The sequence below is a fragment of the Pinus tabuliformis genome, chromosome 6, assembly GCF_031772625.1.
Source record: "Pinus tabuliformis cultivar Carrire ecotype Pingquan chromosome 6, CPIR1, whole genome shotgun sequence".
NCBI classification, from domain to species: Eukaryota; Viridiplantae; Streptophyta; class Pinopsida; order Pinales; family Pinaceae; genus Pinus; species Pinus tabuliformis.
Genome location: NC_142292.1, coordinates 1380727211 through 1380789182, shown reverse-complemented (window position 1 = coordinate 1380789182; position 61972 = coordinate 1380727211). Strand labels below are relative to the sequence as shown.

The 61972-nt window shown below is 39.7% G+C and overlaps 1 protein-coding gene across 1 annotated transcript; it reads right to left on the bottom strand.

Annotated features, from left to right (window-relative positions):
• Positions 1-21041: 21041 nt before the first annotated feature.
• Positions 21042-29965, bottom strand: LOC149263770 (tRNA ligase 1-like). Its single transcript, XM_089390393.1, has 3 exons — positions 29783-29965; positions 21797-21845; positions 21042-21658 (listed from the first exon to the last, which is right to left on the bottom strand). Exons 1-3 carry the CDS (start codon positions 29963-29965, stop codon positions 21042-21044), a joined length of 849 nt encoding a protein of 282 aa, XP_089246519.1.
• Positions 29966-61972: the final 32007 nt, after the last annotated feature.

Here is a 61972-nt window from a genome sequence, read left to right as displayed (position 1 = left end):
TTATATTACATCAAGTTGGCAGCTACACTGTTGGGTGGTTGAAAACCCAAGTCCTAGGGTTTTGGTTCCTTGGACTAAGGATGTACGTTGACTTTCTCGAGGGTTTTTGAAGGATTTAGTCGTTGAGTTTGACCTGGATATCAACGTCATTGGATTTTCCTGATTGATATATTTTTGGTGGTATGTGGTATGCCACATGGTTCTTGATGGTTTGAGAGATATTTGCATTTGAAGTAGGAAACCTCAATTTATGGGCTAAAACCCCTAGGGGTAGTGACATAACACCTTATAATTTATTCACCTAAGCTTATCAATGTATGACAATTATTCTCACCGCAATCTCATTGTGCATAATTTTAATATCTTCAAGAACCAAAGGTAGTAATCCAATCATTGACTTCACAACCCTGGTAGTACCATATACACTAAGTCAATCATTGATTTCAAATTTTAGTGGAATTGAAAATATTTCTAGGAAATATCCTTAACACAAATATTAAATAGGGGTCTTAAGGGTTAGTTATTATTATTTATTAATATTTATGAAATTATATTATTTTGGTAGATTATTAAAATGATCATTCATTCATTAAAGATATAACGACCCTTCTTATTTTTCCCACAAGGCATACACTACTTTAAATTATTTTTAACATATCCTAAGTCAAATTTCTCATAAAATCCCTCCAACATCTACTTGTATGAATCCCCTCCACTCCCTATAAAAGAGACCTAATCTAACCTAGATGACATAGCATTTCAACACATGATCTTGTGTCATTATCCTTTGAAATTCTTGACCTCCTGAGGCAAGAACAACGAAGAAATATAGAGAGCACTAGGATTTCAATTTGTGTTGTCAATTGGGTTTTGGTTTTATTTTGTTTTGGATTGGGATTTCATTGGTACACACCTTCTTCATTAGGGCAGCAAGTGAAGTTCTAGGTCTTGGCTCTTCTTCAAAATTTGAGCCAACATCTTCTATGTCGTCCAGTAAAAGATTTAAGTTATTTTACTTGTCCTGACGATGAACCACACTAGTTGGTTCGAAACGCGTCAATAAATGAAATACCATGTGATTTACGCCGAAAAATCTTTCGTAAACCATTAGGTATCTCAGTCTAGGTTTCGAAGTGGACTAAGGGCTTGTTAAGAATCATTATCTATCCTAATTGATTTTTGGTGTTGTTTCTAGGCATGACATTTAAACTTGGCATCAAATGGCATGAGACCTATGACATATGAAGGTTCATTAAGCTTTTAAACAATGATCTCTTGTTGCGTTAATTTTGTTATGGAACATTATTTAAGGATCACTAACCTCTTGGCCAACAAAGGGTTACAATCTATCTGAAAGCTCGACAAAGAAATTCTCCTTTTGAGCATACATTTTCATGTTACAGATTCTCTTTCAAACTTTGTGGTCACCTTTGTTGGGACATTATTCAGATCAACATTAGAATTGTATCACTTAAAGTTCATTTTATCGGTCTCCAAGCTTCGACACTGTGACTTACTTGTCTTGCAAGATAAATCTACCTTTAAATCTGAATGTAAAAAACACTCCTAATGTACAAGAACTGGTGCACTTGACAAAAAGGTATGTTTTTTTTTGTAACCATAGTAAAATAGACTTGTTTGATATTTCAGTGAGTAAGAGCTTGACTACTTTCTTAAACCTAATGAACTATATATGTAAGCTACAAGTGACACTCATACACAGCATTTGAATTAGCAATAGAAAAATTACAACTGGCAGCAGTCTCTCCATAAAGTAGTAAGAGTTTTATGCAGTAGTTAGGGTTTTGGCACTCTCTGTTTTAGGAAAATCTCAGGTTTTTCCACTTCACTAGAAGCATGTGTTATAGAATTTTGGAAGGAAGATTCATTTAATTAATTTTAATAAGATAGTGACTAATAGGGTTCCTTTCTTGACTTGATAAACAAAAATATATAATGGTGACCTTGATATATTGACATAGAAACTTGATAGTAATATTGTTAACAAGACTCTTAGCAGTTAAAAAGATTGCTTATCTATGACATGTAACTTACAATCTTGAAAACATGATAGAATTATATACATGTTATTGACTTGACATATTATGGTCACACCTACTGCAATCATAACGGTAGTACTTGATTGTAATGACTTGACATGTAATGAAGACTTGACATGTTTGATGGTGACATTACATGATAGTGATATTTACATAAACCATTAAATTAACACATTAGTTTGACTTGACCTACAAACCTATATGACTTATTGACTTGACATATAGATATTATTTAAGACAAGAGTGAATTGATGTCTTCACTTAACATAACAATGAAACAATGACCTTGTAGTATTGGGTAGCTTCTTGTTAAGTATACTAGGAATTTTTATGCCAATGACATTGGTCATTTAGTTGATGTATTGCATTGACATGACAAGTAACAATATTGCAGTTGGTTTATGACATCATCTTTGGATTATGATATATGTGACTGCAGTGAATGATGATGGCTTCATGGCATTAACTATCTGAGCAAGAGTGTTTACACATATGCTGGTAGCCCTCGTTGGGCCTAGATTGAGATATTTTAAGGTAGGTCATAGGGATGACCTAAGGCACCTGGTTTTGTGTCATTATTTGATAGTAGTGCCAAATGTTTGCAGCATTATGAGCAGTTTGGTACAGTGAAATAGCATGATGTATAAGCATATGATGCTTATTCTTACATAGGCAGTGCAGTATAGTGACCATTGTAGGTTGATTGGTTGGTTACAACTTGGGTAGTGATCCATTGATTAGTATTGTGCAGTAATCAGTGGTTGAATAGTGCAATGGTCAGATTGAGCAAGGTTGCACATGTTAACTAAGATTGTGCAGTATTGAGCATTGATCAGCAGTGCAGCTCCAGGGCTTAACAGGATATGCAGATTGAGTAGTACAGCCTTATCTTCATTACAACTTTCTTATATTTATTTGGAGCACACAAGGATCCAGTCTAAAAATTGTGAAACATGGTCTACCTAGATGACAAGGTTGGTAAGTTGGTGCAAAGAAAGTTATTGGAGTCACATTCAAGTTGTGGCTTGATAAATATTCAGGGTGGTAGGGTGGTGCTAGAGCAGGTCATAGCCATCATAGGGTGTAATGGTATCCTTTCAGTTGGTGCTTATGAAACCCAAGGCATTGGGGCATACTTTCAGTTGGGGCTAATAAAATTATAGGGCAGAAAAGAATCCTTTTGATAGCAGTTGGTAAATAGTGTGTTGGGGCATTCGTCAGGTTGTGGCCTAACTCACAGGGCGTTGGGGCATCCTTCTGGTTGCAGATGGTTATTAGGGTGTAGTAGCATCCGAAAAGTTATAGCCTATGAATTATGAGGTTGACACTTCCCACAATTGTAGTTGAAATATTGATGTAATCAAATTTCTTTTAATAGGGAGAAGACAATTACTAAAGAAGCATTTGGTGGTTTTTTACACAGAGTGGGTTTTCCACCTAAAATATATGTGTCCTTTGTTTTATCTTTATACATTGTTGTATGGTGTTGTACACTATTGATTATTTTTTATGATTATTTGAGGAATAATAACAATAAAAACAGAATATTAACTAATGCTCTAAAAAAGATAATTAAAGTCTTAATTTCTAAGAAATATTAATTCATCCCCACTCTTAGTATTTCCAACAATATACAAACTTCGCTCTAGATAGAGACTTGGTGAGAATCTCTACGACATGCTCGTATGTGGATATGTATTGGAGCTTCATTGGTCGCTTCTGCACCATGTCTCATATGAAGTAATATTTGATCTCAATATGCTCTAACCTATCATGAAAAATTGGATTCTCTAAAATATTAAAAAATATTTGATTATAAAAAAATATCAAGGTCGTCTCTAGATACTAATCAAGAAGTCCTAGAAGCAACTTCCGAAGCCACACTACTTCCTGACTTTTAGCACTTGTTGCGATATACTCTACGTTTTTTACACTAGGTGCAACATAATTCTGCTTCCTCCTAAACCAACATATCATATCTAATCCCAAACTGAAGAAACACCCTAATGTTCTATTTATGTCCTTTGCGACCCCGACCTAATCTGAATCAGTGTATCTCTGCAGCCTCACTTCACCACCTGAGACATATCTCAACCCATATCGAATTGTACCATGCAATTATCTCAACACATTTTTTTGCAAGCTATTATACATGCCTTGGCTCAACCATATACTGGCTCTGGATGTTCACTACAAAGAAAATATCAGGCCCAGTTTTAACCAAGTACATAAAGGATATAATAAAATTCCTATACATCGTGGGATCCACCAAATTTAAATATGACGTAGAATCACTCAACTTATTTAGATTGGTCACCATAGATGTAGTCATGAACTTGCAACCCATCATGCTAAATCTTAACAATGTACTTCCCTTGTCTAAGGAAGATCTCAACAGGTCTCCACCACACCTATAATCTTAAGAAATAGTGCATCGGTCCAAGATCCTCCATCTTGAACTCCAAGGCCAACTCCCACTTGCACCCAACAATGAGCCTCTCTATCCCAGTGAGGAACAGATCATCCAAATATAACACCAAGGTTAGAGGATTGCTATCAACAATCATGAACTAAATGTCAATATCCACAACACTCTTGGTGAAGCCAAAGTTCATCAAGTATCCATCAATCCTAGAATACCATGCCCTGGGTGCCTACTTGAGTATGTATAAATCCTTCTTCAACTTGCAAACATGGGACTCCTTCACATGTACCTCTAAGACCTAAGGTTGTTATCTTATAACCCATAACAGGAGCAAGAGGAACAACATTTCTAATAGAAGTGTACCTGGCGACTAGATAAAATGTCTTGTCATAGTCCACTCCTTTTTGGGAGAACCCTCTCGCCACAAACCTTTCTGTGTACTTCTCAATGTTTTCATTTTTTGTTAGAAAATTATATATTACGGAGCAATGGAACACATAAAATATTGCAGAAATATAAACACAGAAAACGCACAAAACAAGAGAGACACAGATATACGTGGTTCACCCAGTTTGGGCTACGTCCACCCCGAACAGCTAGTCCTTCCTTTTTATTATCTAGCAAAATGAAGAGACACAACCTACAGCAAATCCGCTGTAATATCCTCTGTTTTCTCTCACAGTCTCACCTCTCTATTTCTCACTCACAGAATACACATCTATCACACAGCCTCAAATACAATACCCTCATACAAAGAGAGGGGTTGCCTTCTAGGGCAAAAAACCCTAAACTAATCATAAGTTCTACCGTCAGATCATCCACCTAATGAACGACCCAGATTGACTAGAAATTACTATACTTTTACAAGGCAATTTTACAGCTGTTTTTAGCTTCAGGGGCAGCCCTCGCCAAGGGGGGGCTCCCAAAGGTCGCAGCCGCCCCCCCCCTGGACCCCCCCTGCAGCGAATATTTTACGGGCGGCGTTGCCGCCCCCATTTCGAACTGGGGTCCTATGTGGCGATACCTTTGAATATAGAAGATAATCAGGCTCCACACCCAACAATCTCCCACTTGGAGACTGATTGTAGCAACTCCACTGCTGCTCCATTTACTGGACAATGACTCCTCTTTGGACCTGGCTGTTTCTCATCTTCATCGTCATCCTTGAAGACCAACTGAAACTGAGCATATTCTCAGTTTCTCCCTGGTTACAACTTTTGTTAGCATATCTGCAGGATTCTGGCTAGTGTGTATCTTTTCCAGCTTCAACTCTCCATCTTCCAACACTGATCGTATGAAATGGTACTTGAGCTGTATGTGTTTAGTCCTGGAATGAAATGCTGAGTTCTTTGCAAGATGAATGGCACTTTGGCTATCACTGTATAACGTGCCCATATCATGCTCCTTACCCAATTCACCCATAAACCTTTGTAACCAAATCATTTCTTTACTAGCCTCTGTAGCAGCAACATACTCTGCTTCTGTTGTTGAAAGTGCAACAACACTTTGGATTTTTGAAACCCAACTGACAGCTGTTCCTCCAACAGTAAATACATATCCTGTAGTGCTCCTCCTGTTATCTCTGTCACCTTCCATATCTGCATCAACATATCCTTGTAGGGAGATGTTTGAACCACCAAAGCATAATGCTTGATTTGTGGTACCTTTCAAATATCTGAGAATCCATTTCACTGCCATCCAATGTTCCTTTCCTGGATTGTTCATGTACCTGCTTACAACTCCCACTGCATGTGCAATATCAGGCCTTGTGCAGACCATTACATACATTAAGCTTCCAACTGCTGATGCATATGGAACTTTAGACATATAATCCATGTCTTCTTGGGTCTTTGGGCACATTTCCTTGCTAAGTTTGAAATGGCTAGCAAAAGGTGTACTAACTGGTTTTGCATTGTGCATGTTAGATCTTTTCAACACCTTTTGTATGTACTCATTCTAAGACAATGTTAATTTGCGATTTTTCCTGTCTCTAGTTATTATCATACCAAGGATTTGTTTCGCAGCTCCCAAATCCTTCATTGCAAATGAATTTGCCCATTTTCTTTTGAGCACATTTATTTCCTGCATGTTAGATCCTGCAACAAGCATGTCATCTACATAAAGTAGCAATATAATATAGCTGCCATCATTTTGCTTTTTCAAATAAACACAATGATCAGAGTGACATCTAGTATAACCTTGTTCAGACATAAACTTGTCAAATTTTAGATACCACTGCCTTGGAGCCTGTTTTAAGCCATACAAGCTCTTCTTCAACCTGCACACTAGTTTCTCCTTTCCTTTCACCTCATACCCTTGTGGCTGCTGCATATATATCTCTTCCTCCAAATCCCCATGGAGAAAGGCTGTCTTTACATCTAACTGCTCAAGATGCAAATCTTCAACTGCTACAAGACTTAAAATAGTTCTGATTGAAGTCATTTTAACAACAGGAGAAAATATTTCATCAAAATCAATACCTTTCTTCTGTGCAAACCCCTTCACCACAAGTCTAGCTTTATACCTCTGTTTTCCTCCATCTTCTTCCTTCAGCCTGTAAACCCATTTATTCTTCAACGTAGTTTTTCCTACAGGCAACCTGACTAAATCCCAAGTCTGGTTATGCATTAAGGATTCCATCTCTTCTTCCATGGCTACCTCCCACTTCTTCCTGCTTTCAACCTGCATTGCTTCTTCATAACATTCAGGTTCACCGGAATCAGTCAACAATAAATAATATAATGAAGGAGAGTATCGTTCAGGGGGTCTACCTATCCTGGTAGATCTTCTAACAACACTTTCAGGTGTTTGGGATGCCTGTTGCTGTTGTTGTGGTTGCTGATTATTATTATTTTCAGGCACCTTTACTTTTTCAGTGATTTCATCAAGAACTGCGTATTCCTTGTTTTCCTTTTCCTGTTTCTTTTCCTGCAACTGATTCTTATACAAGACCTTTTCATTGAATATTCCATCTCTGCTCCTAATGATTTTGTGATTTTCGTAATCATATAAGCGATAACCAAAATCATTAACACCATATCCAATAAAGGTACATTTCTTTGACTTTGCCTCAAGCTTTGTTCTATTTTCTTTATCAATATGGACAAAGGCCTCACAACCAAAAGGCTTTAAAATAGAGTAGTTTACCTTTTTACCTGTCCATGCTTCCTCTGGAACACCACCATCCAAGGAACTTGAAGGCCCTCTGTTTATTAGATAAACAACAGTATCTACAGCATCTGCCCAAAACTGTAAAGGCAATCTTGCATGCAATCTCATGCACCTTGCACGCTCCATGATTGTTCTGTTCATCCTTTCTGACACACCATTTTCTTGTGGTGTTCTTGGAACTGTCTTCTCTCTGCGAATTCCATGCTCTGAACAGTACCTATCAAACTCTTTGCTGCAATATTCACCTCCATTGTCTGATCTAAGACACTTCAATTTCTTTCCTGTCTCAATCTCAACCAAAGCTTTCCATTTCTTGAAAGTATCAAATACATCAGATTTATTCTTAATACAATAAATCCAAGTTTTTCTAGTTGCATCATCAATAAAAGTAACATAATAACGAGAGCCACCGAGAGATGATACCTGAGCAGGTCCCCATACATCTGTATTCACAAGCTCTAATTTTTCATTCTTCTTTTCTTTCCCAACTCTGAGAAATCTGACTCTCTTCTGTTTTCCATAAATGCAATTTTCACAGAAGTCCAAATCAACATTCTTCAAACCTGGCAACAAATTCCTTGAGTGAAGAATCTTCATCCCCTTTTCACTCATGTGTCCGAGCCTATGATGCCATAATGCTGCATCTGCTCCTTTGGAAGTTAAAGCATTAACAGAGTTAGAAATACCATTGCATAAATACAATGTACCAACCTTTTCACCTTTTGCTATTACCAGGGCTCCTTTGGTGACCTTCCAAGCTTTATCTGTGAAAGTTGTCACACAACCTTCACCGCCTAACTGCCCTGTTGAAATTAGATTTTTCTTTAGATCTGGAACATGCCTTACCTCCTTTAATAGCCATTGGTTTCCATTCTGCTATTTTACAAGAACCTTACCCATTCCAACGATTTTACAGGGTTTATCATCACCCAGACAAACTTGTCCAAAATCTCCTTGAACATAGTCATGAAAGTATTTCTTATCAGGTGTGGCATGGAATGAAGCCCCTAAATCTACCACCCAGGAATCAGTAATATTTTCGAAAGAAAGAATCAAAGCATCTTGTAACACCTCACCTGTCACATTTACTTCATGATTGTTTTCTTGCTGTGCATCTCCTTCTTTTCCCTTTCGAGATCTACAGTCTTTCTTCAGGTGTCCTTTCTTTCCACATTTCCAGCACACTATCCCCGATCTGGACTTGGATCTGCCTTTCCTTGATTTACTGCGATATCCTGAGCTCTTTCCTCTTTCCATTTTTCTTCCTCTAGACTCTGCACTCAAAGAATTTCTCGATGTCTCACCGAAGCTTTTCCAACGCATTTCCTCGCTAAGGATAGCACCGACAACATCATCAAACTTTAAAGTACTAGATCCAGAAACGGAGTTACTAATGGCCATTACCAAACCATTCCAACTTTCTGGTAATGAGCACAAGAATAACAGAGCTCTAACTTCATCATCAAAGTTTACCCCTACAGAGCTTAACTGACTTGTAACTGTATTAAAATCATTTAAATGGTTTGCAACAGATCCACCTTCCGACATATTCATATTAAATAACCGTTTCATAAGAAATACCTTGTTTGAGGCCGAGGGTTTTTCATATAGTTTCGACAACGTCTGCATCAAACCCTCTGTCGTGGTTTCCTTCGAAATGTTGAAGGCGACTGACGCAGCAAGGCACAACCGTATTGTTCCGAGTGCCTTTCTATCGAGAAGGTTCCATTCTTCATCTTTCATACCCGTCGGCATCTTTGTTTTTCCACCCAATGGTAGGTATAGATCTTTCTGATACAGATAATCTTCCATCTGCATCTTCCACAGCGAGAAGTTTTGGCCGTTAAATTTCTCGACCCTAAACTTACCATCTTCCGCCATTGCTCCCACTCAAACCAGGAACCCTTCTTTCCTGCGAGTTTATCAGCCAAATAGACCTTCGGCTCCGATACCAGTTGTTAGAAAATTATATATTACGGAGCAATGGAACACATAAAATATTGCAGAAATATAAACACAGAAAACACACAAAACAAGAGAGACACAGATATACGTGGTTCACCCAGTTTGGGCTTCGTCCACCCCGAAAAGCCAGTCCTTCCTTTTTATTATCCAGCAAAATGAAGAAACACAACCTACAACAAATCCGCTGTAATATCCTCTGTTTTCTCTCACAGTCTCACCTCTCTGTTTCTCACTCACAAAATACACATCTATCACACAACCTCAAATACAATACCCTCATACAAAGAGAGGGGTTGCCTTCTAGGGCAAAAAACCCTAAACTAATCATAAGTTCTACCGTCAGATCATCCACCTAATGAACGGCCCAGATTGACTAGAAATTACTATACTTTTACAAGGCAATTTTACAGCTGTTTTTAGCTTTGGGGGCAGCCCCCGCCAGGGGGGGGCTCCCAAAGGTCGCAACCGCCCCCCCCTGGACCCCCCCTGCAGCGAATATTTTACGGGCGGCGTTGCCGCCCCCATTTCGAACTGGGGTCCTATGTGGCGATACCTTTGAATATAGAAGATAATCAGGCTCCACACCCAACATTTTTTCCATATTTGATCTTATAGATCCACTTTGAAGTCACCACTAACTTCCCCTCTGGTTTCGGAGCTATCTCCCACACATCATTCTTCATGATGGATTGATACTTATGTACCATGGAATTCTTTCAAACTTGTTGGCTTGTTGCCTCCTCATAAATGGAAGGCTCAGAATCAATGATGAATCTCATAAATGTTATATAACCCTAGTAACTTTGTGGTAATATTCGCTCGTTGAAAGTACCATAAGGAGCTACATGCCCTTCTGCATCTTGTAGAGAGTCACAAAGCCACGATTGTCTCTTCTTATTCCTAGTAACATCTCTTGAAGGGACCATTGGTTTTATTGATTCTACTGACCCCTCTAGATCTTCTAAAGGATGAACAACTAGAATAGAAGCACTTGTACATGCATCATTCGAAGCCTCCTATTCCTAATTATAATTCTCCATGTGGGAGTCTCTAGACCTAGTTACCTCCTCATCAAAAGTAAAAACCTGACTAACCTTAATTTAAGGTTCTCCTGGAATGTAGATTCTAAAAAAATTTGAAGTCTCATTGTATCCCACAAAAGTTAAAGTCTTATCAAAAGGTTATGTTATCACTCCAATATTTCTCAGGATTTGATTAGAAAGAAATGATTAGAGGTAACCACAAACCTACTTTGGAGATTAGGGTCTAGCCTTCCTAATTCTCAGAGAGGGCTCTCTCTTTATGATTTAACTTTGTTTAGTTATTTTGATTTTAGGATAGTTATGATTGTACTTGGGTTTTGAATTGGATTTGGTGGTGGGATCACTTACTTAGATGAAAATAGGGGTGTCTTTTAACATTGGGCTATGGGGTCAAATATCAGGCAAACAGGACTGGATCAAGTTCTAAAAATAGTGTCTACAGGGAAAGATAGCAGAGTTACTTCAGATCTCAAGGTTGGATAGTGAAGTGGTTTTCAATTGGATCCAAAGAGAAATTAAGGGTTCCTTAGGCAGGATTATGAAGAAACTGAAAGAGGTCAACTTGGATGGGAGAGCAATTAAGGATTTTCAGATCCAGATATCAGAAGAAAACATGTAAATTATCAATTGTTCAAAACAGAGTGTACTTAAAGAAATTCTAAGATAAATTTCTAGTTAATTCATTCAACTTTAGATAACATTCAAGTTTGTGAAAAAACATAAGAAAATAACAAATTTGACAAAGAAAATACTTCACTGTAATAGCTCAACACATGAATCATGTAATGCAATCTCTTTATTACTTGGTCTAGTCTGTTGACTTGAAAATTGGTACAATAACCCTTAGGTTTATGATCAAAATAAATATACAAATGTATAGCAATCCACACTAAATACTTCGAATTATGAAGTATTTATACAAAAATAATTTACAAAATATCCCAAACTGTTTTGGGAAATAATCTAGGAGAAAGAAATATCTTCATGCAATAAGATAGAGAGAGTTATTGAACTGTTGTTTGCTATCCATGTTTCTTAGGCAGTGTTGTCTTTAATCTTTGATATTTTGTCTTTTAATATCTGCTTTTTTGTTTGGTCTTCACGCTGGATGTTCTATTCACTCTGACCTTTCAACTGCTACACTTTAACCTTATACACTTTCATCTGGATGGCCTGTCATTATCCTTTTACTATGTTTTTCAATCTTACTGTATATTTTTACATTTTGACTATGTATTTCTATAGTAATTCATTTAGTTTCTCCCATATTTTAACATTTGGTAATTGGATATTTATCATCTTCCTGTAAATCTCATCTACCTCTGTGTACTTGGTAAAAGTAGGCTTATTTTAAAAAAAGGTGTTTTACCCCATGCTGGAGGTAAAACAAGTTCTCACAAGTTTGGTATAGGACCTTTCCAGTTGGCATCCCTTTCATAGATGAAGTGTTCACTTGATCCCTAGCCACTTCTCTGATTTTTCTATTGTAGTCCTCCTGTGTCATTAGCTTATCATTTATTACCAAGGGATTGGGCAGACCCTTTTTCCTCAAAAATTCAAATTTAACCATGAATCTGTCTATAGCCAGTTGCATGGTTTGGCACTTATCTTCAAGGTTTAACATTAAATTCCTCTTGGTGAGGACCCTTTTTACTTCTAATATTATACCTGTCCTATTAGGTATCTCTAATTCCTACCATTCATACTTATTTTTGGAGTTGAGGAAGTGAATGATCCTTGTAGCTTCCTTTGGCATGTCTCCTAGTTCTGCTTTTACTCTCTATATGGCTTCTGTAGCCTACTTCACTAAGTCAACCTGTTCAAAAATTACTTGAATGGATGGCCAAATATCATTGAAAAAGTTAATGATATTGGCCCATAATTGTTCCTTAGCCTATCCAAGGGGTTCCTTCAAAGTTAATTCCTTCTCCAAGTTTTTTATTCTTTCATTCATCCTGGTGGATTTCTACACTTCTTCCTTGTGCATAGTCTGGGCAAGCTTATAGTTAGTCTCTACACTGGTCACCTTTTCCTTGAGCTTGTTCATTTCGGTGGTTTGAATGACATGTCTTCCATTGCTTTGACCAACTTACTTGCCTCATCCCCTGTTGACCTTGAAGTTGTTGACCCTGTTGTTGATATAGACACTATAGAAGCTAGCAGTGTTGTAGCCATTGGAGCTGTAGGAGCTAATGATGCTGCCATGGTGGATGGTACTACAGTAGTATCTGTTGGGATAATAGTGGCAGGGGCAGTCTCAAGACTAGCTTGTTTTAACTGCATCAATTTGTCCAACTCCTTTTCCATTTCCTTCAACTGATCATTCAATTGTAGAACCAGGTTCATCATCTCCTCCTGATTTGTTTGGCTCTCTAGGACCTCTTTTGTCTGTGGTTTCTTTGAATGAGGAAGTTTTAATTTTTTTTTAAGAGTTGCAATGTCTTCTTCTTAATCAACTTCTCAGCAGCTTTGATGTCATTGGGATCATGTCCCAACTCAATTACCAAGTCCTCCAATGACTTTATCCTATTGTCCTTGGCCTATGAGGAGGCCTTTTCTAATTTATATTGGGTTGTAATGTTATCTAATGAATTATGTAGCTTATGTGCAGCCATGGCCTTCGTTGTCAAGGTGGAGTAGACCATCTCTCCATCCTGCTTGTGGAATTCTATTTGGTCAATGGGATGAACATCCCTGACCAACACCTCAAAGTCCATTTTTCTGTAGTCAGCTAAAGTCTTTGGCTGCTGGACAATTGGATTCATGAAGCACACTTGCATTTTCCCTAATTTGATGTCAAAAGCTGACATCAGCCTGCTCTGATTAGCTGGTGTGTGCTTGAATTATTGGGCATATATTTCAGCCTTCAACTTCTAATTCCTTAACTTGATCTCCTTGTACCTGTCCTTGATATCTCTTTCCTTATTTTTTGGCCTGGTAAAAGAAGAAACCTCAACACTTAGTTGTCTCTTAATCAATTGAGTGTTAGATGTTGATGGCTTTTGTGTTTCTCCTGAAGCAGTTGTGCCTTTGCTTCTTTCCACCATTGTATCAATGTCAGTTATTTCCACTGATTCAATGGTGTTCTCCTGTTCAATTATAGGATTCAACTTGGGCCTTTTCCTGAGATCAAAATGCTCATATGTGGTCTCCATAGTAGAACTGTAACCCTCCTCCCTATTTCTCTTTGGGTTTCTCTCCTCATTTGATGGGGTATGTAAAACAGGAGGAATATTCATGGGTTCCCCTAGTTCTGGAACTTGGAATTTGGTGGTCTAACTTGCAAACTGGGTTCAATGGTGAATGCAGAGGGTACGGTAGCTTGAACTGTCAACTATTTGCTTGAATTAGGTGTCTGGAGCTTCTTCAGGTGGCAGATGGTGGTTAATTTGGTCGCAGAGGTTTAGGGTGTCGCAAAATGGCTTGAGCAGCAGTTACAGTGAAAACAAACGAAAAGAGTGAATTTGGGCTTTTCTAGCCTTTTAACGAGTAACAATCACATTTTGGCACGGAAAATGTAAATGAACAGTGGGAAGTCTTCGGCTTGGGTGGGGAGGTTGTTTTCTGGGCCATCGCACTGCTTTTGGAGGGCAGGCAGTATTTTTCACGAGCACATGATATCACCTGGGGCCGCCACGCAGCAAAACAGTGCCCAGGCAAAACCGTGAATCTCGCATGCTCTCGAGCTACTTTCAGTCAGATGATGAACCCACGCGATATGGATGTGCACCATCGAATATGGGGGTAAGATATCGGACAACTGTCGCATGGTTAAGATGCATGAAGGGAATCAGGAAAGTGATTTGCAGGGCCCGGGGTTTAATTACAAATAATTGTAATTAATTAGTAAATAAGGTAGGGATTAAATATAAGAAGGACCAGAGGTTATGTGATGGGGTTTTTTAACTTCACCGAGGGTTGGTGGGTTAAAAGGGGTTGTCGAGGGAAATATGAAGTGGGGAGTTAATTAAATAATGGGGGGGATAAAAACTTAGGATAAGGGGGTTTGTGGGTTTTTGAAGGGAAATAGGGCAATTAATAAGGGAGAAAGTCAATATTTGCAATGGGGAATGGGTTTCACACTATGGAAAAGGGGTTGTGGGTAGGGGAATGATTTTTGATGGGTAATTACTAGGGAAATGTGTGAAACCAAGGGGTAAGGGTCAAAATGAAAGGAAAAGGTGATTTATAACTGATAAAGGGATAATGGGGAAATTAGCAAATAATCATGTGGGGGCATAGTGAAATGAGGGGAAATTAGTTAAAGCAGCTTGTGAACATATTTTCTTTCTCATAAATTCTCCTACACATGAAACATAGGATTAACCATAATAAATGTGCTTTTGACTCATCAACCTTGTACATTTGTAATCTTTGTTCTACCTACCCTTTATTTATCCTAACATTTTTTCTTCATTTTATTGGGTACATTTGAGCTTACTGACATTTTATTCCCTTTTCTTTTGACAAGCAAACTATCTAATTCTAACCTTACAACTTCCAATGGCTCAGATTAAGCTAATGAGCTCATTTTTATTCTCTACCTAACTACTGATCTGCCAAGGTTAAACAGTTTGGCTAGATCTGTATTCTCTATCTATCAACATGAAATTTAAAGCATGAATGAGTCAAGATTAAGCTTTTTTACCATCATGGATTGTGGCATTTATGACAAGCTGCACACAACCTTATTTTGCATAAAAAAGGTAAAAAGTAGTGGCATTTGAATTTGCACACTTTCATGATCTATTTTATTTCTTTTTGGGGTTCGTATTTTTCACTTTTTTGATCTTTTCTATTTCTTTTTGTCCTTTGATTATTCTTTTAGGACATACCCTCCTTACATTTTTTAATTTTTAACATGGAAAACATTTTGCAGAAATCAAAAGTATGTACAATATTACAAGACTAACCATAGCCAATTCAAAATTATGAATCCTATTATTATAGGACCCTAATAATGGCTCCACATGGGGATGGCATTTCCTGGTGAAATGTCAAGAATTTTAAGATTAGTAGCCTTTGAAACTGTGACTGAAGTTAACTTGTAAACTGCTCTTCGGTGATTCTGCCTTATTCATACTTATGATGGTGAACCCTTCAAAGCTCAGGGACTTCTCTCCAGGCCTCAACTTCAAAATATTACCATCCAATCCAATCTAAACTCTGTAATGTTATATATAATGATTAAAGTAAAGTGAACTATTGTTAATCTATGTAAAAGTAATGCTTCAGCATTCTACCATTGATAGGACCTCCTAGTAGATCTATCCCATCTAACTTTCTTAAGAAAAATGCATTGTTACCTTTGTAACCATAAATGACATAAAGGCCTTGCAATAGGAAATAAAATTTTCCATGTTTACCCTTGTCTTCTCTTCTAGAATCGCATTTAAGTACTTTGTCACCTATGTAAAAATCATCAACTTTAGTCTTTTTTTCAAAAATCTTTTTGATTTTTTCCTGGATTACTTGTGATTTGACATAGACTTCTTCTCTAGTTTTCTACAAGTGTATTGTTTGATTTATCCTCCTTTGGATATCATTTGGTTCTACCTGCAACTCTTGGATGATCTTCATCATTGGTACTCCTAAAGAGGATGGAAAAACAACATCCATTCCATATACTAATTGATAAGGAGATGTATCAATGGACTTTTTGGTAGTTAATCTTCCTACCCATAAGACATTGACCAAATTTTTATTCCATGTCTTCTTGGTGTCTTCCAACAGTTTCTTAATGATAATGACAAGGCTTTTGTTAGAGGATTCTGCAAGTCCATTACCTTGAGGGTAATAGGAAGTGGAATGGCCAAGGGTAATGTGGTATTTGTTACAAAAGTTTACCATTTTCTTCGATTTAAAGGCAGCTGCATTATCAGTAATGAGCTTTTGGGGGAATCCAAATCTTGATAGGATATTGCTTTCAAGGAATGAGATAATGACAGAGTCTGTTGCTTGTCTAGAAGGGATGGCTTCTATCCATTTGGTGAAGTAATCAATGGTTTTCAAAATCCATTTATGTTGGGCTGAGGAGGTTGGGAGAATTTCTCCAATGAAGTCTAAATCCCATTGTTGAAATGGCTTCTGTGGATATGGGTTTGAGAGTGTTAGGCGAAATATATGTTGTAATAATAGCATTGTAGTACAGTTTCCCAACTATTTACTTGTCAATCCGGGGTACGTAAGCTGACGAAACACGTGCAATATATATGCAGGATTGAAGTAGAACTAATCTAGTCTAATCTACATTGTTGAAATCAACTTAATCTATGAATGGAGATTTGCATGAGGAAAAAGCATTACAACATGTGAAGAGTTAACAACAAATGACATATGTGAGGTCACATCCATAAATCAATATTACAATAATTAAATGACAAACATGAAGGCATAACAATGAAAGAATCTAAGACTAATCAATCTTCTTACAATTTCCAACTGTCCTCCCCTCCCTATGGAGAGGGAGCACTCTCCTTTATACATGAGAGTATTTGAAGATAAGATAAGAATGCATTAATTACATACCCAATATTCTCTCAACTACTCTTAACCACTTTCCCATTCTTACAAAATATAGTTCCTTCAAATCCTCCACACATCTTTTACATATCTTAAATAAGATATGCCAACCAAATATTCCATGGTCTTCTCCTTAAGAATAGGCTTGAATAACTATCTCCCTGAAATGGTGGAGGAGATATTCGAGAAGTCTCTTTGAATTAATCATTCTCATATTCCTACATATTACAAAGCTCACCCATATTTGAGATATATATGAAAACATGTATATTTTCTAATATTAATCATAAATTCACTCTTAATACTAAAATGAATACATTGGAAAATAATAATATGAAACCCAAATTAATTTATGAAAATGATATGATGAAGGGTTTAATAGGACGATGGAATGTACAGAATAGTGAAGGGAAAGGTGGATGAAAAAGTGACATTTCTGAGTCCTAACATCCACCCCAACTGAAGTTGTTGCATGTCCTCATGCAACCATGCATGGATCGTATGAGGAATTTTTGGCATCTGAACTTTGGCTTTGATTGATGATGTATTTTTAATAATGAATGTTTCCAGCATATGTGAAATATGTGAGTAACAGATTGTGAGGAACAGCTGGCACGTTCCTATGGTTGGTTCTTGTGTGACAACCATGAATATAAGAATGTTGGTTCTTGTGTTAACAACATTCATTTTGTTATTTTTCTTGCTGGAATAATAATGTAACCACAAACTTCATTGGAAATCATAAGCTATCAATGTGCATGAGAAAACATCACTGAGTGTAAGAAAGTCATTTCTCTGTCTTTTATGAATCATGCCAATATGTATATCAATGCATATGAAGCAAAGTGCAACAGGGGATCATTGGAAAAGAAATTTTGGTGAATGGTAAATGGGATGAAAATGGAATGATGATAGTGGAAAAATGGAATGATGGTAGTAAATATGTGGTGACTATGAATATAGTTCCCCCTCCCCCCCAAACTGAAGTTGTTGCATGTCCTCATGCAACATAGTGTAGGTCATGGAAGGGAAAAGGAAATGGAGTATGGTGAGGAAATTTTCCAAAATATTCAAGTCAGCATAAAAGGAATTGCATGATTAAAGCTTAAAAAATAACATACCTCCACTCACCCAAAAAGTAGATGAACTATGCAATAGGAATGGAGTTGTTGCAACTACTGGATCAAGAAAACATGACTAGTACAGGAGTTGCAACTGCATTGTTGTAACTGCAACTGTTGGAACCGCTGGAACTATTGTAACTGTTGTAACTACAACTGTTGGGACTGCTGTAATAGCAACTACTGTAACTACTGTAATAGCAACTGTTGTAACTGCAACTATTAGGACTGTTGTAATAGCAATTGCTGTAACTACAACTACTGGGACTGCTATAATAGCAACTACTGTAACTGTTATAATAGTAACTGTTGTAACTACTGTAACTGCAACTGCTGGGACTGTTGTAATAGCAACTGCTATTACTGCTATAACTGCAACTGTTGGGACTGCTGTAATAGCAACTGCTATTACTGCTGTAACTGCAACTGCTGGAACTGTTGTATCTGAGAATGTGAATTGGAGGGATCTGAACTGCTACTAATGAATCAGGGAAAAGAGGGAGTATGAAAGTGGACTGGAGTACTCTCATATATAAAGTCATGATGTTGTAACTGCAACTGTTGGAACTGTTGAGGGAGTCAAGAAAGAGTGCATAGTCTTCACCTACTACAAACCCGATGGTACAATTCTAATCATGCAAATGAATGTGTCGATGTCGAGCATGAATAGAAATCATTGGATTACTGACCATTGATGGATGTCGTTAACCAATTTGAGGCAACTCACCATTGATGTCAATGAGTGCCAAGGTACCTAAGTACATCTTGCGAAGTGCGAATGGATATGCTAAGGTCGAGCCACTTACAAGATCTAAGGATCAAGGGACATTGATGTATTCCCATGATCGTCAGCGAGAGAACTTGCCATTAAGGCATGCAAGCCTCTAGGTACTCAAAATGGACTCTAGTCTATATCCCAGATAAGGTGCTGAGGTCGAAGGGGCAAGACTAGTTGAAAGGTGGGCCTTAAGGAATCCCACATCAGTCAACATGAGTTGTTATAAAAAGAGTTGGTAGAACTATAAGAAAGATCTCAGTAGCAACATAGTTTATGGAAAGGAAACCGAGGCAATGGAATCATGGAAGGGGAGTTTGTTTTATTCAAAAGGAAAACTGGAAAGCCAAAGATGAACTGAAAAAGATAAAGGAAATGATGTATGCTACTTAGAAAAATAGGCATATGTGAAGTCATGATGGATTAGGTAATGGAAGATGGGCTTCAACACGGGGATGATCAATATGCTTGGAAGGAGAAATGTGGGTAACAAATCATGATGCAGAAGTTTTTTTTTCATGTAGTGGAAAATGTCATGACATGCATGAGAATCAACTCCTTCAAGTTGTCAACAAGTCATGTTTTTATTTATTTTTTCACTGAAAAACTTTATGATTCGGAAGAATCTCTTTGGCATAAGAATTGATCGTTTGTGCACCTGAAAAAGCTTAGTACAGATCCTGCATGAAAACTTGTGAGAAAATCGAAAAAAACATAACATGTCTAAAGAATAAGTACGAATATGGCAAGAAAATAAAATGTTTTTGTACCTGTTTCCATTGTGCACTTGTGTTTCATCGTCTTGCAGCTTGAGGAGATTTGAGATAAACAAATCATCATAAACTGTAAAAACATGTTGGATATTGTGTTGAGGAAATGTCCATTTACAATGCTTTGAACATTATTTATTATCTAGCCACGAGATCTCCATGTTACAAGGGAAATTCCAAATTCAAATATACTAGGACATAAATAAGGTTGCACTCATTCCCTAGCAGGAAATCCCCAAGATTGAGTTACTCCTAGCAATAGAAAGAAACAATGAGTTTGGTCTGCGGGCTATTCTCCATGTTCTTACATAAAACATATTGCATCGTTGCTAAGAGTTTCAAAGAGTGGAGTGGCACAACACGGTCGTCATGAGTTTCAATTTAGGGAAGTGGAACAGCGTAAGACTTGGGCCATGTTTAAAGTAATGATTATAATGATTTATAAGTGAATCATTACGGCCTTTTTCAAATTATAAGTGTTTCTTGTTGCCTACTTAATAAAATCAATGTCTTCTTGAATCTCTTTCTGATTCTAAGTAGAGACTCCATCTAAGGTCAAATAAAAGAGGCAATAGAGGCAGCCCATTAAACCATCAACCAAACTATTCGTGATGAGTGTAGTCCTTTGCCCGTGTGGGGGCGCATAGGATTCTAATTATTTTTCGTCGATCCATGTAGAACCAGTGTCGATGGTGCCATGAAGGAACAGAAACGAATATCAATCTTGATCATCAACTATTTTACCATTTCTTGGGCACCCATCAATCTAAAGATATTCTCTGCTAGAAATACTTAGAAAATCCCAAGTGGACAGTTGATTCTGAAATAACTAAAGATGGAAAGTATGTTTTTTTATCTATTACAGAAAGTCGTGACCCTGTGAACAGACTCTCTTATTATGATCTCACTGCTTCCTTGAAGGTTTTAAACTCCAACGCTGGTCAATCAGTTTTGGGTTCGATTCACATGGGCCATTGTTAAACCCAACCCACCAAATGCATGACCGAGAAGAAGAAATGGCGGGGACAGACAAGGCTGTGTCGAATGCCCTGTGTGATCACATAAGAAAGCAGGGATTCGAAGGCCACCTGTTCTCAGACATAATAATTTCGTTTCTCTCCAAAGAATACCCACTTCACAAGATCGTGCTCTCTCAGAGCTCCTATTTCTTATCATTGCTCTCCAGGCCTTAGAAAGAGAACGGGAAGGAGATGCTTCCTTTCCAAAAACTGATTGATAACTTTGAAGCACAGTATGATCTTGTTTCAAATGATGGTTCTGTGTTCACTTTCTGAACCAATACCGAAACTAGTTGGGGTAATGTGTTCGCTTCTTTTGGAGTAGCTCCAGCTCCTGTCCAGATCATCAAATGAGGCCACTCATTTTTCGAAGATATCTTTTCATTTCCAATGCAACCCAAATGAGTTTCTAGCGCAGCAAGCTTATCTGAAAACAAGATTGCAGTAAATTCAACAGGGACCTGCTGTCCACAGAAAACACCAAAACTAGCAACTGCAGTGACACCATGAGACCTCTTGTGAGCAAGTGTCACATGGGCAATATTAAGAGTGCTCTTAACATTATTTTCCTCAAGAAACATCTTAGCACGTGAATCAAGATCAGATATCTTGTCAAACAATGCTTTGGTTTCATCTGGGACCGAAGAAACTGCAGCAAAAACAATTTTCCCAGGCTTACGTTTCTCTGGTACAACCACTTCATAGTCTCCCTTTGCAATAGCTCGCAGATTGTCCAACACATGGTTCACAACATGTTCAAATGGGACCTCAATCATAGTGAGATAATCTGCATTTGCAAATAAGATTTCTCTGAGTCATTTTTCCCACCTGGACCACTCTTTTGCATAGGAACCCTTAGCGCAGTCCAACTTTCCATGCTTGTTAGTGTGAAGCTTATATAAATTCAGTCCTTCATCCAAGATACCTTTAATTGAATCAGGCAAAGGATCCCTGTCAGGCTTCAACAAAGGCATCTTAACAAGCATGCCAAAACGTTCATGCAGTTTTACTCAAATTCACTCCTACTCTTCCCCTCATAGAGATTGTAAAACATGAGTAGAACATAGCCAGCATATCTAGACTACCCGGGTGGTTAACTCGCTGAAGAACATGAAACATGAAGAGTGCCAAAGCATCAATAGGAAAAGGATGTAGACATAAATCATGCAACTGTTTTAAGCTTTGTGGACGTAGACATAAATCGTGCAACCATTTTCCCTCCTAGGGCAATTGACAATATCGAATGGCACAATTTTCCTCACTAGTCTGATATCTTCTTGATTTTCCTGATTTTCCTGACGATATTTCTACCAGATTTTCACCTCATCCCCGAGATTTTCTCCATGATTGGACATCTAAAGCACGAGATTATAATCAGAATGTTAACCATATTCCTAAACCACAGATTCACAATGGCGGCAGCTCCTAATAGTGATGCTCATATCAATATGTTTTCAATAAGGCTAAAGGAGCGAAATTAGGGCATAGGACAACTAGTTATTAATCAATCCACTCAATCAATATAGTTATTCCACGTCTAAGGCTAGGCCTCCATTGCGGTCCTATGTTCTAGACCTCCAATGTTCTCAAAAAGCTTCATATGTGGATGAACAACATCTTGGGAGGTTCGAAATAAAGGTTGAATCATAATTCATATCATGCAAGTATGTGATTTTCATAGGGCATAGGTCATTCTTTAAAATCAAAGGTTAAAGGGGAGGGTGGAAAGAAGTATCTAAACCTAAAAGTTCATTTATGTAGACAATAATAGGAGGTAACTTCCTCTTTTTAGAATGAAGCTCAAGGCAGACCTCACATGCAGATACGAAACCAGTGGCTATTCTTGATTCATTTATTTACAATAGCAAAAGGAAGCAAGTGGTGAGACAAACCCATAAAAGGTAAGGCGTTGATTGTTACCACAAAAATGCATGTAATTGATATTGCCGACATAGGATAGCAATGGCATCTATAGGGGTTTGTTTCATTCAAGCAAGTTAATCCAATATGAGAAATATCTTCATCATCCCTATTTTCTGATCCTCACGATCACACGAAGTGCGGAGGAGAGCATACTTATTAAAACTAGATAAAAAAAAAACATTGTTTATTCATTAACCTATCTACCCTATGCTAATTAAAAATAAAAATAAAAATAGTTACATGTAATCAAATAGCCAATGTAACCATCCATGCAACAGTATTACGAATGTGTTATTTTTCATTTTCACGAATAATGATAATCGGAAATATATATGAATGTGCGAAATCTATTGTTGAAACTCTACATTAACAAAATAAAAAGAAAAATTAAATGCGTCTAACCTGGTGCTCGCTTGAAACCATCATTCGATATAGCTTTCGTAGGCCCAACTTTCCTCGCTCCGATCATGTTGCAGCACCTCATTGTCCTCCTCAACTTCTTGCTTGCTTAATTGTTCTTCATTGAACGTGTAGGATTCGTCGTTTGTTGGTGGAGGAATAATGAAGTTCTGGACCGCCATCAAGATCTCCTCTTTGTGAGAAGAGGAGATCCCGACTTTCACAAGGATCTGAGCAAGTTTTTCCAAGCTGACACTCATAGTTAAATCATATTTCAAAAAAGGGGTTCTTACAACACCCAAATCAACCAAAAAAAACTGGGAATCAAACTTTCTAACACACATAAAAACTTCTTCACAGTTGTATAAATTGAAAGTCACATTCACACACTCACACTCTACATGCTTTGTTCTAAATAAGGTTGATGTCTCACCTCAAAGTAACATGTTGGCAAGGAGAACATGAATAGTCTCCACTCAAGTAGTTTCTATGACTAGTTACCAACACATGCAGACACACTTGCAGAAATTGAAAATTATGCTACCCTATGTGCCCTTACCCATATGTCACCTTAGAGTTAGGAGCATGATTAATCATATTTTCATGAAAAAGAAATTGATACCTCAATACCTTGTGTTTCCCCGGAAATGGTGCCAAAATGTTAGGCGAAATATATGTCATAATAATAGCATTGTAGTACAGTAGCCCAACTATTTACTTGTCAATCCGGGGTACGTAAGCTAACGAAACACGTGCATTATATATGCAGGACCGAACTAGAACTAATCTAGTCTAATCTACATTGCTGAAATCAACTTAATCTATGAATGGAGATTTGCATGAAGGAAAAGCATTACAACATGTGAAGAGTTAACAACAAACGACATATGTGAGGTCACATCCATAAATCAATATTACAATAATCAAATGACAAACATGAAGGCATAACAATGAAAGAATCTAAGACTAATCAATCTTCTTACAATTTCCAACTGTCCTCCCCTCCCTATGGAGAGGGAGCACTCTCCTTTATACATGAGTATTTGAAGATAAGATAAGAATGCATTAATTACATACCCACTATTCTCTCAACTACTCTTAACCACTTTCCCATTATTGCAAAATATAGTTCCTTCAAATCCTCCACACATCTTTTACATATCTTAAATAAGATATGCCAACCAAATATTCCTTGGTCTTCTCCTTAAGAATAGGCTTGAATAACTATCTCCCTAAAATGGTGGAGGAGATATTCGAGAAGTCTCTTTGAATTAATCATTCTCATATTCCTACATATTACAAAGCTCACCCATATTTGAGATATATATGAAAACATGTATATTTTCTAATATTAATCATAAATTCTCTCTTAATACTAAAATTAATAGATTGGAAAATAATAATATGAAACCCAAATGAGTTTATGAAAATGATATGATGAATGGTTTAATAGGACGATGGAATGTAAGGAATATTGAAGGGAAAGGTGGATGAAAAAGTGACATTTCTGAGTCCTAGCAGAGAGGTAAAGGTAAAAGCTTCCTTTTACCCTCAAATATTTGGCACTTATGACAAGAGGTCACATGTTTCTTGACATCTGCAAAAAGAGTGGGCCAGTAAAAACCAACCCTCAGAATATTATCAACAGTTGTTTTCCAATACAAGTGTCCTCCACAATCTCCTGCATGAAATTCTTGCATAATCTTATTAGCTTCATCTTTTAGTAAATAGTTTAATAGAATACCGCCATTATCTTTTGTTGGCTTGTATGGGCCTAACCCAGGTTCAGAGGTGATTTAGCTAAGCAAATCCCGGTACTACTGGCCCTTTCGGCAACTGTTTGTGGAGCGTGAACTGAGGTCTCACCCGAAGTAGTTTGGGAGGGTGCTAGAACCAGGTTTCCGCACCCTAGGGATGTCTGATGAGTTTCTGGAGGTCCGCGGTTTGACCCTGTGCGCTCATCGTTATGTGCACCTGTTAGTCCCTTACAACCTGCGATGTTTCTTCTGTGTAACCTTACTCGAGGCATGACCCGTATATTACCCAAGTTCCTTGTTATTTAATCTGTTATTACCAGATTACTCAACTTATTTGTGTAAGACTAGTCATAATTTAACAGCATATCCAACAATCATATCAGTGTGCGTGATAAACAAAACAGTATAAATGAAAAGAAGGAAATACACAAGCAGATACACAGAAATAGGAATCAACTTCTCTTTATTAGTCTTCTATTAAGATTACAGAGTCGACACCGCCCTGCGCAATCGGCTGCAGGGGTCCGCACACTTAGCTGTGGACTCTACTAGGCCTGTGCGCACTCAGTTGCAGAGCCTCTTTGTTATATACCTAGGGTGGATAATATGGGGTACCAAGGGAGGTACCCAAGGTAATAATGTAATAATGGGATGGGCCATAGTAATAAATAAGGTGGTTAACCCATGTCATGTAAGGGACCACAAGTAGTTAATAATAATATAATGGGCCCGTGGTATTAGTTGATGGTATGAGGGAACCATGGTAATGACCCATGGTATTGTATGTATGAGGCCTATATAGAGGCTAGCGACTCCACATGGGAGAGAGTGAAGGATTATTGTATGAATAGGCATATGGCTTGTGGAGTGTTCTCCTTCCTTAAGGAGTGAATGTATGGTGTTTCCCTACCTTAAGGGTTTGATCAATAAAGAATCATTTCTATCTATTTCAATATTGTTATTCTTGAGTTATTTCTATTATCTTAATATTCTTGGGTTAGATCTACAACAATTGGTATCAGAGCTACAACAATTGGTATCAGAGCTACAACAAGGGGGGATAATATGGGGTACCAAGGGAGGTACCCAAGGTAATAATGTAATAATGGGATGGGCCATAGTAATAAATAAGGTGGTTAACCCATGTCATGTAAGGGACCACAAGTAGTTAATAATAATATAATGGGCCCATGGTATTAGTTGATGGTATGAGGGAACCATGGTAATGACCCATGGTATTGTATGTATGAGGCCTATATAGAGGCTAGAGACTCCACATGGGAGAGAGTGAAGGATTATTGTATGAACAGGCATATGGCTTGTGGAGTGTTCTCCTTCCTTAAGGAGTGAATGTATGGCGTTGCCATACCTTAAGGGTTTTGAGATTAATAAAGAAGCATTTATCTATATTTGATCTTGTTATTCTTGGGTTATTTCTATTATCATAATATTTCTAGGTCAGATCTACAACAATTGGTATCAGAGCACTTTCTTGGGCACAACTGTGGAGAAATTTTTTTTTTATATTTTTTGCAGGGATTTTGGGTGGCGAATTTTCAGATCAGATCTGTATGTTTTGGTGCAAGATCTGCAAAATCTAATTATATATCTGTATTCTTTGCGAAAAAATAGCCGATTTCAAAAAAAAAAATCGGTTGAATCGGAGTCCGGATGAAGGAGATATCGCTGATTTAAAAATCAGTGGGGTTGCAGACAATTTTCAGGGCAGCGAGTTTGCGGCGCAGATCTAGACGTCCTGGTGCAAGATCTACAAAATCTAATTGTAGATCTGAATTTTTTGATAAAAATTACCCAATTTCAAAAAAAAATCAGTCGAATCGGAGTCCGGATGAGGGAGATATCGCTGATTTAAAATCAGCTCTTTTTTGCAGAAATTTTGGTGACGGCGGGAGAGTTGCAGCGCAGATCTGGAATTCTAGTGCCTGGATCAGGATTTCTATCACATGGGCAGATGCAGAATGGTCATTCCATTTCCGAAAACAGGTCATAATAAAGATTCTGAGCAATATTGACTAAACTGTGGCCACTTTAAATTTTCGCCAAGTGAGGAATTTTTCTCAAACCCTCTTCATGGAGATGCTATATTTTACAGGGAAAGATGATGGTCCTACTATTGAAGAATTCATACAGGGACACAAGTCCATACATGGGAGATATTGGAAGGTTTCAATGACGCTTAATCTGAGAGATGAGGCTGAAAATTGGTGGTCATCACTTGACCAAAAGCAGTTGACCAAACTTTCAGATGCAAAATTTGAAAAAGTCTTTTTGGACAAATGGTCTCGGGCTAGAAAAAAGGAGAATGAGACACATAAGGGATTAATTGCTACGGGTGTCTCCTTATTGCAGGTTCATGGATTGATTCAGAAGGAGAAAATCGTTGTGACTGTAAATCCTAGTTGCAAGCAAAATCTTATAAGTGTTAATTTGGCAAAAAGATTGCAAGTTCCAGAAAAACTCATTGAAACTGCACAAGTTGATAATGAGGATGTTCAAGTGTACAAGGATTTGAAGATTTCTATGGACAAATATGTGTTGCATGGTGATTTTTATGCTTCAGATATGGATAACATGGATGTTGTTTTGGGATACCCTTGGATGGAATCAGTGGGTACCATAAATATTAATGTGCAGAAGAAATTCCTGAAGCTCTGGTATAAAAAGAAGAAAATTACATTACAGGATATTTCCATTAATAAGCAGGTAGAGTCCAAGGAGGCTGAAGCAGAAGATGCTCCAGAGTCGGATGATGAGCTAGTAATGATAGATAATCAAACACAAACAGAGGCTGAAGCAAAAAAGGCTACAGGTGCTGATACATCAGAGGACGGCTCAGTGGTTGAAGTCATATTGGACAAGAAGACACGACAACAGGCACCACAGCAGGGTGAATTAAAGAAAAAGACACCGTGGGTTAAAACTTCAACATATCATCACCCACATCACCCCGCAAGAAAACAACCAACACGATGGCAACCAACTAGCCACAAGGACAACAACCCCCATATGATGGATAGCAAGGAGCCTAGATCCACCTACTACACATCAACACTGAAGAGCTGCAACGGTCAACTTCCATCTCAAGCGAGCGAGGCCCCAGCGAGATCGAGGGTTCACCTTTCTCTTGGATGGCTAGATGCACGTGCATGGTACCAGTGGACTACTCTTTTGAGTAGATCTTATTATTTATGTTCTTCCCATGTTTCGGGGACGAAACATGCTTAGGGGGGTGGAATGTTATATACCTAGGGGGGATAATATGGGGTACCAAGGGAGGTACCCAAGGTAATAATGTAATAATGGGATGGGCCATAGTAATAAATAAGGTGGTTAACCCATGTCATGTAAGGGACCACAAGTAGTTAATAATAATATAGTGGGCCCATGATATTAGTTGATGGTATGAGGGAACCATGGTAATGACCCATGGTATTGTATGTATGAGGCCTATATAGAGGCTAGAGACTCCACATGGGAGAGAGTGAAGGATTATTGTATGAACAGGCATATGGCTTGTGGAGTGTTCTCCTTCCTTAAGGAGTGAATGTATGGTGTTGCCCTACCTTAAGGGTTTGATCAATAAAGAATCATTTCTATCTATTTAAATCTTGTTATTCTTGAGTTATTTCTATTATCTTAATATTCTTGAGTTAGATCTACAACACTCTTCCTACTACTATGACCCAATACACTTAGACTCTTACTCTATGCTTGAACCATGTGTATTCATCTATCTCTCCAATTCTCATTTCCCCTTTTACAACTTCTGAGCTTCGCTCTATTTATACAATCCCATGGTCTGTGGACCATGGGTAGGCCGACATGACATTACATTACTTTACAATACTTAGGGTGGACAACCCTATGACTCATCCTATACTTCGCGCTCCACGTCCATAATTCATGGAGTCTTATAATACGTTTGACCAAAACTTGGGCACTAAGCCCCAAAACATGTTGTGGGGGGATTCCATGCCCAACAGGCCCCCAACACAATCATCGTGACTCGTCCCGAGTCACTTTGTTGGTGCAATGATCTTAGCGCGAAGCCCCTCCAACTGGTCCCGTACTACTCGGCGGTCCGCAACGCACTATTATGTGGTTTGTTGGACCTGTTGCATGTCCAATGCTTCTTTGTGAGGATCAGCTGCCTGACTTAGCACGTAGAGTCCCTACATCTGTGTGAGCTTGCCCTCAATATCTATCGTAATGGTGAAGGCCTCATCAATCCATGGATAGACGTGTGCTTTGAGAAGTGCCTCTTTCTATCTTGCAGCATCCACCTGCTCTTTCAGTGCCCTTGCTTGCTGCATCTTTACCAGCCATTGAGTGAGGATGATTTTCTATGTAGTTCCCCTTACATTATCGTACTACTCCTAAAGCTCACGTGCCTCTGTTTCCAGGCGTTGTATGTTGGGGTCGTCTTGCAAGGATGTGAGGACGCAAAAGGCTTGGTCCAACATACCGGTACAGTCTTGCACTGCCCATCCAATTTCTTCCAATCCTTTTTGAATAGTGCTAATGCACTACTCTCTAACTTCTGGAGGATTGGAAGGCTGCACCTTTAGCCACAGCTCAGCAATCTGGAGATTCAGCTCCAACTACACAGGCATTGTTTCTTCGTGCGCATTTCGGACTCCACTTGCCAGATAGTGGAACTGCATCTTTGTTGGTAGGTCTGCAGCAATGGACAACTCTGGGACTCACTAGCATGCTTCATCAACTGTCTACACGATCTGTTGATTCTGTGACACCAGTTCGTCATGCTACAGGCTGAGCTGTTCGATGTTGATCTTTTGCTCACTCATCACCTGAATCGTGCGGCCCTCCCTGGTGCAAAGCTCTATTTTTATGCCATCCTGCAGTTGGTACAGTCTCTCTTGCAGAAGAGCAGCCAAATTAAGGCCAAGTCCCTTGATCCTACCCACCGTGGCTCTGTCATCCTCATTCCCTGCTGTTAGCGCTCCTTCCAGTAGCACTATGGTGTTGGCCATCTTTGCGCGTAGCAGCTGCTCCACTGCTGATGTGCCTGCTGCGCCGTAGGTGGCTACGATTCCTTCCTATGGGGGTCGCACCTGTAGTTCCTGCAGCTGCACCCATAGGGCCCCCAACACAATTTGTTGCTCCGACATGGCTTCTTGGAGCACTTCCTTGGTGACCTCGTGAACCGTGTCGTCGATGTCGTAGAGATTGCCTTCTGTTAACGTGATCGGGTCGACGGCCAATTTGGAGGCCTTAAACTTTTTCTGTGGACCCGATCTCTCTGTGACATGTGGCCTTTTCAGTTGGGTGGAAGTTGTGCCCGGGTCTGCACCTTCTTTTGCAAGGTATGTGTCCTCTGCTTCCTGTCCTGTAGACAAGTCCTGGCACTCCTCGTCCTACGTTGTGGTGGCCCCTGTTGCCCGCACTGCTGCTACTACTTCGGTGGCCTTTTCCTACTCCGCGGCTACCCTTGCTACCTCACGGACAGCCCTTAACTCCACAGCTTCTTTTTCATTACGCCTCTTCTCGGCCAACTTCGTGAAGCACAACTTCGCCTCATCCTTTTGTTTTTGTGTTGTTTTCCTATCTAGCTCCGCCAGATCCGTGGTGTGCCAATCGGGAGGCCATGATTCTAACACTGAAAAGATTGCATCATTAATGGTGATGAAAGGGAGCTTAGTCCATTGTTGTGCCAGATCCTTATGCGCCTTGATGTAAGCATTATGCATGTCTGCCTTGAAGTCTACAGAGCTCCACAGGATGTTGTGCATTGTGGGGGACAGGCGCGACCGTCTATTGATCCACATCCAGATGCTCGCCTCCATGAGCACCTAGAAGATCTTTGTTTCATGAATCTGCTTTGTGTCCTTGGTAGCCCAGAGTGACGTGTACTTTGCGGCCTCTGGTAAGTCCTATTCAATGCTAGGGAACTGACTGTCCTTTGGCAGTTCTCCTGTTACCAGCAAAATGGACAAGAGCAACCACGCGTAGTGGAAGGTCTTGCCCTGCTTCTGGGCTTCCTTACAGTTGGTCAAGAATTCCTTGCAGAGGAACTCAGCCCAGTTGAATTGGACCCCCTCTGTGCATTATTCGGCCAACGTAACTACCGGCGCTGGTGCTTCATCGCCATGACATTTTCTCATTACCTTCCCGGCCAGGAGTTGGGTGGCTACGCGCACCCCTTTATCTTTGATGTTTTTGATTACGTAACCCCTCTTTTTCTTCTCAAGATTGTATTTTTTCTTCATGGCCTCCGCGAGCGCCAAATCTTCGCTTTTTCTTGCTATCACCGTGGGGTCCTTTCCCTTATAGGGGAGCCAGAAAATTCTATGGATGAGATCCACCATGATGGAATAGGCTCCTCTAGCCATAAATACCCATCATGCACCAAGAAAAGCAGCTACCTGATGACGAAAATAGTGATAGGCGTGTGGTGAAAGTGTGGAATCCACATCAAATGAAGCAATCCAGCCTTCTCCATACTGCGCAGCTATTTTCGTGGCTCTAGTGTTGTGACTGGCCCCTCCATGCTCTGCTTCATGAGGCTCTCCGTAGCTAATTTTGGGAACTTCTCGCTATCTGTGAGGTACCAATCTTCAAAATTCATTTTGGGTCCTTGTCCCAGGTGCGAGCCCTCAAACACAATTCCATCGGGGAGGAGCGGGGTCTGGAGTGCGCTCTTAGTGGCATCTAGATCCTTTGGTATCTTATTTTTCCCTTTCCATGGAGGGACTCACTCAGGAAATTTTGTTGTAGAGAACACCGACTGGATTTCCTCTTCCATGTCTTCTACTTCCTCTATCTCATCGACGAGAGCTTGTAGGTCCTCCTCCTCATCATTTGTCTCAATGGTGATAGCCTTTCCCTTTTCTTCCATTGAGAGTTTATAGAACCGCGGATTCCTCGGGGACATGCGAACTGGTCCCGCTGCCTGCTTATATTTCTTGGGCCTCAACATCCGAGGTGATTTCGGGATTTCTGGTGCGACCCCAGTGTCTCCAGGAACATCATGTACCGTGGGATTCCATGTGGCCTCATCGGTGGTTCCTTCTGCAGAGCCCAAACCTCTCTTGGTAGTCGTCATCCTATTTGAACTATCCATGGTCGTTCACGAACTTCGAGGCTCGAATATTGCTTGGCACTCAAAACTCTGTGCTCTAATCAACTACTCAAATCTCAAGTGAACAAGTTTTGTCTTGCGGCTAGCCCCTAGAGTTTTAAACACCTTTTGAATTCAAATTCGACCATTCCCCCTAATTCTGGGCCATCAATTCTTTCTTGGCGGCAGATTTCCCCAAATCTTGTCCTTAATTCATGTCTTAAATGCCCGTCGCCCGCTCCCCTTTGCCTTAAATCGGACATCTCGTCATGAATAGTGACACCAATGGTCACTTCCCCACCTACCCACATGGCAACGCAACCCCCCGTGCACAGTCGTGACCCTTGTGACATGTTGATTCTATGTGCACCTCACTCATTGTGCACCTCCCAAACAGACTCTTTTATAGTCTCACGCTCTCTTTCAACTACCTGGAGTGATGAGACTATGCTCCCTACAGCTAGTCAGGTGGTCGCACCACCTATGTGAGACTTCAACTTGCCTTCCAGTATAGTCAGTGGAAAATCCTCAATTGCCTTCGCAACAGTTGGTGCCGTGCATTCCTGGTTACTGCATTTGGTGAGGTGCGGTCGTAGCCATGGCAACAGAGTCATAAATTCCCGGAAACAATCTTCTAATCCAGTGGTATGATCATCCACACCTTGTCTTGTTATCTTTGGTTGATCGACGAGACCTGCTCACTTGATCTCGTTTTCCAACCTTTTGATCTTGGCGTCCATCAAAATTCTTTTCATCCTCAGTCGTACCTGGTCTTTTTCGAGTTCGCGAAGTCTAAGGTTCCCTCGCTGAATGGCTTCCTGAATCTCTATGTGTTCAACCTCACATAGTTGTGTGATTTCTTCATCCTAGTTTTCACGTACTATCACAACTGTGGGAGCTATTACATGCAGATTCTTGTTTGCATTCTCTTCAGAAATTATGGTCTCTACTTTGTTTCGCACCTTGCAAATAATTTTTTGCAGTTGGTGTTTTGCACAAGACCTATAGGGCCATCGAACTGCTAGTACGCATAGGTCCAAAGCAGTGCATATTACCTGGTGAACCTTGTTCAATGCTTCGCACACCCTATCAAATGCTTTTCCATGGATAATTGGTAGCATGCATCGCCTTTCCTGCTGCTGTGGTTTGTTCTGATTCTCTATGTTGGGAACAGTGTGTGCTTGTGCGGGTTGTACAACATATGTCCGTACCCATCGAGAAAGGTGGGCGTGCACGCTGTTCCGTCCCTACTGACTAGCTTGAGTTCTGAGTTGGGGTTTTCCAAAGCATAGGCACATCATCCTTCTACATCCGCGGCAGTCCTCAAAATTTCCTTAATGCGTACCCCACCATCATGCGGGCGTCGGGTGAAATTCCCACTTTAGCACATCGAACTACTGCTGTTCTTGTACTATGTTTTCAAATTTTCTCAGGAATTCGTCCACCACTGTCAACCCATCATATGTCAGGAGATCCCTTGCTTCTATTGTCACGCAACGCAGTGATCTAACCATCATGTTGCAATTAAGTGTTGTTACTTCGTGCAGCCAATTCTGCCACCGTTCTATCTCTTCATTTGAATTCGATGTGCAAGAGCTTTCACACTCCCACAAAATCCTTCCATATGCAGTCGGATTCACCCAATCCTCTTCTTGCGTAGTTATCTTGTAAATACAATCGAGATCGTCATCATCATCATCGTTGCGCACCGATTCAGTGTATCGCGCTCCTTCAGCTAGATATAGCAGTACTACTATGCGTAGTGACTTTTTCTCAAAGATCATTTTGAGTTTCTTCAGATTTATGACTCCGTTCATATCAATGGCCTAGCCTATTCCTAGTAGCGCGAGATAGGGATTACTACCATCGACAATCTCTATCACTTCAAAATCCGCCTGCGCGCTCGCACCTTCAATATCTACCGTTACCCCATGCAATCTTCCCATGGGCAAGATCTGTTGGTTCGCCATTCTTAACTGAATAGGAGACCATTGTAGCACAAGTCTGCCCATGCATTCCCATGTTTTCTTTGGTGGTACATTCGCATCCGATCCCAGATCCAGGATTACCTAATCCATTTCATACTCGTCGATTTGCACAGTCAACCTCATTTCCCTTCCTATGTGCAATGCATCCTTTGCAAGTTTCTGGACCACACGCGGTTCTCCTAACCCCGCACACCTAGTGATAAGTTCCTGTAGCCCTTTTACTACCTTGTTTTCGCGTAGCAGTTTCATGCATGTCTCTAGAAAGGTAGTGAGCATTGAAGGATCCATTCCTGGTTCTAATTGATCCTTACTACCTGAAGTGGAGGCCTCTGTGAAGCTCTTCTTAGCTTCCATGAATGTCTCCTTCGCGCGTTCTAAATCAAATTCAAGTTCCTTAGTAGGAGCCTTGTGAACCCATGCACTTTCTTCTGGCTACTTACCTTTATCATCGCCAGTGGTCATACCGCTCCTGAGAATCATGTTTACATTCGGGTCTTCTTCGAGCGGTTCAGACCTCATCATCTGTAAATTCTGAGTCAGAGGGGGCTGAAGTACCCCTTTTTCACGCAGTCTCACTATCAGTGTAGGGCAGTCTTCTACCTCATGATCAAATTGAGTGCAATACAAACATGATGTCCTTGTCAGGTTGTACAATCATGGGCATACTGCCCTGGCCCTCCACAATTATAACAAATTAATTGTCTGCAACCCCTTCCTGGTCCCATTCCACCTCGACCTCAATCGCGCCCCTAAAATCCAGAGCACACCATTCCCACATTCAGGTCGAGGGCTCGTGTTTCAATCTGCACCCTGTAGGTAGGGGTCCAATCCATCATTAGTTCGTAGCTTCTGCAGGTGCACTCATCATGGCCTACCAACCTGCAGAAGTTACAAAACAATTGTTGTGATGTATGTGTATACTTCTGCAATAGATGACAATTGTCCATAGTGTGTTTTCCTCCTATCTGACAGACCGCGCACCATAATGCAGGTGCCACGCTCGGCCCTACTTATGCCTCAGGTCTTAACGACATCAGCCCTCCTCCTACCAAGTAGTTCACGAACTCTGGACAGTGGTCCTTGTCATGCCCCTAGCCTTTGCATTTTATGCACCATACCTCCTCGCGCGCCTCCAACCGAGTTGTCCTGTCCTGTTCCAAACTTTGCATTTCCAAACATAGATTTTGCAATTGCGTGTGGATTTGTTGGACTCCCAGACCAAGGTCTTGTATAGGGGCCTCATGCAATCTCATCGCCATTTCTAAAGCTTTGGCCTGGGTGGAAATTTTTCATTGTGATAGTGCCATCCTTAAGTGCGATGTCAGTGATGCTACAAACCATGCGCGGTGTTGTCCATCTGTCAATGTCATGTTGGCTTCGTGAATCATACCCTTCAGTCTTTGGTCCAGATCCCAGGGGGTCTCGCCTGGGAGCATCGTGATCTCCTTAAACCCAATGATTGATTGTGTTTCCGACTTTGGCCTACTAAATTCCCTGTTCAGTGCGGCTTGGATTTCTGTGATTCCTGCGTTTGGATGGTCATTAGAATGCTTGATGTACCATGTTAACTCACAATCCTGCAACACACTTACCAGCGTAGCCTTCTTGATATTTTCATTTGCGACGCCTTGTGCTTCCCATACTACTCTTACCACGAACCAAAATTTGTCTGGATCTTCATTCCCTACTCCTCTAAGTACCAATAGTTTGATCGCACTCACCATACTGAACTATGGGGGTGGCGGAGGTGGGGTGGGTGGAGATGGAGGTGAGGAGGGTGAGATGAGTGGCTGTGTGGGTGGAGGTGGTAAACGTGGAATGCGCTGCCTTATCAGACTAACCGCGCTTCTCGAAGAAACTTTCGCGAGCTCTTCCTCACTTTCCCGCGAGGGGGAAATTAAGGGACTGGTTTCCAATTCTTCATTACTTCAGCTTCTACAGATCTTCCCACTTCACATAGTCCCAAACATTAATTTATTCACATAACCCGCTTTTCACACAATAGCATCTTAATCCAAGTGTTCAAAGACTTAATATACTTACCTCGCGGTCCCTCACTGTAGCTGATGATCGTATCTACTATGAACTTAGTGATAAATCCTCCTATAATTTGGTCGATCCAATGGTCCATAGCTCACGTGATCTTATCTCCTGACGTTGCTAGTCTGTGCACTAATTCCAGAGTCCATAGGATTGGTTTGTCGAGTCTACACCTCCCCTGACTGTCTGCTAGCTTCGTGATCCACTCATACAGCTCAGAAGGAAAGGATGGAAAGAAAATTTCATGGATTTTCGTATACAAGTAGCACTCCAACCACTATTCTTTAGTTACTCACATATTTATGTTTTCGTGCACCGCGAACTCGTGAATCTTCTTATCCAACCACTCTTCAAATTCTTTCTTTGTTGGATTCCAATGGCTCGACATCAGACATCCCTTATGCATATCCTACTCCTGACAATGGAACCATTTGTTGGCTTGTATGGGACTGACCTAGGTTCAGAGGTGATTTAGCCAAGCAAATCCCGGTACTACTGGCCCTTTCGGCAATAGTCCACAGAGCACAAACCGAGGTCTCACCTGAAGTAGTATGGGAGGGTGCTAGAACCATGGTTCGCACCCTGGGGATGTTTGATGAGCTTCTTGAGGTCCGCGATTTGACTATGCGCACCTATTAGTCCCTCGCAACCTGCGATGCTACTTCTGCACAACCTTACTCGAGGAGCGACCCATATTATACCCAAGTTCCTTATTATTTAATATGTTATTACCCGATTACTCAACTTATTTGTGTAAGAATAGTCATAATCTAATAGCATATCCAGAAATCATATCAATGCGTGCGATAAACAAAATAGTATAAATGTAAAGAAGGCAATACACAAGAAAATACAAAGAAATAGGAATCAACTTCTCTTTATTAGTCTTTGATCAAGATTACAGACTCGACACCACCCTGCGCACTCAGCTACGAACTCAGCTATAGAGCCTCTTCCTACTACTATGACCCAATACACTTAGACTCTTACTCTATGTTTGAACCATGCGTATTCATCTATCTCTCCAATTCTCATTTCCCCTTTTACAGCTTTAGAACCTCACTCTATTTATACAATCCCATGGTCTACGGACCATGGGTAGGCCGACATGACATTACATTACTTTACAATAATTAGGGCGGACAACCCTATGACTCATCCTATACTTCGCACTCTGCGTTCGTAATTCGCGGAGTCTTACAATACATTTGACCAAAACTTGGGCTTGAGCCCCAAAACATGTTGTGGGGGGATTCCATGCCCAACATCTTTCCAAATTAAAGCATTATCTATGATACAATATCTCATTGATTTCATTTTCAAAAATCTAGATTTAGTTCTAGATAAACTAGGAGGAGCTTGTAAGTTTAGTAATACAAATATGATATCTGCATACCAAGGTGAATATGTAAATGTTTCACTGATCTGTGGAGTCGTCATCTCTTCCTGATCATCTAGGGCACCAACGAAATTTATAGCTAAGGCCTGACAGTTCGATTCAACCATGAGTTTGGCTAAACCTTGTCCTTTGATAAGTTTTGTAGGCTTTATTTCTATGTCATATTCCAAAATAGTGGCAATCCATTTGCCTCTCTTTCCTTCAAGCCTATTTTGTGTCAAAATGTCCTTTACTACTAAATTTGGAACATAAGCAATGATGTGTGAATGCAAGATGTACACTCTAAAATCTTTAATAGCTTTCATTAAAGCTAATGCCTATTTTTCCATTATGTTTTACTTTAGTGTTGCATCTCTTAAAGATTTACTGAAAAATGCAATGGGTTGCTCATTTCCTTGATCATTATTTTGCAACAAGACTACTATAATAGTATGTTTTGAAGCAAAAGAAAAAATTATAAAATCTTTTTGAAAGTCAGGACTTATGAGGATTGGAGTTTTGGTAAGGGCTTGTTTGATGGCCTCAAAAGACTGTTTAGCTTCCACTGTCCATTTAAGTGCTGAATCTTTTCTTAACATGTTATTTGGTTCTCTAATTAATTCTGCTAAATTTTAAATGAATCTCCTAAGAAAAATTATCTTGCCTAAAAATGACTGTAATTCTTTGATGTTTCTAGGATGGGTGATGGTTAGGATAGTCTCTATTCTAGTAGGATCTATTCTAATTCCATCTTTTGATATCATATGTCCCAAGATTTTACCTTCTTCTAGACCAAAGAGTGTCTTTTAGGATTTAAGGAAATACCAAATTTTCTGCATTTAATGAAAACTCTTCTCAGGTGATCTAGATGTTCATTATCAGATTTGGAAAAGACTGTGATTTGATCTTGGTAAACAACTAGGAAGTCATGGATTTCTTTGGAAAAATCTATATCCATAGCTCTTTGAAATGTTTCTCCTACATTCATTAATCCAAAAGTCATTTTTAAATACATGAAAGTACCCCAAGGAGTAGTAAATGCATTTTTTGCTTGGTCCTTTCGTTGAACTAATATTTGGTTGTATCCAAAAATCCATCAAGTAATGAAATTTTGGATGAATCTACTACTCTCTGAAGAATATGGTCCATTTTTAGGAGAGGATAGTTATCCTTCAATGAGACTTTGTTTAGATTTCTAAAATCAACGCAAAGTTTTGGATTTCTCTTGTTTTCTTCCTAGTAGTGACTAAGTTTGAGACCCAATCTGAATATCTAATGGGAGTTATGATTTGGGCATCATACATCCTTTTGACTTCCTTTTCAATTGATGGAAGGTTTATGATCTTCTTTGATAGGTATCTTGTGTTGAATTATGTTGGTGTCATAAGACTTTAGGTCTTCATAACTCCAGGCAAAGAAATCTTGAAACTCTTTGAATAGAATTATATATTTAACCTTTTCATCTGGAGGTGAGGCTTTTGATATTTTAATGAACTTAGGTCTTTCTTTAGTTCCTATGTTACATTCTTCTATATCTGCTCTTAAAGGCTCTGTTTTTGGTTTCCTAGCTACATCATTTCAATCAAACAAAACTTCTAAGGGGACTAATCCCTTAGGCAAAAATTTATTTTTAAGGTTTAGAATTTCAGGATCATCATTCATTATTTCTTCTATTTCTACATTTTCTAATTTATCTATTTCTAGTTTAGTGAAATTAGTGGGTTTACCTATATCTAAAATATTTACATCTATCCCACTATCTATGTCATTGTCTATTACACAATCTGTATCTATATTACAGTTTTGAAACTCACCTTCAGCATTCATGAAATCATAAATTTGAGAATCTTGTGAGAAAATTTTCCAATATTTCAAATTATCAGGTATGACAAGCCTATGTCTCACTTCTATAGTGTACTAGTGGTTGGGTTGAAAAGGAAATTTGCAGGTACTAGTGAAAGTGGCCAAACTGTGGGCTTGCATATTCTGTTTTCTAGGAATGGCAGCAAAGTTGGTTTCACGAAGGTCTTTGATCAAATCTATGACAGTCTCTCTATATGGGCTCAGTCTGGGATTATTTACAGAGTATTCACCTTTGATTTGTTTAATAATCAATTCTGAGTCTCCCATTATAGAAACTCTCTTAGCTCCAAGTTTTCTAACCATTTGTAGTCCTAAGATTAGAGCTTCATATTCTGCCATGTTATTTATGCATTTAAATTTTAATCTAAATGCATGACCCTCAGAATGATTGTTTTCCATGTGAATCCACACTCCTGCACCTGCTCCTAGTCTATTCACAGATCCATCAAAATCCAAATGCCATAGAGACTCATGAAAAATATTTTCACTATCATGTGTTTTGTATTTTTGTTCTACAGCTGTGATTTCCTTTTTTCATGTTCTGAATTGTACAAGATAAAAGAATCCATATCAGAATGTATGGAGTATAGGGAAATTCTATTGTTTTTCTGCACTACTCACCATGTATTTCATCAAGGTCTCTCTATAAATTTTTATTTGTTGAACAAAAATAGAGATGGTGGCATATGACATATCTAATTGTAAAGATCCCTGTAACTTTTTTCCCTATGAGCGAGATAATAGCATTCCATATTTGGGTGGGATGTCAACAACTACTATGTCCATCACAATACTCTTTTCTGGGCACTGGACTAGAGGTACACACAAATCCTTGATTAGGTCGAGGCATTTAACTTGGCTAGAGTCAAAGGAAAAGAGGTTCTTGTATGGTCTAGTGATATCTAAGTTTAGTCTCTCCATGGTTGCCTTTGGCATTAATTTGTGGGATGCCCCTGAGTCTAGCATATCATTATGTAAGATTTTGTCATGAATGTTCAAGCTAATGTAGAAAGGAGGGATACCCCCTTGCTGATGTGTACCATTTACTTCAGGACCAAACAGTAATTCAAGTTGATCATCATTCAAATTGATAGCATCCTCTCCTTCACCTATATTTAATGTTTCAATGATTTGTGATCTATAGGATTCATTTTACACTAGTTCGGTCAAAGGAACTAATATTTTCAATTTTGCTATCTCAATTTTAATGTTGAAAGGCAATTGAGTTTTGTTTGATTGGATGAGATCTTCCTTAGCGAATGTGGTATGTGTGTTTTTATCTTCTTTTTCAGTATTAGGCACTTCAGTCTGTGTTTCAACAGTTTTGTTTTGAATTCTCTTATTTGGAATGATTTGAGTAACAATTTTAGTTTCAGTTTCAGATGAAGTTATATCTACAATTTTTGGGCTGAGGTCTCCTGAGTTCTACTAGGAAGGATTTTTAGGACTTTGGTTACAGGAGGTTTTGTTATCTTTTTAGTTTGGGTTTGGATTGATCTCTTAGTGGGAGTTTCATTGTTCTTTTTACTTCTCAGGCTATACTTTTTGTGAAGCTCATATATAGCAGACTCATAGCACTGTTTAAAGTCGAAGGACTCTCCAGATTCTAATTGCAATTGTTGCAGCATGTACAATTCATGTTCTTCTTGAGTAAGAAAAACAACATCTTCATTTTTTATCCCTAATATATTTATCTGGGTGTCATCCTCTCCCTCATGGTTTTGTGAACCCTCAGCATAGCTTTCCGGGAAGGGTGGTCTAATTTGATAATATGGTATTGCATTCTTTCAAGTGTTAGGATTCTTCCTGAAGTTGGGGTTTCTTATTGGGGGTGTTGTTGATTCTCCCACTGAGTTTTTATTTCCATGTTTTCTAATATATCCATTATTCTTTATACACTCTTTGCTAAACTAGTTATCTATTTTACCATCAGAATTGGAAGTTTCCTCTTTAATGACAACTCTTTTTTCATTTCTCATTCTAGATTTCTTAGCTAATAGATTGGCTTCTACTCTAACAACATTACTTTGCATTTGTTCCAATGTTTCAGGGTTTCTTTCCCTTAACTGGTATGACATGTCAATGTCAAAACCATCATGGAATTTGATCAATTCTAGGTCTGGTGGAGGCTTAATATTATCAAGGATTGCATTGTAGATGCTATTGAACCTAGTACAATAATCATGAACTGACTCATTAGGAGCTCTTCTAATGTTATCATATTCAGAAAGCATTTGCAGAGGGTTTTTCTTTCTCTCCCATCTATCAATAAACAATCTATGAAAAGCAGCTAAGTCTGCAATATGATTAGCAGGTAAAGATTTCAACCATTTCTTAACATCCACAGTTAATGTTTGGGAAAACAACCTCATTTTGACATCGGATTCATCAATCTCATGCAACTCAAAATAGTCAGACATTTTGTTCACATGTTGTCAATGGGCAGTGTACTGACCATTAGCATCAAACAAAAAGATTTTTCTTTGATAATCTTGGGGCATGGCATGGAGCTGTGTTGGTAAAACCAAAGGTGCATACCTGTCTGCCATGGCTGAGCTTCTAGCTTGACTAGGGGGTAAAGTGTTGGTGCTTGAGGAAGGGTTTGAAATGGATGGAGATGAACTAGATGAGGTTGATGAGTTTGGTGGGATAGGAAGTTGATGAACAATTGGTATAGGGGAATGAACTGAGATGGATATTATAGGTGAGGTGGTAGTAAATGAAGGTGTATTTATAATATTTGAAGATTGTGCATAAATTTCAGAGGCAACAGAAGTGAGGGCAGCTAATTCAACTGATTGTTGAAGGTAAGCATCATATATATGGCTTATCAATGTGGAGGTTAAAGCTTCTAACTTTTCAAAAGTACCCAACACAAGTTTATCTAAATTTGGATGTATAGGCACCTTTTTTGACTAAATGAATTGAATAAAATTAGGGTCTAACACAGTTTCATGAATTGCATTTCTGATTTAGTTCTAAAAATGAGAGGTCAAATGACAAATCAAATAGAATTTCCTCTAAAGTTGATAATTCCTCGGGGAGTGAATTTGCTTTAACTAACTGGCTACTACTTGCTTGAGTTTATACCTTTTTTGGTTTTCTTAAAATCTTGTTTGGGTCATCAACTATTGTAGCAAGGTTTGGATCTGGATTTGCCTTGGTATAGTGAGTCTTCTTGGGAGCCAGAATTTTAACTTTTTAATTGTTTTCTGAAACTTTTTAACATCAACTCTTTAAAATGACCTTAAGGGGCAAAAGATGAAATTTAAGGTTCCCTTAAAGTTTTATTACACTGAGGATTGAAGTCCCCAGTATGGTTGACAATATGTTATCGCTCTAATATTTCTCAGGAGTTAATTAGAAAGGAATGATTAGAGGTAACCACAAACCTACTTTGGAGATTAGGATCTAGCCTTCCTAATTCTCAGAGAGGGCTCTCTCTTTATGATTTAACTTTGTTTAGTTATTTGATTTTAGGCTAGTTATGATTGTACTTGGGTTTTGATTTGGATTTGGTGGTGGGATCACTTACTTAGATGAAAAGAGGGGTGTCTTTTACCATTGGGCTATGGGGTCAAATATCAGGCAAACAGGACTGGATCAAGTTCTAAAAACAGTGTCTATAGGGCAAGATAGCAGAGTTACTTCAGATCTCAAGGCTGGATGGTGAAGTGGTTTTCAATCGGATCCAAAGAGAAATTAAGGGTTCCTTAGGCTGGATTATGAAGAAAGTGAAAGAGGTCAACCGGGATGGGAGAGCAATTAAGGATTCTCATATCTGGATATTAGAAGAAAACATGTAAATGATCTATTATTCAAAACAGAGTGTACTTAAACAAATTTTGAGATAAACTTCCAGTTCATTCATTCAACTTTAGATAACATTCAAGTTTGTGAAAAAACATAAGAAAATAACAAATTTGACAAAGAAAATACTTCATTGTAATAGCCCAACACATGAATCCTGTAATGCAATCTCTTTATTACTTGGTCCAGTCTGTTGACTTGAAAATATCCTTTGTCATTCTTGCCAAGTGCACATCGCATGCAAAAAAAATCATGCTCCAGCTAAAGCTTCGGAAGACCTACAACCATATTCCTCAATGTTAGTAAAGTCTTGTAATGCAAGTGAGAAAATATATGATGCCATAACTCACATAGAATAATATTGTCATGTACCAATACCTAGGATGATTGTCTTATCATTCTATATATCCCTCCCTCTCAAACACCAATTACTTTTGTTGAATCTATGTTTGAGTCCTTAGGCCATACAAGAACTTTTCCATCCACAAATGAAACTCTATATCCTCCATCCTCCAATCTTGAGATAGAAAGCAAGTTCTTCTTCAACCCTGGTATTAAAAAAACATCTTTCATGTGAAGTGAATCTTTGGACTTCAAATGAAATGATGTTGATCCAATTCCTTTCATTGTATACTTGGTTTTATCCCCAATTTCCACCTGCAATGCTAAATCTATCTCTATCAAATTACGAAGAGCATATCAAAAACCATTCATGTGCCTAGAAGCACCATTGTCCACCAACCATACATCACCAACATTTGTAATAGTGATTCTAAGTGTGGAGATAAATAAATATTCCTTCAAATTCTTCTCTGGTGGATGCTCGTCATCATCGTTATCAACATTGGTTTGATGCATTTTTCTTTCCTTTAATTTTCTTATGAGGACACTAGGATGCATGTTGTCCAAAATCATGACAATTGGGGCACTTGGCCTTTGAGATATATTTCTTCTTATGATCCTGAACTAGAATGGGTCTTCTACCTGTATTCTTCTTATCAAACTTTCCAAAGTTTCTTCTTCCTTTTCCTTTTCTTGCATGAGCTGGAAGAGCTTTAATTTCTTCCTATGGATTCTTCAAGTTTTTCTTGGACAACTGTTTATCCTTCTCTTAGATGCAATCAATCCATAGCTTATCAAACTTGGGAAAATTCTCTCATCCACAGATTCTTTGAACAAATGGATCACATGAGGAAGAGAATACATTGAGAGTCACAGTAACAAGTTTACTATCATCAATATAATCCCCATGGCTCTAATCTCATATCTCAACTAAGACACTCATAAGATAAGAAATAACATAATATGATCTAGACATCATAACACAACAAAGTTTATGCCTCAAGGTTAGCTTCCTAGTAATGTTTGTATTCTAGTACAATCCCACTTTTTAGTTTTTGTAGCATCGAAGGTGTTCTAGTCTCGAAACTTTATGGAGAGGCTAAAACACATGAGCTCTCCAAACCACAAAAATCGTTTCTAGAAATTCCACCTAGAGATGGCTCAATTAAATTAACTGACTATAATTAAAAAAAGTCCTAAGTCTAACTTAGGAAAATGGGTTAATTAATAGAAATTAAATGAGAAATGTTTGAATTATCTAGAAACTCACATGGATCGACTAGGAAATAATATCAACCATTTTTTAAATTTTAATCATGGTCATTGAAGTCACAACTGGAGATTATAAGAAGAGGTCGATGGGGAGATGGAGAATACAATCAGTGTGTGATTTCCTTGGAAGGAGCTACCTAGTTGTAGAGATCAAGCAAGGGAGAGAATTTTGAGCTAGAAGGACACACGAGTGAGCACAATTGCAGATACTCAATGATCAGGTGATCGAGTAGCAAGTCTCAGAGGGGTAGAGACAGTGATCCGGAGGAGGATTTCCAGTTCTAGAGAGGTAGAAGAAAGTGACTGAAGTATTCCACGGTGCATCTAACCTAGATCAACCACAAGGGTCACACGTAATTTTTTTATGGGTCGCAATTAGTGGTGTGCAAGTTTTCCCAGAATAGCCACGAGTATCACACACATTTTCCCAACACAGCCGCGTGGATTGTCAGAAGTAGTAACAACCTACATAGGGGTTGGACGACCAATTTTCAGACATTGGGGTTTGCTTGTGGAGTGAGAGAACCTTATCTCTAAATATTATCTGTCAGATCTTGCTGATTGGATAGCTAGTTGGGATTCCAAATATTGTACTCATATTTTCATTTCTCCATAATAAAATAAAAACCCTCATCTATTGCATCGGTTTTCCCAAGTTGGGTTTTTTTGGGGACTTTTGTCCAAAAATAACGATGTTATTTTTATGTGTGTGTGCTAGCATTTCTCAGTTTCCAACGCTTTTATTTTTGGTAGTATTTTATTTGTAAAGATTATAGTGTGATCAATTCGTTGTTGTCATAGAAATAAACTGCTTAATTAATTAACAATTAGAAGAATTGATTCTAATAGATGCAATAAAAATTTCAATGGTAAAATGCTCACATGGTATCAAAGCATATTTGACATACATGAAGATAAGAGGTTAAGGGAAAAATTCATGGCTCAAAGGGAGCTACAGGACGAATTTTTAGGAGGATCATGCAAGTTAGCTCAAAACAACCGCAATATTCACACAAGACTTCCTCGTACAACCACGCGGGTTGCATGAGTATAGATAGGACAGACGCAAGCGTAGATAGAGGAAGTCATAGCTCAAATTTTCGTAGATAACACTTTTGGTTTAGGCACATAGGGTTTGCAGAAGTTTGCTTGAGACGATTCAGTGTTGAGTGGAATAGAAAGTGCACACTCAGAAGGAGTTTCTCTTAGAGTGTTTCTAGCTTCATAAATCCAACACTTCCAGTTGCAAATGGCAGTAGTAGCAGGAAAATTTTCTCAAACCAGAATGGAGTATGAACAGCAATGTTAGCAGTTGAGCAAGGAAGAGAAGGAGAGTTCGGGTTTATTTTCTCAATTTTTTGAGTTTCTCATATTTTTCAACTTTGAAGGGATGAGGATACAAGATTGTCAGAGGAGGTCATGCGAGTTAGCCATAATGCAAAAATAGGCAGTAGTTTGACTTCCAATTGTCGAAGACAAGTGTCGAAGGAAGTTTGAATTGCAAAGAAAGGAAGGGTCCCACCTAGGGACTAGGGTCAAAAGGAGATAATTGGACACCATATCCAGGAGGAGGAGGAGTATGAGACTCCAATGTGCTATATGGGAAAGTTCCAATGCAGAAACAATAAGGAGATCATTTATATCAGTTCTAGTTGTTACAGTAGGATCATCCCTTTACTATAGTGGCCCACAGCATCCTAGTAGCAGGAAGTGTCAGCAGATGTGATGTATAATTAGACAATTTCAAAGCTATTTATAGTTAGTACTTGAGAGACAGTTGCAGAACTAGTTGTAGTGACACGAGTAGTGTGAATTTCCCAATTACAGTATGTAGGTGTAGTTCTAGCCAGAATATTCCCAGTGCAAAGCTACGCAGTCCATTTTCCAATATAGGAGGACAGTGTGAGTTTCCAAGAGGGAGCAGTGAGATTTCCCATAGGAAGATCAAAACTCAGAGGGATTCTAGCTTTAGAGGGAGTTGTCCTATGGAAGCTAGTGCTTCAAGATCTGAGGAGATCAAAATCATTATTGCAATAGTGGTGGTAGAAGTGTAGAGATAGTAGCAGAGTAGTAGCAGTAGCAGTATGAGTATCTCAGAGTCAGATTTGCAAAAAATTGGGCAAGTTCCATTAAGGTAAGCATCAGATGATGTTTCCTCATGGATGATTACTTTGATACAGGGGCCCACAGTATTTAGTAGCAGAAGTATCAATGTCAATTGGTGCAGTCAGTTCTAGAGTGACATTTGCAGACCAGTTGTGGTTAGATGCTAAGGAGTGCAAAGTAGTATTGGTAGCAGTGCAGAAGACACGGTGCGTAATCAATAGTAGCGCAGATTCGCTAGTGGAAAGTTTAGAGGCTTGTAGTATTCAAAGACTTGGGAGACAGTTGTAGCATAGAGGCATAGTTGATTCAGTATGTTTTATGCTTCTCAGTTGCTTAGTTGCAGTAGCAGCAGCAACAGTTGAGAGGGAGTTGTAGTGCAAATGTAGAGTTGGCAGTATTACAGGTTGTACAATGCAATGCCAATAGTTGCACAGATGCAGTATCATAGTTGCACAATAGCTGGTGGGCAGTGATAGGAAATCACAATGGCCAGACATCAAAAATGTGTATGGAAGGATTATGCAAAGACATGGTGTTGGAGCATTTCATCACTAGAACACATTCCTCGCTAAGAGGGAGTGTTAGTTTTTGTATCATTGGAGGTGTTCTAGTCTCAAAAAAAATTAAAAAGGATAAAACACATGAGTTCTCCAAAATCTAGAAATCGTTTCTGGAAATTCCACCTAGAGATGGCTCAATTAGTTTAATTGACCATAATTAAAAAAAATCCTAACTTAGGAAAAGGGGTTAATTAATAGAAATTAACTGAGAAAGGCATGAATTATCTGGAAACTCACATGGATCAAATAGGAAATAATCTCAGCCATTGGTTAAGATTTAATCATGGTTGTTGAAGTCTCAATTGGAGATTATAAGAAGAGTTTGATGGGTAGATGGAGAATACACTCAGTGTGTGAGTTCATTGGCAGATCAAGCTATCGATTTGCAACGATCAAGCAAGGGAGAGAAGTCTGAGCCAAAAGAATGCATGAGTGAGATACAATTACAGATACTCAATGATCAGGTGATCGAGTAGCAAGTGTTAGAGGGGTAGAGATAGTGATATGGGGGAGGATTTCTAGTTCTGAAGAGGAAAAAGAAAGTGACTGAAGTATTCATGGTGTAGCTAGCCCAAATCGGTTGCAAGGGTCGCACTAAATTTTTTGACGGGTCACGCATGAGTTTTCCTAAAACAACCATGAGTATCACATGGGTTTTTCCATCTCAATTGCACGGATCATCAAAAGCAGTAACGACTTGCGTAGGGGTTAGGCGATCAGTTTTCAGAGGCCAGGGCTTACTTATGGAGGGAGAGAACCTTATTTCTAAATATTTTCTATCAGATCTTCTTGATTGGATAGTCAGTCGGGATTCCAAATATTATACTCATATTTTCATTGTTGCATAGTAAAATAAAAACCCTCAATTGTTGCACCGGTTTTCCCAAGTTGGGCTTTTTCGAGGACTTTTGTCAAAAAATATCGGTATCACTTTTATGTGTGTGATAACATTTCTCAGTTTCCAATTATTTTATTTTTTGTAGTATTTTATTTTTGAATATTGCAGTGTGATTAATTTGTTGTTGTCATAGCAATAAATTGCTCTAATTAACAATTAAAATAATTAATTCCAGTAGTCGCAATAAAAAATTCAGTGGTGAAATTTTCACACCACCAAAGAATCATATACTTCTTTGGAAGCCATTAAACCAACAAAATCAGGAATCAAGTGATCCTTTATGGAATCTATTAAGGTTCTCGTAGCCTTAGCTGCATCCTTCTTATACTTGGCATTCTCCTCAGCTCCCTGTGGCTTTGGAATAACTTTATCCACATGATCTTGAAGCTCATTTTATTCCAATATAAGAAGTATCTTGTTCTTCCATGATCTGAAATTTGGTGGCACCATCCAACCTATCTTCAGCTCTGAGACTTGGTGCCACTTTGACAAGAGATCCAAAAACCAATCAAGTTGTTGAATTCTTGGTCTCTAAGGATGAATTCAATGGTTAATATTTAAGGGAAGCTTTGATACCATGTTGAATTTTTTCTACAACATGTACAATAGATATAATTTTATGTCAGATAATCACTTCCTAATGATTTTTCACACAGATTTTTATGCCACTGCTATCGTTGAATAATTACACTCCAGAAAATTTCAACAGTACATGCAACAGAATTAGTAAAGATCGTAGAAAGAGAATGATGCACAATAGAGATAGTAATTTTTCCCTGGGAAACCCAGCCTTGGGAGAAAATCTAGCAAGTTTTCTTTAGGAGAAATCATTCTTCAGTAAGGTTTACAAATCAACAATTTGTCTGGAAATATGTTCCAACATGCATGTCAAAATACCACTCAAACTTGGTCCAAACAAAAAAAAGTCAATGTTTGTCAAACCAACCAAAATACACAAAAATTCAACACTTGTCAAAAAGTCAAATTTCAAGTTGCGGTTAACTCAATCAAATCTTTATTGCACTCAAATTTTTACTATGGTCAAACCTTCAACCTAGGTAGCAGTCAAATAGATTAGACATGTGGCCTCCAAAACAACTCGGTCAACTTCGATCAAAAGCGGCCTCCTCAAACATGTGGTTGTCCAAGAGAGATAAGATGATGATGAGATAGTTGATGAATTTCTCTTGCTTGATGTTAAAAATGAGATGTAACATCATCCATTTATACTTGTCGAATAGGGTAAAATAACCTAATGGACACACCCTTTCATTATCTAGGCCAACTTGTCACTCAGGATGACTTGTAGAGCCATTTTTTCATGCAGGAACACCTCTCGATGCTACAAAAATCAATAACAGGTATAAATTGGTGGACGAAATCATCTACTACAAATACTAGATATATCTAGTTATAAAATCCAATCTCAAGAAGAAGATATTGAGAGTCATTTATGACTCACCATTGGCAACACACCATGGGTATTTTAAAACCTATAGACAAGTCAACGGGAGCTTCTCTTAGAAAGGCCTCAAGGTGATGTACTGAAACATGTAAATAAGTGTATGACTCATCAGCAAAACAAGTCGAAGGCTACCCACCCCACAGGTTTGTTGCGGCCCTTGCCTATTCTAAAGAAAAAGTGGGTGAGTGTGTCCATAGACATTATTACAGTCCTTCATAGGGTACAAGGTAGAGATTACATCTACATAGTGGTTGACTAACTGACTAAGTTCACACACTTCTTTGCAATTCCATTAGAGTGTAAGATAGCATAGGTGGTCGAGTTATATTTCAAGGAAATATTTAAACTCCTTGGGTTTCCTAAATACATTGTCAGTAATTAAGATAATATATTTTTCCATGCGTTTTAGCAGGATTTTTTCGAGTTAGTTGGCACATATTGACTCCCATCACTAGTTATCACCCATAGATAGATAGTCATACTAAGATTGTAAATATATGGGTTGAAGGATATTTGTGGAACTGCGTTTCTAGGAAATAGAACTCTTAGATCAAGTGGTTACATCTAGGTGAGCACTAGTACAACACCACCTATCATATGTCCATTGGTATGACCCCATTCCGAGTATTATATGACTATGATGCTCCTTCTTTTGTGGAGTTGAGGTCAGTAGAACTCCCAAAGCCAAGGATTGGATATTTGAAAACCAAAATATTCTCAAGGCTCTTAAGGAAAACCTATAAGCTATGAAAAATAAATGAAAAATATATGCAGATAGGCACACGATTGAACATAGTTTTGAGCAAGGAAACTTGGTTTTTTCTACAGTTGCAAATATACAGACAGTGTTCATTGAAGGAAAGTGGGACAAAAAAATTAAAATTTCATTTTCATGGTCCTTACTGGGTTTTAAGGAGGGTCTGGGAGGTATCATATGAGTTGGAGCTACCAAAGAAAAGTAGGATTAATAATGTATTTCATGTATCATTCCTAAAAAGAGCCCTGGGATATCGTGTTATGATTTTTGTAGAGTTACCCGCACTAGATGAAGAGGGACAACTAGCCTTGATTCCAAAAGATATCTTGGATGTCATGGAAAGGAATTTGAGAAGTAAGACAATAAAGGAATATCTTGTCAAGTGGAAGAATTCTCTGATGGAAGATGCCAGATGGGAGGGATATTAAATGTTACAGCATCCCACCATAAAGTCACTTGAGATAAGTAATTTTGGGAAGGGAGGATTGCAATATCCCTTTCTAAGCATTGGCTACATAAAAGTCGATTTAGTAGCCTATCTTGATTCTCATAGGCTATAGTCAGAAAAATGGGATCAATGAAAGCGTCCAGTTGTGAAACTACAATAAAAGCATTTGGTTGTGTAAATTCTCACATAAATCCAAAAAGACAAATAACATGAGAATTAACCAGGAACATTATGACTTGTAGCTTTACTAGTGGCTACTAACTCGTCCTCTAGGTCCTTTTGGTTTAAAACTGGGAGTTGGTGTATTGGTGGCTTGGTTTTTCCTAATGCAGAGTTGGTTGTGGAGAGCTTCCACTCAGTTTGTTGTCCAAATTGAAAGATTGGTGAATTTACCCCCTCAATTCACTTTGAAACATGTCTTTGTTGGATGCTGAGACCCGTCACTACATCAATTTGTGATCCGAATTTAAACAGGAACGCAATGAACTACAAAGATAACCATATACACAAAGATGCAGCGGAAATAATACTTCATTTCATTAATGGAAAATACTGAAATATGCTTACAACCAGAAATGGAAATAAACTAGCTAGGGCGATGGTAGCTTATCTCTGAGAAGAGATGTGGTGGCTACATGCCTCTGAACTGTGTTACAATGAGGCTCGAAGGCCTATTTATTGTTGAGAAACAATGGAAAACCCTTAACATTCCAAAACCTAACCCTAGGAGATGAAACGCCAAACTGTGGGCCCCGTTTGGGTAAATTGGTACATCAACTTCCCGGGGTCGTAACTTTGGCATACGATCTCCGTTTGACACGTACAATAGCTCGTTAGAAAGATCTATCTGAGCACTACCACTTTGGGAAGGGCAACATCGGTCCATGGACCCATGTTGCCCCCAAATTTCCCAAAAAACATCGTTTAGGGCCTCAAAACGGCTCCAGAAGTTCAGGACCCGAAAAACTGCTAAAAATAGTAAGTTGTGCTACAATTAAGGAAACTGAAAATGCTGAGAGAAACAATGGTGGGGGTCCAGGTGGACTTGGTAGGTGGCCACCAATATCCACCTGGATCATTCCTCCCCCCTTAGGAAGCAATGGTCCCCATTGCGTTGAGCTCCTCCATGAGATGAGGAAACTTTTGCTGAAGTTGTTCCCTGGTGAGCCACTTGCCCTGCTGAAGGAGTTGGCCTGCTTTAACAACTCGATACAGTTGGATATTCTATTGGCGAGTGTTCTTGATCTGTGTGTCCATGATCTGATCAGTTGCAGCTTGTTCCATGCAATCTGGATTTAATTCTGTGGGTTTGAGCTGTTCTGCAATGTCGGATGTGTCTAGCAATGGTGGAAAGTATGGCCGAAGGCGGTCCACATTGAACACTGGGTGCAGGCCAAGGAATGGGGGAATGCTGAGCTCAAATGCATTGTCTCCCATAGCCTTAGTAATGGTGTAAGGACCATATCGGAGTGGTCTCAATTTCCGATAGGCTCCAGTAAGGCGTTCCTTTTGCAAATGCAACCAGACTTTGTCGCCCACCTGAAACTTGTGTGGCACCCGATGTTGATCATGTCGCTGCTTGTACTTGGCATTTGATTTCTCAAGAATGTCATGGACCTGCTGGCGAATATGTTGGATGCGCTCAATGAAGCTGGTGGCCTTATCTGTTTCGGACTGGACATGAGCTGAATGTATGTGAGTAGCTGCAAGTGGCATGGCCACATCAATGGGGCATAGTGGCTGGAATCCCAAACCCACCTGAAAAGGGCTATGGCCAGTGGAGCTGTGAAGAGCTCGATTGTAGCTGTGCTAAACATAGGGGAGGCTCTCGTCCCATGTGCGTGGATGCTTTGAGTTATACATGCGCAGAATGTGCACAATCATCCTATTGACAACCTCTGTCTGGCCATCAGTTTGAGGATGGAAGGTTGTGGACTTCGTGAGTTTGGTGTCCAGCATTGACCAGAGACTGGACCAAAATGTGCTGAGAAACCGACTGTCCCGATCTGAGATGATAGACTGTGGGATCCCAAAGTGCACCCACACTCGTTCAAAGAAGAGTTTAGCAGTGGCTTCTGCTGTGATATTCTTCTTGCAGGCCACCATAATGGCCATCTTCGAGAACCTGTCGACGACCACAAAAACACAGTCATTTCCATGCTTAGTGGAAGGAAGGCCTGACATGTAATCCATGGAGATGGATTCCCAAGGTCGACTAGGGGTAGGCAACGGGGTATAGAGGCCATGCTTCTTAATGGTTGGTTTGCAATGGCACAGGCAGTACATGATCTGATGTACTTCCCAACATCCTGTCGAAGATTTGGCAATATAAATAATTTTGCAGTACTGCCACTGTTTTCTCGACGCCGAAATGCCCAGCAGCCCGACTGTAGTGTGCTTCCCAAATCATCTTGGCACGCTCGCTTGAAGGAACACAAAGGTGACCCAGGTGGCATAACAGGGCATCCTGGAGGTGAAAATCTGGAACATGCCGACCCTCCAAGAGTGTCTGGTATGTGTGGCCGAATTCTGGGTCGCTTTTGTAGAGAAGTGGCCAATCAGAAGTCTCGTGCCCACAAGAGTTGAGCACGGTGGTTAATGCCATGATCGGTGGTCGACTGAGGCAATCTGCAACATTATTGGTGCTGCCCTTCTTATACTTGATATTCAAGTGGAACTGTTGCAGGTATGTAGACCACTTCTGATGGCGATCATTCTGCAATTTCCCTTGGGTCTGTATGAACTGCAGGGTTCGGTGGTCTGTGTGGATGACCGTTTCCTTCCCAAAAATGTAATGCTTCCATTGTCGGCAGGCCTGTACAATGGAATACATCTATTTATCATAAGTGGGGTACTTCCGGACTATGTCTGAAAGTGTTTCACTGTTATATGCCACTGGATGTCCATGTTGAGTAAGGACTGCCCCAATAGCATAGTCACAGGCATCTGTCTCGACCTCAAATGGTTGTTGTAAATCTGGTAACGCGAGCACTGGTTCCGTGCAGAGGCGATCCTTCAACTCCATGAATGCCTTCTGTTGAGATTCAGACCAAAAGAATTTTGCTTTCGCCCCTCCCTTGGTGACTTGACTCAAGGGCCAAGTAATATGAGAAAACCCCAACACGAACCTGCAGTAGAAGTTGGCAAGACCTAGAAAGCTGCAGAGCTCTGTTAGAGTGGTTGGAGAGGGCCAATCCCGAATGACTTGGATCTTGGCTGGATCGACATGCACCCCTTGTTCATCAATGATGTATCCCAGATACTGAACCTGGGTCATGCCAAAAGTGCATTTCTCCAAATTGGCACATAGCTTGTGTTGCCGCAGTGTTTGGAGAACCTGTCGGATGTGGTGGAGGTGCTCTTCCCAACTCTGGCTGAAGATCAGAATGTCATCCAAGTATACTACTACAAAGGAGTTGGTGAATGGCTGCAAGATGTCATCCATTAGCCTCATGAAGGTTGCAGGAGCATTCGTCAATCCGAAAGGCATAACCAACCATTCGAAAAGGCCCTCCTTGGATTTGAAGGCAGTCTTCCACACATCAGAGGGTTCGGTTGGTACCTGGTGATATCCTGACTTCAGTTCGATCTTGCTGAAATATTTCGCCCCCTTTAGTTGGTCCAGGAGGTCATCGATCCGCGGGATCGGGTACCTATTACGGACAGTGATCTTGTTCAGCGCCCGATAGTCAATACAGAGTCTCCACGTCCCATCCTTCTTCTGTACCAACATGATCGGGCTCCCACAAGGCGATGAACTCGGACGGATGTGACCTTTCTGCAGGAGCTCCTGAATCTGCCTCTTAATTTCATTGTTCTCCAGAACGGAGCGCCGATAAATTGGTCCATTGGGTAGCGGCGCACCTGGGGTCAGATCGATGGAGTGCTTGACCTGACAGTGCAGAGGAACCCCTGCAGGGGAGGTGAAGATGTCCTCGTACTCCTCCACAACCTTGTCCATCTGTAGTTGTCGTGCAGAGGGACCCCGTCTGGAGGCCGCGACCACCGTCTTCTTCTTTCCTTCAGGGCGTATCATCAGGAAAACAAATTTCCTGGTTTTGGAAATGATCTTACTACATTGTTTTGCAGTAATCAAAGAGATGGCGGTAGGTGGCGCTACCTCTGGTATCCTGTACAACTTATTTCCCAATGTAATAATAACAGCACGGGGCCTTGATTCATACACAGCATGTCGCTTCCACAAGTATGGCTGTCCTAATAATACATCACAAACTTCAAGGGGAGCAATGTCACATAATACCTCATCCGTGAAGGGCTTGATGTTGTATGGAAGGCGACACTGCTAGCTCACGCGAAGATCTCGTCCTTGGTGAAGCCACCCAATGGTGTATGGTTGTGGATGTGCTGTGGTCGGTAAGCCCAACCGCTTCACGACCTCTGCCGAAATGAGGTTCTTTTGACTCCCACTATCAACAATGAACTGTATCGGGGAGCCCTTTACCCACATCTGGGAGTGGAAGAGATACTCCTCCTCCTCTGGATCTTCGGGTTCATTTTTCTGGATCTTGGCGGTAGAAACAGTGGCGTTGGGATCCGCATCAATGATCTGCTTTCCTTTTTCATTCCCCTTATCGGGTTCTGACTCAGAGTCGGAACATGCATCTGATTCTGAAACCTTTAGCTCAGCCACCAGTGACTGCTTAGCCCAAAACTCACTTCTGTTGTGAGTGGAGCTCTTATGGAACTCACACCATTTTCCAGTGTCCTTTTTCGGCTTCGCGGTGTTGTTCTTTGCTTACAGCTTCGGCGGGTTGTCTTGGGCTGTCTCGCCTTGGCTTTGTACTTTGTTCTATGGTTTAGGGGCACCTTTCCCCTGCTTTGGATTCGCAGATCCAAAGTCTCGCTTCTTTTGTTTAAAATTCTGCTCGACCTTGACGGCATATCGGTATGTTGCGTCGAGCGAGGAGATGTTCAAGAATTGTATTTCTTCCTGGATGTACTTGTGCAGGCAGCCACGGTATTTGAGTATCAAATGTTGCTCCGAATCCTTGATACCCAACTTTTTGCGAAGGGTATGAAAAAGATTGGTGAACTCCGGCACGTCTTGGTCCCTTCCCTGCCGCAGCGTGGTCCACTTTATGTATTCATCCTCATAGCTTCCGATAGGGTAGTACTGCTCCTTGATGGCATCCCGGAATGAATTCCAGGTGGGTGCGGCTGAAAATAGTGAGCCAGTACTTTCATCCTTCTGCTCGCAGTAGGTTTCCCACCATTCCTTGACGTGGGGGGCTGCTTTGAGAAGAGCGAAAACAATCTTTTCCCGACTCGAAAATTCATGAACAGAAAAATAACCCTCTAGCAGATTTAACCATTTATCTACGGCATCTGCGTCTATCTGACCCTCGAATATGGGGATTTCAAAATTGACTTGTACCTTAAAGGGTGTGGCGTTTCCAGAGTAGCTGCTGGAAGCCGATGCGTCGCTTCTGGGTAGCCGCTGAAGGATCTAGGCAAAGCTATCCATCATCGCGTTCCGTTGTCGCTCGAGAGCTTCTTCGAGCAAGATTTTGATGGGATCTCCTGCCCCCTCATCTTTCTTCTCATCCGCCATGGGAGGCCGTCGGGATTTACGAGGCTAGTCTTGCAAAGGTTCAACCAGTTCAAGCCCTAACTCTTTATATCCCGACCTTGTTGGGGACATGCAAAGAAAAACAGAGAAAAAGCAGACCGCTCTGATACCATTGATCCGGATTTAAACAGGAACACAACGAACTACAGAGATAACCATATACACAAAGATGCAGCGGAAATAATACTTCATTTCATTAATGGAAAATACTGAAATATGCTTACAACAAGAAATGGAAATAAACTAGCTAGGGCGATGGTAGCTTATCTCTGAGAAGAGATGTGGTGGCTACATGCCTCTGAACTGTGTTACAATGAGGCTCGAAGACCTATTTATTGTTGAGAAACAATGGAAAACCCTTAACATTCCAAAACCTAACCCTAGGAGATGAAACGCCAAACTGTGGGCCCCGTTTGGGTAAATTGGTACATCAACTTCCCGGGGTCGTAACTTTGGCATACGATCTTCGTTTGACGTGTACAATAGCTCGTTACAAAGATCTATCCGAGAACTACCACTTTGGGAAGGGCAACATCGGTCCATGGACCCATGTTGCCCCCATATTTCCCAAAAAACGTCGTTTAGGGCCTCAAAACGGCTCCAGAAGTTCAGGACCCGAAAAACTGCTAAAAATAGTAAGTTGTGCTACAATTAAGGAAACTGAAAATGCTGAGAGAAACAATGGTGGGGGTCCAGGTGGACTTGGCAGGTGGCCACCAATATCCACCTGGATCAATTTGGGATTGAAAGTTAATGTCTTGGATTTAAGCCTAATGCGTTGTTGATTTAATATCAACAAGGATCTTGTCCTATTGCAAGATGGTTTTTCTAATTACATGCAATTCCCATTGATCTATTAAGGAGGAGTAGAGGAGAAAATTGCCAATCAGGGGAGGAAATTGGAGGGGAAAAAAGGTAGATGCAACACCCAAGGATGTCGGGAAATATTTGCAAGAAAACCCAACACAAATCCATGCACAAAATGCTACAATTGAACAAAATGCCTATGATTTTGATCAAATATAAACTTGATGAAATTCCCACAACCTTGATGCCTCACATGATACTACAATTAAGATCCAAAAAATTATGTGAAATATGCACAATTGACTCCCTGGCAAGGAGAATAATCCCACCTGAGCATAGAGAGATAAAAGAAGACATATTAAAGTGACAGAGATGATACATCAATTAAGTTGGCTTATTAAGAGACTATCACATCTTCATGTTGAATTGATGAACTTGACTTCATGGGCCATGACTAGTTTTTTCAATAATGAGGGAACATTTATACCCAAGCCTTCCTTTAGGCCTCTGCTTGGTTGTTGGAAGAAATTCCTAGGCTCCACGTGTAGGAAATTTCCATAGTTCCTCTACGGTTAATGATAACCCCTCCTACAACTACCACCCCAAACAAACCACCAATATTTCTTAAACCATGGAATCTAATATATTTTTTTAATCATTGTTTTCATGTCATCTTTATTATTTCTCCCAATACTAGTTAGTACTTTGGTGGTGATCCATATGGATATTTGAGGCTACCCACCTATTCCACTTGGACCCCCACCATTGTTTCTTTCAGTCTTTCAGTTTCCTTATTTGTAGCACAATTTACTATTTTGGCAGTTTTTCGGGTCCTGAACTTCTAGAGCCGCTTTGAGGCCCTAGAGGACGTTTTTTGGGAAAAATGGGACCAACATGGGGACTAGACCAATGTTGGTCATTCAAAAGCTTTAGTCCTCAAATATATCTTTGTAACGAGGTATTTTCTGCACCAAATGGAGATAGTATGCCAAATTTTCTTCCTTGTGAAGTTGATGTATCAGTTTACCCAAACGGGGCCCACAGTTTGGCGCTTCGTCTCCTAGGGTTAGGTTTTTCGATGTTTATGGTTTTCCATTGTTTCTCAATAATAAATAGGCCTTTGATCCTCATTGTTACACAGTTCAGAGGTGTGTAGCCGCCACATCTCTTTTCAGATATAAGTTACCATCCCCCGAGCTAGTCTTATTTCCATTTTGTTTGTAAGCATATTTCAGTATTTTATATTAATGAAATGAAGTGTCGTTTCCACTGCATATTTGTATTTATGGTTATATATATATGGTTTTTTGTGTTCCTGGTTAAATTTGGATTAGTGGTTTCCAAGCAGTCTACTTTTTCTTTGTTTTTCTTTGCATGTCCCCAAGGAGGTCGAGATATAAGGAGTTAGGGATCGATCTGGTTGAACCTTTGCAAGATCAGCCTCGAAAACCCCAAAGGCTTCCCATGGGGGAAGAAAAGAAAGATGAGGGGGCAAGAGATCCTATCAAAATATTGCTCGAGGAGGCCCTCAAGAAACAAAGGAACGCGATGATGGATAACTTTGCCCAGATCCTTCAACGGTTGCCCACTGGCGACACATCCACATCTAGCAACCACTCTGGATTTTAAGGTACAAGTAAACTTTGACATTCCCATATTTGAGGGCCAAATAGATGCAGACACTGTAGATAAATGGTTAAATCTTCTAGAAGGATATTTTTATGTTCATGATTTTTCCAGCCGAGAAAATATTACTTTTTCTCTTCTCAAAGTCGCCCCCCACGTCAAGGACTGGTGGGAAACCTACTGTGAGAAGAAGGATGAAAGTACGACCTCATTGTTTTCAACCACACCCACTTGGAATTCATTCTGGGATGCCATCAAGGAGCAGTACTACCCTGTCGGGAGTTATGAGGATAAATACATAAAGTGGACAATGTTGTGGCAGGGAAGGGACCAAGATGTGTCAGAGTTTACCAATGTTTTTCATACCCTTCACATGAAGTTGGGTATCAAGGATTTTGAGAAACATTTGGTACTCAAGTGTCACAGTTTCCTACATAGGTACATCCATGACGAGATGGAGTCCCTAGACATCTCCTCGCTCGGCACGGCGTACCGATACGCCATCAAGATCGATCAGAATTTAAATAAAAGAAGTGAGACTTTGGATTTGTGAATCCGAAGCAAGGGAAAGGTGCCCCGAAACCGCAGAACAAAGGACAAAGCCAAGGGGGGGAAGCCCAAGACAACCCGCGAAAGCCACAAGAAAAGAACAACACCGCAAAGATGAAGAAGGACACGAGAAAGTGGTGTGAGTTCCATAAGAGCTCCACTCACAACACAAGTGAGTGTCGGGCCAAGCAGTCATTGGTGGCTGAGCTGAAGGCTTCAGAATCAGATGCATGTTCCAACTCTGAGTCAAAACCTAAAAATGGGAATGACAAAAGGAAGCAGATTATTGATGTGGAGCCCAATGCCATTGTTGCCACCACGAAGATCCAAAAGGAGGAACCAGAAGATCCAAAACGAGGAACCCAAAGATCCAAAGGAGGAGGAGTGCCTCTTCCACTCCCAGATGTTGGTAAAGGGTTCCCCGCTACAGTTCATTGTCAACAGCAAGAGCCAAAAGAACCTCATTTCAGTAGAGGTCATGAAGTGGTTGGGCTTACTGACCACAGCACACCCACAATCGTACACCATCGAGTGGCTTCACCAAGGACGGGATCTTCACGTGAGCCAGCAGTGTTGCCTTCCATACAACATCAAACCCTTCATGGATGAGGTATTATGTGATGTTTCTCTCCTTGATATTTGTGATGTATTACTAGGCCAACCATACTTATGGAAGCGACATTCTTTGTATGAGTCAAGGCCTCGCGTTGTTATTGTTACTTTGGGAATAAGTTGTACAAGATACCAGAGGTAGCACCACCTATCATCATCTCTTTGGTTACTGCAAAACAATGAGTAAGCTCATTTCCAAAATCGGGAGATTTGTTTTCCTGATTATGCACCCTTAGGGAAAGAAGAAGACGGTGGCCACGACCTCCAGACAGGGCCCCTCCACACAACAGCAATAGATAGACAAGGTTGTGGAGGAATACAATGACATATTCACCTCCCCCACAAGGGTGCCTCTACACTGTCAGGTCAAGAACTCCATCGATCTGACCCCGGGTGCATCGTTTCCCAATGGACTAATCTATCGGCGCTCCATTTTGGAGAACAACGAAATCAAGAGGAAGATTCAGGTGCTGCTACAAAAAGGTCACATCCGTCCAAGTTCATAACCATGTGGGAGCCTGATCGTGTTGGTACAAAAGCAGGATGGGACTTGGAGACTCTATTTTGACTATCGGGCACTCAACAAGATCATTGTCTGGAGTAGTTACCCAAACCCACGGATTGATGACCTTCTCAACCAACTCAAGGGGGCAAAATATTTTAGCAAGATTAACTTGAAGTATGTATATCACCAGGTACCAATTGAACCCTCCGACGTGTGGAAGACTACCTTCAAATCCAAGCAGGGCCTTTTTGAATGGTTGGTTATGCCTTTTCGGTTGACGAATGCTCCTACAACCTTCATGAGGCTGATGGATGACATCTTGTAGCCATTCACCAACTCATTTGTAGTGGTATACTTGGATGAAATATTGATCTTCATCCAGAGTTGGGAAGAGCACATCCACCACATCCGACAGGTTCTCCAAACACTGTTTTAGTGTCAGTGTCTTCACACTGCCATCAGTGATCAGAATTTACTCTTTTGCATTTCATACTAGGAGTCCCATTTTGATGAGTTGCATTCCATTAGGTCATGGATCTACTAATGGTAGGGTTCATTTCAATTTTTTCCCTCATGACATATATCTGCTGACCTCCTTTCATACTTTTTAGTCAATGATTCATGCTTATTTTCAGTTCATTTCATCAATTAGGTCTTAGGTCTTAGGGTTTCAGTCTCATTAAGTATTAAGGTTTTACCATGGTCAAATTTCAGTGACTATTGATTAATAATGGTCAACAGACACATAAGGATGATGATAATGATCAGAAAAGTACTAATTTCTTAATTTGTAAGACTAATAAAGTTCTCACCTCAAAACTAGTTTTGAGGTGAAAACAGAGCATTTGTATTTTATTGTTAAATTTCATGTACTTTTATTGATTTCATATGTAATAAATGGTTCCATGTTGCTCCTGGTCACCTGGTGATATCGCCAAGTACTTTCCACTGCAAAAAGTCAAAGAAATTGAGCATCAATTCACCTATCCAAGAAAAAAATCAAGCATCCAAAAAACAGAGTATTTGAAAAAGCACATGGACATTACAAAAGTAGGTTTTGACCATCAAATATTAAGAAGTGAAAGTCTTATAAAGCCATATCTCTTTGGATCATTTCATTATGCTAATGTTGAGATTCAAATGCCAAAGGAGAGCCAAAAGCGATTTCTAAGTGTCATTGATAAATTTCCTAAACACCATTCCCTCATATAGTTTCTCCAAATCCTATACATTCTCCCCAAAACCCTACATACTTAAATCCTACATACATCCTTAAACCCTACACCATCCATAAACCCTACTCA

What these genes read in the sequence shown, in the direction of transcription:
- LOC149263770 (XM_089390393.1), bottom strand. Translation starts at nt 29,965, where the DNA reads ATGGCCAACACCATAGTGCTACTGGAAGGAGCGCTAACAGCAGGGAAT. An exon ending in GGGAGGGCCGCACGATTCAG is followed by an intron (nt 21,846 to 29,782) that starts GTGATGAGTGAG and finishes ATGCTTGTTAAG; the next exon opens with ATGCCTTTGTTGAAGCCTGA. An exon ending in TTTGCCTGATTCAATTAAAG is followed by an intron (nt 21,659 to 21,796) that starts GTATCTTGGATG and finishes TTGCAAATGCAG; the next exon opens with ATTATCTCACTATGATTGAG.